This window comes from Phyllobates terribilis, unplaced genomic scaffold, assembly GCF_046119375.1.
Source record: "Phyllobates terribilis strain yellow unplaced genomic scaffold, ASM4611937v1 Scaffold_3227__1_contigs__length_85512, whole genome shotgun sequence".
NCBI classification, from domain to species: domain Eukaryota; kingdom Metazoa; phylum Chordata; class Amphibia; order Anura; family Dendrobatidae; genus Phyllobates; species Phyllobates terribilis.
This window is the reverse complement of record NW_027365981.1, coordinates 1,546-73,634: the sequence shown is the minus strand read 5'-3', so window position 1 is coordinate 73,634 and position 72,089 is coordinate 1,546. Positions and strand designations below refer to the sequence as shown.

The 72,089-nt window shown below is 60.7% G+C and overlaps 1 protein-coding gene across 1 annotated transcript; it reads right to left on the bottom strand.

Annotated features, from left to right (window-relative positions):
- Positions 1–39,505: 39,505 nt before the first annotated feature.
- LOC141247741 (protein kinase C alpha type-like) lies at positions 39,506–70,921 on the bottom strand (the record flags this gene model as incomplete). The annotated part of the gene is made up of 4 exons (XM_073669257.1): positions 39,506–41,430; positions 57,628–57,768; positions 62,770–62,877; positions 70,728–70,921. Coding segments are annotated over 4 exons (608 nt in total), but the record flags the coding sequence as incomplete, so codon positions are not given.
- Between the last annotated feature and the right edge of the window lie 1,168 nt (positions 70,922–72,089).

The window sequence follows — 72,089 nt, the reverse complement described above, 5'->3', positions numbered from 1 at the left end:
TTCCTTTCTGAGATCTACAGCTTTCGGTTTCCCAGTCTATATCGGGGGAGTTGAAGTCCCCCATAATAATCACCTCGTTATTTTTTGCTACTTCGTCTATTTGTCTCATTAATGTCCTTCTCCTCCTGGACCTGCCCTCCTCCCTCCCTCCTGGACCTGTCCTTCTCCTCCTGGACCTGTCCTCTCCCTCCTCCTCCCTCCTGGACCTGTCCTTCTCCTCCTGGACCTGCCCTCCTCCCTCCCTCCTGGACCTGTCCTTCTCCTCCTGGACCTGTCCTCTCCCTCCTCCTCCCTCCTGGACCTGTCCTTCTCCTCCTGGACCTGTCCTCTCCCTCCTCCTCCCTCCTGGACCTGTCCTCTCCCTCCTCCTCTTTCCTGGACCTGTCCTTCTCCTCCTGGACCTGTCCTCTCCCTCCTCCTCCCTCCTGGACCTGTCCTCTCCCTCCTCCTCTTTCCTGGACCTGTCCTTCTCCTCCTGGACCTGTCCTCTCCCTCCTCCTCTTTCCTGGACCTGTCCTCCTCCCTCCTGGACCTGTCCTTCTCCTCCTGGATCTGTCCTCTCTCGGCATCACAGACTTGGCCCTATCCTGGATCTCCTCATACCTAACAGACAGGACATTCAGCATCTCCCACTCATGCACCACCTCCTCATCTCGCCCCCTATCTGTCGGTGTCCCCCAAGGTTCACTTCTAGGACCTCTGCTCTTCTCCATATACACCTTCGGCCTGGGACAGCTCCTAGAGTCTCACGGCTTTCAGTCTCACCTCTATGCTGATGACACACAGATCCACCTCTCTGGACCTGATATCTCCTCCCTACTAACCAGAATCCCACAATGTCTGTCCGCCATCTCATCCTTCTTCTCCGACAGATTTCGAAAACTCAACATGGATAAAACAGAGTTCATCATTTTTCCACCCTCTCATTCATATCCCCCATCTGACCTATCCATCATAGTCAATGGCTGCCCACTCTCCCCAGTCCCTCAGGCTCGCTGCCTCGGGGTAACCCTGGACGCTGATCTCTCCTTCACACCACATATCCAAGCCCTTTCCACTTCCTGCCGACTCCAACTCAAAAATATCCCCCGGATCCGCACATTCCTCAGCAAAGACTCTGCAAAAACACTAGTGCACGCCCTCATCATCTCCCACCTCGATTACTGCAACCTCCTGCTCTGTGGCCTCCCCTCTAACACTCTCGCACTCCTCCAATCTATCCTAAACTCTGCTGCTCAACTAATCCACCTGTCCCCCCGCTATTCCCCGGCCTCTCCCCTCTGTCAATCCCTTCACTTGCTCCCCATTGCCCAGAGACTCCAGTTCAAAACTCTAACCATGGCATACAAAGTCATCCACAACCTGTCTCCTCCATACATCTGTGACCTAGTCTCCCGGTACTTACCTGCACGCAACCTCCGATCCTCACAAGATCTCCTGCTCTACTCCCCTCTTATCTCCTCCTCCCACAACCGTATACAACATTTCTCCCGTGCTTCCCCCTACTATGGAACTCTCTACCCCAACATATCAGACTCTCGCCGACCGTGGAAACCTTCAAAAGGAACCTGAAGACCCACCTCTTCCGACAAGCCTACAACCTGCAGTAACCACCGCTCCACCATACCGCTGCACGACCAGATCTACCCTCACCTACTGTATCCTCACCCATCCCTTGTAGACTGTGAGCCCTCGCGGGCAGGGTCCTCGCTCCACCATACCGCTCCACGACCAGCTCTACCGTCACCCATCCCTTGTAGACTGTGAGCCCTCGCGGGCAGGGTTCTCGCTCCACCATACCACTGCACGACCAGCTCTACCCTCACCTACTGTATCCTCACCCATCCCTTGTAGACTGTGAGCCCTCGCAGGCAGGGTCCTCGCTCCACCATACCAGTGCACGACCAGCTCTACCCTCACCTACTGTATCCTCACCCATCCCTTGTAGACTGTGAGCCCTCGCGGGCAGGGTTCTCGCTCCACCATACCGCTGCACGACCAGCTCTACCCTCATCTACTGTATCCTCACCCATCCCTTGTAGACTGTTAGCCCTCGCGGGCAGGGTCCTCACTCCACCATACCACTGCACGAACAGCTCCACCCTCACCTCCTGTATCCTCACCCATCCCTTGTAGACTGTGAGCCCTCGCGGGCAGGGTCCTCGCCCCACCATACTGCTCCACGACCAGCTCTGCCCTCACCTACTGTATGCTCACCCATCCCTTGTAGACTGTTAGCCCTCGCGGGCAGGGTCCTCACTCCACCATACCACTGCACGAACAGCTCCACCCTCACCTCCTGTATCCTCACCCATCCCTTGTAGACTGTGAGCCCTCGCGGGCAGGGTCCTCGCTCCTCCATACCGCTCCACGACCAGCTCTACCCTCACCTACTGTATCCTCACCCATCCCTTGTAGACTGTGAGCTCCCGCGGGCAGGGTCCTCACTCCACCATACCGCTGTACGACCAGCTCTACCCTCACCTACTGTATCCTCACCCATCCCTTGTAGACTGTGAGCCCTCGCGGGCAGGGTCCTCGCTCCACCATACCGCTGTACGACCAGCTCTACCCTCACCTACTGTATCCTCACCCATCCCTTGTAGACTGTGAGCCCTCGGGGGCAGGGTCCTCGCTCCACCATACCGCTGCACGACCAGCTCTACCCTCACCTACTGTATCCTCACCCATCCCCTGTAGACTGTAAGCCCTCGGGGGCAGGGTCCTCGCTCCACCATACCGCTGCACGACCAGCTCTACCCTCACCTACTGTATCCTCACCCATCCCCTGTAGACTGTGAGCCCTCGGGGGCAGGGTCCTCGCTCCTCCATACCGCTGCACGACCAGCTCTACCCCCATCTACTGTATCCTCACCCATCCCCTGTAGACTGTGAGCCCTCGGGGGCAGGGTCCTCGCTCCACCATACCGCTGCACAACCAGCTCTACCCTCACCTACTGTATCCTCACCCATCCCCTGTAGACTGTGAGCCCTCGGGGGCAGGGTCCTCGCTCCTCCATACCGCTGCACGACCAGCTCTACCCCCATCTACTGTATCCTCACCCATCCCCTGTAGATTGTGAGCCCTCGGGGGCAGGGTCCTCGCTCCACCATACCGCTGCACGACCAGCTCTACCCTCACCTATTGTATCCTCACCCATCCCTTGTAGACTGTGAGCCCTCGCGGGCAGGGTCCTCGCTCCACCATACCGCTGCACGACCAGCTCTACCCTCACCTACTGTATCCTCACCCATCCCTTGTAAACTGTGAGCCCTCGCGGGCAGGGTCCTCGCTCCACCATACCGCTGCACGACCAGCTCTACCCTCACCTACTGTATCCTCACCCATCCCCTGTAGACTGTGAGTCCTCGCGGGCAGGGTCCTCGCTCCACCATACCGCTGCAAGACCAGCTCTACCCTCACCACTGTATCCTCACCCATCCCCTGTAGAGTGTGAGCCCTCGAGGGCAGGGTCCTCGCTCCTCCATACCGCTGCACGACCAGCTCCACCCTCACCTCCTGTATCCTCACCGATCCCCTGTAGACTGTGAGCCCTCGGGGGCAGGGTCCTCGCTCCTCCATACCGCTGCACGACCAGCTCCACCCTCACCTCCTGTATCCTCACCCATCCCCTGTAGAGTGTGAGCCCTCGCGGGCAGGGTCCTCGCTCCTCCATACCGCTGCACGACCAGCTCTACCCCCATCTACTGTATCCTCACCCATCCCCTGTAGATTGTGAGCCCTCGGGGGCAGGGTCCTCGCTCCACCATACCGCTGCACGACCAGCTCTACCCCCATCTACTGTATCCTCACCCATCACTTGTAGACTGTGAGCCCTCGCGGGCAGGGTCCTCGCTCCTCCATACCGCTGCACGACCAGCTCTACCCCCATCTACTGTATCCTCACCCATCCCCTGTAGATTGTGAGCCCTCGGGGGCAGGGTCCTCGCTCCACCATACCGCTGCACGACCAGCTCTACCCCCATCTACTGTATCCTCACCCATCACTTGTAGACTGTGAGCCCTCGCGGGCAGGGTCCTCGCTCCACCATACCACTGCACGACCAGCTCTACCCTCACCTACTGTATCCTCACCCATCCCCTGTAGACTGTGAGCCCTCGCGGGCAGAGTCCTCGCTCCACCATACCGCTGCAAGACCAGCTCTACCCCCATCTACTGTATCCTCACCCATCCCCTGTAGACTGTGAACCCTCAGGGGCAGAGTCCTCGCTCCACCATACCGCTGCAAGACCAGCTCTACCCCCATCTACTGTATCCTCACCCATCCCTTGTAGACTGTGAGCCCTCGCGGGTCGGGTCCTCGCTCCACCATACCGCTGCACGACCAGCTCTACCCTCAACCCCTGTATCCTCATCCATCCCCTGTAGACTGTGAGCCCTCGCGGGCAGGGTCCTCGCCCCACCATACCGCTGTACGACCAGCTCTACCCCCATCTACTGTATCCTCTCCTATCACCTGTAGATTGTGAGCCCTCGCGGGCAGGGTCCTCGTCCCACCATACCGCTGTACGACCAGCTCTACCCCCATCTACTGTATCCTCTCCTATCACCTGTAGATTGTGAGCCCTCGCGGGCAGGGTCCTCGCCCCACCATACCGCTGTACGACCAGCTCTACCCCCATCTACTGTATCCTCTCCTATCACCTGTAGATTGTGAGCCCTCGCGGGCAGGGTCCTCGCCCCACCATACCGCTGCACGACCAGCTCTACCCCCATCTACTGTATCCTCACCCATCCCTTGTAGATTGTGAGCCCTCGCGGGCAGGGTCCTCGCTCCACCATACCGCTGTACGACCAGCTCTACCCTCACCTACTGTATCCTCACCCATCCCTTGTAGACTGTCAGCCCTCGGGGGCAGGGTCCTCGCTCCACCATACCGCTGCACGACCAGCTCTACCCTCACCTACTGTATCCTCACCCATCCCCTGAAGACTGTGAGCCCTCGGGGGCAGGGTCCTCGCCCCACCATACCGCTGCACGACCAGCTCTACCCTCACCTACTGTATCCTCGCCCATCGCCTGTAGATTGTGAGCCCTCGCGGGCAGGGTCCTCGCTCCACCATACCGCTATACGACCAGCTCTACCCCCACCTACTGTATCCTCACCCATCCCCTGTAGACTGTGAGCCCTCGCGGGCAGGGTCCTCGCTCCACCATACCGCTGCAAGACCATCTCTACCCTCACCTACTGTATCCTCACCCATCCCCTGTAGATTGTGAGCCCTCGTGGGCAGGGTCCTCGCTCCACCATACCGCTGCACAACCAGCTCTACCCTCACCTACTGTATCCTCACCCATCCCATGTAGACTGTGAGCCCTCGCAGGCAGGGTCCTCGCTCCACCATACCGCTGCAAGACCATCTCTACCCTCACCTACTGTATCCTCACCCATCCCTTGTAGACTGTGAGCCCTCGTGGGCAGGGTCCTCGCTCCACCATACCGCTGTATGACCAGCTCTACCCTCACCTACTATATCCTCACCCATCCCTTGCAGAGTGTGAGCCCTCGGGGGCAGGGTCCTCGCTCCACCATACCGCTGTACGACCAGCTCTACCCTCACCTACTGTATCCTCACCCATCCCCTGTAGACTGTGAGCCCTCGCGGGCAGGGTCCTCTCTCCACCATACCGCTGCACGACCATCTCTACCCTCACCTACTGTATCCTCACCCATCCCCTGTAGACTGTGAGCCCTCGGGGGCAGGGTCCTCACTCCACCATACCGCTGTACGACCAGCTCTACCCCCATCTACTGTATCCTCACCCATCCCCTGTAGATTGTGAGCCCTCGCGGGCAGGGTCCTCGCTCCACGATACCGCTGCACGACCAGCTCTACCCTCATCTATTGTATCCTCACCCATCCCCTGTAGAGTGTGAGCCCTCGCGGGCAGGGTCCTCGCTCCACCATACCACTGCACGACCAGCTCTACCCCATCTACTGTATCCTCACCCATCCCCTGTAGATTGTGAGCCCTCGGGGGCAGGGTCCTCGCTCCACCATACCGCTGTACGACCAGCTCTGCCCTCACCTACTGTATCCTCACCCATCCCCTGTAGACTGTGAGCCCTCGGGGGCAGGGTCCTCTCTCCACCATACCACTGCACGACCAGCTCTACCCTCACCTACTGTATCCTCACCCATCCCCTGTAGATTGTCAGCCCTCGGGGGCAGGGTCCTCGCTCCACCATACCACTGTACGACCAGCTCTACCCTCACCTACTGTATCCTCACCCATCACTTGTAGACTGAGCCCTAGCGGGCAGGGTCCTCGCTCCACCATACCACTGTACGACCAGCTCTGCCCTCACCTACTGTATCCTCACCCATCCCTTGTAGACTGAGCCCTAGCGGGCAGGGTCCTCGCTCCACCATACCACTGTACGACCAGCTCTGCCCTCACCTACTGTATCCTCACCCATCCCTTGTAGACTGTGAGCCCTCGCGGGCAGGGTCCTCGCTCCTCCATACCGCTGTACGACCAGCTCTACCCTCATCTACTGTATCCTCACCCATCCCCTGTAGACTGTGAGCCCTCGGGGGCAGGGACATCGCTCCACCATACCGCTCCACGACCAGCTCTACCCCCATCTACTGTATCCTCACCCATCCCCTGTAGACTGTGAGACCTCGCGGGCAGGGTCCTCGCTCCACCATACCGCTGTACGATCAGCTCTACCCTCACCTACTGTATCCTCACCCATCCCCTGTAGACTGTGAGCCTTCGCGGGCAGGGTCCTTGCTCCACCATACCGCTGCACGACCAGCTCTACCCTCACCTACTGTATCCTCACCCATCCCTTGTAGACTGTGAGCCCTCGGGGGCAGGTTCCTCTCTCCACCATACCGCTGTACGACCAGCTCTACCCTCACCTACTGTATCCTCACCCATCCCCTGTAGATTGTGAGCAATCGCGGGCAGGGTCCTCGCTCCACCATACCGCTGTACGACCAGCTCTAACCCCATCTACTGTATCCTCACCCATCCCCTGTAGATTGTGAGCCCTCGCGGGCAGGGTCCTCGCTCCACCATACCGCTGCACGACCAGCACTACCCTCACCTACTGTATCCTCACCCATCCCTTGTAGACTGTGAGCCCTCGCGGGCAGGGTCCTCGCTCCACCTTACCGCTGCACAACCAGCTCTACTCTCACCTACTGTATCCTCACCCATCCCTTGTAGACTGTGAGCCCTCGCGGGCAGGGTCCTCGCTCCACCATACCGCTGCACGACCAGCTCTACCCTCACCTACTGTATCCTCACCCATCCCTTGTAGACTGTGAGCCCTCGGGGGCAGTGTCCTCGCTCCACCATACCGCTGCACGACCAGCTCCACCCTCACCTCCTGTATCCTCACCCATCCCCTGTAGACTGTGAGCCCTCGCGGGCAGGGTCCTCGCTCCACCATACCACTGCACGACCAGCTCTACCCTCACCAACTGTATCCTCACCCATCCCTTGTAGACTGTGAGCCCTCGGGGGCAGGGTCCTCGCCCCACCATACCGCTACAAGATCAGCTCTACCCCCACCTACTGTGTCCTCACCCATCCCTTGTAGACTGTGAGCCCTCGCGGGCAGGGTCCTCGCTCCTCCATACCGCTGCACGACCAGCTCTACCCTCACCTACTGTATCCTCACCCATCCCTTGTAGACTGTGAGCCCTCGCGGGCAGGGTCCTCGCTCCACCATACCGCTGCACGACCAGCTCTATCCCCACCTACTGTATCCTCACCCATCCCCTGTAGACTGTGAGACCTCGCGGGCAGGGTCCTCGCCCCACCATACCGCTGTACGACCAGCTCTACCCTCACCTACTGTGTCCTCACCCATCCCTTGTAGACTGTGAGCCCTCGCGGGCAGGGTCCTCGCTCCTCCATACCGCTGTACGACCAGCTCTGCCCTCACCTACTGTATCCTCACCCATCCCTTGTAGACTGTGAGCCCTCGCGGGCAGGGTCCTCGCTCCTCCATACCGCTGTACGACCAGCTCTACCCTCAAATCCTGTATCCTCATCCATCCCCTGTAGATTGTGAGCCCTCGCGGGCAGGGTCCTCGCTCCACCATACCACTGCACGACCAGCTCTGCCCTCACCTCCTGTATCCTCACCCATCCCTTGTAGACTGTGAGCTCTCGGGGGCAGGGTCCTCGCTCCACCATACCACTGCACGACCACCTCTGCCCTCACCTACTGTATCCTCACCCATCCCTTGTAGATTGTGAACCCTCGCGGGCAGGGTCCTCGCTCCACCATACTGCTGCACGACCAGCCCTACCACCCTACTGTATCCTCACCCATCCCCTGTAGACTGTGAGCCCTCGTGGGCAGGGTCCTCGCTCCACCATACCGCTGTACGACCAGCTCTACCCTCACCTACTGTATCCTCACCCAGCCCTTGTAGATTGTGAACCCTCGCGGGCAGGGTCCTCGCTCCACCATACTGCTGCACGACCAGCCCTACCACCCTACTGTATCCTCACCCATCCCCTGTAGACTGTGAGCCCTCGCGGGCAGGGTCCTCGCTCCACCATACCGCTGCACGACCAGCTCTACCCTCACCTACTGTATCCTCACCCATCCCCTGTAGACTGTGAGCCCTCGCGGGCAGGGTCCTCGCTCCACCATACCGCTACACGACCTCCTCTACCCTCACCTACTGTATCCTCACCCATCCCCTGTAGACTGTAAGCCCTCGGGGGCAGGGTCCTCGCTCCACCATACCGCTACACGACCTCCTCTACCCTCACCTACTGTATCCTCACCCATCCCCTGTAGACTGTAAGCCCTCGGGGGCAGGGTCCTCGCTCCACCATACCGCTGCACGACCAGCTCTACCCTCAAGTCCTGTATCCTCACCCATCCCCTGTAGACTGTGAGTCCTCGGGGGCAGGGTCCTCGCTCCACCATACCGCTACACGACCTCCTCTACCCTCACCTACTGTATCCTCACCCATCCCCTGTAGACTGTAAGCCCTCGGGGGCAGGGTCCTCGCTCCACCATACCGCTGCACGACCAGCTCTACCCTCACCTACTGTATCCTCACCCATCCCCTGTAGACTGTGAGCCCTCGGGGGCAGGGTCCTCGCTCCTCCATACCGCTGCACGACCAGCTCTACCCCCATCTACTGTATCCTCACCCATCCCCTGTAGACTGTGAGCCCTCGGGGGCAGGGTCCTCGCTCCACCATACCGCTGCACAACCAGCTCTACCCTCACCTACTGTATCCTCACCCATCCCTTGTAGACTGTGAGCCCTCGCGGGCAGGGTCCTCGCTCCACCATACCGCTGCACGACCAGCTCTACCCCCATCTACTGTATCCTCACCCATCCCCTGTAGACTGTGAGCCCTCGGGGGCAGGGTCCTCGCTCCACCATACCGCTGCACAACCAGCTCTACCCTCACCTACTGTATCCTCACCCATCCCCTGTAGACTGTGAGCCCTCGGGGGCAGGGTCCTCGCTCCTCCATACTGCTGCACGACCACCTCTACCCTCACCTACTGTATCCTCACCCATCCCCTGTAGATTGTGAGCCCTCGGGGGCAGGGTCCTCGCTCCACCATACCGCTGCACGACCAGCTCTACCCTCACCTACTGTATCCTCACCCATCCCTTGTAGACTGTGAGCCCTCGCGGGCAGGGTCCTCGCTCCACCATACCGCTGCACGACCAGCTCTACCCTCACCACTGTATCCTCACCCATCCCCTGTAGAGTGTGAGCCCTCGCGGGCAGGGTCCTCGCTCCTCCATACCGCTGCACGACCAGGTCCACCCTCACCTCCTGTATCCTCACCCATCCCTTGCAGATCGTGAGCCCTCGCGGGTCTGAGTCCCCGCTCCACCATACCGCTGCACAACCAGCTCTACCCTCACCTACTGTATCCTCACCCATCCCCTGTAGACTGTGAGCCCTCGGGGGCAGGGTCCTCGCTCCTCCATACCGCTGCACGACCAGCTCTACCCTCACCACTGTATCCTCACCCATCCCCTGTAGAGTGTGAGCCCTCGCGGGCAGGGTCCTCGCTCCTCCATACCGCTGCACGACCAGCTCTACCCCCATCTACTGTATCCTCACCCATCCCCTGTAGATTGTGAGCCCTCGGGGGCAGGGTCCTCGCTCCACCATACCGCTGGACGACCAGCTCTACCCCCATCTACTGTATCCTCACCCATCCCTTGTAGACTGTGAGCCCTCGCGGGCAGGGTCCTCGCTCCACCATACCGCTGCACGTCCAGCTCTACCCTCACCTACTGTATCCTCACCCATCCCTTGTAGACTGTGAGCCCTCGCGGGCAGGGTCCTCGCTCCACCATACCACTGCACGACCAGCTCTACCCTCACCTACTGTATCCTCACCCATCCCCTGTAGACTGTGAGCCCTCGCGGGCAGAGTCCTCGCTCCACCATACCGCTGCAAGACCAGCTCTACCCCCATCTACTGTATCCTCACCCATCCCCTGTAGACTGTGAACCCTCAGGGGCAGAGTCCTCGCTCCACCATACCGCTGCAAGACCAGCTCTACCCCCATCTACTGTATCCTCACCCATCCCTTGTAGACTGTGAGCCCTCGCGGGTCGGGTCCTCGCTCCACCATACCGCTGCACGACCAGCTCTACCCTCAACCCCTGTATCCTCATCCATCCCCTGTAGACTGTGAGCCCTCGCGGGCAGGGTCCTCGCCCCACCATACCGCTGTACGACCAGCTCTACCCCATCTACTGTATCCTCTCCTATCACCTGTAGATTGTGAGCCCTCGGGGGCAGGGTCCTCGCCCCACCATACCGCTGCACGACCAGCTCTACCCTCACCTACTGTATCCTCACCTATCACCTGTAGATTGTGAGCCCTCGCGGGCAGGGTCCTCGCTCCACCATACCGCTACACGACCAGCTCTACCCTCATCTACTGTATCCTCACCCATCCCCTGAAGACTGTGAGCCCTCGGGGGCAGGGTCCTCGCCCCACCATACCGCTGTACGACCAGCTCTACCCTCATCTACTGTATCCTCACCCATCCCTTGTAGACTGTGAGCCCTCGGGGGCAGGGTCCTCGCTCCACCATACCGCTGCACGACCAGCTCTACCCTCACCTACTGTATCCTCGCCCATCGCCTGTAGATTGTGAGCCCTCGGGGGCAGGGTCCTCGCTCCACCATACCGCTGCACGACCAGCTCTACCCTCACCTACTGTATCCTCACCCATCCCCTGTAGACTGTGAGCCCTCGTGGGCAGGGTCCTCGCTCTACCATACCGCTGCAAGACCATCTCTACCCTCACCTACTGTATTCTCACCCATCCCTTGTAGACTGTGAGCCCTCATGGGCAGGGTCCTAGCTCCACCATACCGCTGCACAACCAGCTCTACCCTCACCTACTGTATCCTCACCCATCCCATGTAGACTGTGAGCCCTCGCAGGCAGGGTCCTCGCTCCACCATACCGCTGCAAGACCATCTCTACCCTCACCTACTGTATCCTCACCCATCCCTTGTAGACTGTGAGCCCTCGTGGGCAGGGTCCTAGCTCCACCATAAAGCTACAAGACCAGCTCTACCCTCACCTACTATATCCTCACCCATCCCTTGCAGAGTGTGAGCCCTCGGGGGCAGGGTCCTCGCTCCACCATACCGCTGCACGACCAGCTCTACCCTCACCTACTGTATCCTCACCCATCCCCTGTAGACTGTGAGCCCTCGGGGGCAGGGTCCTCACTCCACCATACCGCTGTACGACCAGCTCTACCCCCATCTACTGTATCCTCACCCATCCCCTGTAGATTGTGAGCCCTCGCGGGCAGGGTCCTCGCTCCACCATACCGCTGCACGACCAGCTCTACCCTGACCTACTATATCCTCACCCATCCCCTGTAGACTGTGAGCCCTCGGGGGCAGGGTCCTCGTTCCACCATACCGCTGCACGACCAGCTCTACCCTCATCTACTGTATCCTCACCCATCCCTTGTAGACTGTGAGCCCTCGTGGGCAGGGTCCTCGCTCCACCATACCGCTGTACGACCAGCTCTACCCTCACCTACTGTATCCTCACCCATCCTTTGTAGATTGTGAGCCCTCGGGGGCAGGGTCCTCGCTCCTCCATACCGCTGCACGACCAGCTCTACCCTCACCTACTGTATCCTCACCCATCCCTTGTAGACTGTGAGCCCTCGCGGACAGGGTCCTCGCTCCACCATACCGCTGCATGACCAGCTCTACCCCCACCTACTGTATCCTCACCCATCCTTTGTAGATTGTGAGCCCTCGGGGGCAGGGTCCTCTCTCCACCATACCGCTGCATGACCAGCTCTACCCCCACCTACTGTATCCTCACCCATCCCTTGTAGACTGTGAGCCCTCGTGGGCAGGGTCCTAGCTCCACCATACCGCTACAAGACCAGCTCTACCCTCACCTACTATATCCTCACCCATCCCTTGCAGAGTGTGAGCCCTCGGGGGCAGGGTCCTCTCTCCACCATACCGCTGCACGACCAGCTCTACCCTCACCTACTGTATCCTCACCCATCCCCTGTAGACTGTGAGCCCTCGGGGGCAGGGTCCTCACTCCACCATACCGCTGCACGACCAGCTCTACCCCCATCTTCTGTATCCTCACCCATCCCCTGTAGATTGTGAGCCCTCGCGGGCAGGGTCCTCGCTCCACCATACCGCTGCACGACCAGCTCTACCCTCACCTACTATATCCTCACCCATCTCTTGTAGACTGTGAGCCCTTGCGGGCAGGGTCCTCGCTCCACCATACCGCTGTACGACCAGCTCTACCCCATCTACTGTATCCTCACCCATCCCCTGTAGATTGTGAGCCCTCGCGGGCAGGGTCCTCGCTCCACCATACCGCTGCACGACCAGCTCTACCCCCATCTACTGTATCCTCACCCATCCCCTGTAGATTGTGAGCCCTCGCGGGCAGGGTCCTCGCTCCACCATACCGCTGCACGACCAGCTCTACCCTCACCTACTATATCCTCACCCATCTCTTGTAGACTGTGAGCCCTTGCGGGCAGGGTCCTCGTTCCACCATACCGCTGCACGACCAGCTCTACCCTCACCTATTGTATCCTCACCCATCCCCTGTAGAGTGTGAGCCCTCGCGGGCAGGGTCCTCACTCCACCATACCGCTCCACGACCAGCTATACCCTCACCTACTGTATCCTCACCCATCCTTTGTAGATTGTGAGCCCTCGCGGGCAGGGTCCTCGCTCCACCATACCGCTGCACAACCAGCCCTACCCTCACCTACTGTATCCTCACCCATCCCCTGTAGAGTGTGAGCACTCGCGGGCAGGGTCCTCACTCCACCATACCGCTCCACGACCAGCTCTACCCTCACCTACTGTATCCTCACCCATCCTTTGTAGATTGTGAGCCCTCGCGGGCAGGGTCCTCGCTCCACCATACCGCTGTACGACCAGCTCTACCCCCATCTACTGTATCCTCACCCATCCCCTGTAGATTGTGAGCCCTCGCGGGCAGGGTCCTCGCTCCACCATACCGCTGCACGACCAGCTCTACCCCCATCTACTGTATCCTCACCCATCCCCTGTAGACTGTGAGCCCTCGGGGGCAGGGTCCTCGCTCCACCATACCGCTGCACGACCAGCTCTACCCTCACCTACTGTATCCTCACCCATCCCTTGTAGACTGTGAGCCCTCGGTGGCAGGGTCCTCGCTCCACCATGCCGCTGCACGACCAGCTCTACCCTCACCTCCTGTATCCTCACCCATCCCTTGTAGATTGTGAGCCCTCGCGGGCAGGGTCCTCGCTCCACCATACCGCTGCACGACCAGCTCTACCCCCATCTACTGTATCCTCACCCATCCCCTGTAGACTGTGAGCCCTCGGGGGCAGGGTCCTCGCTCCACCATACCGCTGCACGACCAGCTCTACCCTCACCTACTGTATCCTCACCCATCCCTTGTAGACTGTGAGCCCTCGGTGGCAGGGTCCTCGCTCCACCATGCCGCTGCACGACCAGCTCTACCCTCACCTACTGTATCCTCACCCATCCCTTGTAGATTGTGAGCCCTCGCGGGCAGTGTCCTCGCTCCACCATACCGCTGCACGACCAGCTCTACCCTCACCTTCTGTATCCTCACCCATCCCCTGTAGACTGTGAGCCCTCGCGGGCAGGGTCCTCGCTCCACCATTCCGCTGTACGACCAGCACTACCCTCACCTACTGTATCCTCACCCATCCCCTGTAGACTGTGAGCCCTCGGGGGCAGGGTCCTCACTCCACCATACCGCTGTACGACCAGCTCTACCCCCATCTACTGTATCCTCACCCATCCCCTGTAGATTGTGAGCCCTCGCGGGCAGGGTCTTCGCTCCACCATACCGCTGCACGACCAGCTCTACCCCCATCTACTGTATCCTCACCCATCCCTTGTAGACTGTGAGCCCTTGCGGGCAGGGTCCTCGTTCCACCATACCGCTGCACGACCAGCTCTACCCTCACCTATTGTATCCTCACCCATCCCCTGTAGAGTGTGAGCCCTCGCGGGCAGGGTCCTCGCTCCACCATGCCGCTGCACAACCAGCCCTACCCTCACCTACTGTATCCTCACGCATCCCTTGTAGACTGTGAGCCCTCGCGGGCAGGGTCTTCGCTCCACCATACCGCTGCACGACCAGCTCTACCCCCATCTACTGTATCCTCACCCATCCCTTGTAGACTGTGAGCCCTTGCGGGCAGGGTCCTCGTTCCACCATACCGCTGCACGACCAGCTCTACCCTCACCTATTGTATCCTCACCCATCCCCTGTAGACTGTGAGCCCTCGGGGGCAGGGTCCTCGCTCCACCATACCGCTCCACGACCAGCTCTACCCTCACCTCCTGTATCCTCACCCATCACTTGTAGACTGTCAGCCCTCGGGGGCAGGGTCCTCGCTCCACCATACCGCTGCAAGACCAGCTCTACCCTCACCTACTGTATCCTCACCCATCCCTTGTAGACTGTGAGACCTCGCGGGCAGGGTCCTCGCTCCATCATACCGCTGCACGACCAGCTCTACCCTCACCTACTGTATCCTCACCCATCCCCTGTAGACTGTGAGACCTCGCGGGCAGGGTCCTCGCTCCATCATACCACTGCACGACCAGCTCTACCCTCACCTACTGTATCCTCACCCATCCCTTGTAGACTGTGAGACCTCGCGGGCAGGGTCCTCGCTCCACCATACCACTGCACGACCAGCTCTACCCTCACCTTCTGTATCCTCACCCATCCCTTGTAGACTGTGTGCCCTCAGGGGCAGGGTCCTCTCTCCACCATACCGCTGTAAGACCAGCTCTACCCCCATCTACTGTATCCTCACCCATCCCCTGTAGACTGTGAGACCTCGCGGGCAGGGTCCTCGCTCCACCATACCACTGCACGACCAGCTCTACCCTCACCTACTGTATCCTCACCCATCACTTGTAGACTGTGAGCCCTCGGGGGCAGGGTCCTCTCTCCACCATACCACTGCACGACCAGCTCTACCGTCACCTACTGTATCCTCACCCATCCCTTATAGACTGTGAGACCTCGCGGGCAGGGTCCTCGCTCCACCATACCGCTCCACAACCAGCTCTACCCTCACCTACTGTATCCTCACCCATCCCCTGTAGAGTGTGAGCCCTCGGGGGCAGGGTCCTCGCTCCACCATACCGCTGCACGACCAGCTCTATCCTCACCTACTGTATCCTCACCCATCCTTTGTAGATTGTGAGCCCTCGCGGGCAGGGTCCTCGCTCCACCATACCGCTGTACGACCAGCTCTACCCCCATTTACTGTATCCTCACCCATCCCCTGTAGACTGTGAGCCCTCGGTGGCAGGGTCCTCGCTCCACCATACCGCTGCACGACCAGCTCTACCCTCACCTCCTGTATCATCACCCATCCCCTGTAGATTGTGAGCAATCGCGGGCAGGGTCCTCGCTCCACCATACCGCTGCACGATCAGCTCTACCCTCACCTACTGTATCCTCACCCATCCTCTGTAGACTGTGAGCCCTCGCGGGCAGGGTCCTCGCTCCACCATACCGCTGCACGACCAGCTCTACCCTCACCTACTGTATCCTCACCCATCCCCTGTAGACTGTGAGCCCTCGCGGGCAGGGTCCTCGCTCCACCATACCGCTGCACGACCAGCTCTACCCTCACCTACTGTATCCTCACCCATCCCCTGTAGATTGTGAGCAATCGCGGGCAGGGTCCTCGCTCCACCATACCGCTGCACGATCAGCTCTACCCTCACCTACTGTATCCTCACCCATCCCCTGTAGACTGTGAGCCCTCGCGGGCAGGGTCCTCGCTCCACCATACCGCTGCACGACCAGCTCTGCCCCCACCTACTGTATCCTCACCCATCCCTTGTAGACTGTGAGCAATCGCGGGCAGGGTCCTCGCTCCACCATACCACTACACGACCAGCTCTATCCTCACCTACTGTATCCTCACCCATCCCCTGTAGACTGAGAGCCCTCGGGGGCAGGGTCCTCGCTCCAACATACCGCTGCACGACCAGCTCTGCCCCCACCTACTGTATCCTCACCCATCCCTTGTAGACTGTGAGCAATCGCGGGCAGGGTCCTCGCTCCACCATACCGCTGCACGACCAGCTCTACCCTCACCTACTGTATCCTCACCCATCCCTTGTAGATTGTGAGCCCTCGCGGGCAGGGTCCTCGCTCCACCATACCGCTGCACGACCAGCTCTACCCTCACCTACTGTATCCTCACCCATCCCCTGTAGATTGTGAGCAATCGCGGGCAGGGTCCTCGCTCCAACATACCTCTACACGACCAGCTCTACCCTCACCTACTGTATCCTCACCCATCCCCTGTAGACTGAGAGCCCTCGGGGGCAGGGTCCTCTCTCCACCATACCGCTGCACGACCAGCTCTACCCCCACCTACTGTATCCTCACCCATCCCCTGTAGATTGTGAGCCCTCGGGGGCAGGGTCCTCGCTCCACCATACCGCTGCACGACCAGCTCTACCCCCACCTACTGTATCCTCACCCATCCCCTGTAGATTGTGAGCCCTCGGGGGCAGGTTCCTCTCTCCACCATACCGCTGTACGACCAGCTCTACCCCCATCTACTGTATCCTCACCCATCCCTTGTAGATTGTGAGCCCTCGGGGGCAGGGTCCTCGCTCCACCATACCGCTGCACGACCAGCTCTACCCCCACCTACTGTATCCTCACCCATCCCCTGTAGATTGTGAGCCCTCGGGGGCAGGTTCCTCTCTCCACCATACCGCTGCACGACCAGCTCTACCCCCACCTACTGTATCCTCACCCATCCCCTGTAGATTGTGAGCCCTCGGGGGCAGGGTCCTCGCTCCACCATACCGCTGCACGACCAGCTCTACCCTCACCTCCTGTATCCTCACCCATCCCTTGTAGATTGTGAGCCCTCGCAGGGAAGTGTCCTCGCTCCACCATACCGCTGTACGACCAGCTCTACCCTCACCTCCTGTATCCTCACCCATCCCTTGTACATTGTGAGCCCTCGCGGGCAGGGTCCTCGCTCCACCATACCGCTGCACGACCAGCTCTACCCTCACCTTCTGTATCCTCACCCATCCCCTGTAGACTGTGAGCCCTCGCGGGCAGGGTCCTCGCTCCACCATACCGCTGTACGACCAGCTCTACCCTCACCTTCTGTATCCTCACCCATCCCTTGTAGACTGTGAGCCCTCGCGGGCAGGGTCCTCGCTCCACCATACCGCTGCACGACCAGCTCTACCCTCACCTTCTGTATCCTCACCCATCCCCTGTAGACTGTGAGCCCTCGGGGGCAGGGTGCTCGCTCCACCATACCGCTGCACGACCAGCTCTACCCCATCTACTGTATCCTCACCCATCCCCTGTAGATTGTGAGCCCTCGCGGGCAGGGTCCTCGCTCCACCATACCACTGCACGACCAGCTCTACCCTCACCTACTGTATCCTCACCCATCCCTTGTAGACTGTGATCCCTCGCGGGCAGGGTCCTCACTCCACCATACCGCTGTACGACCAGCTCTACCCTCACCTACTGTATCCTCACCCATCCCTTGTAGACTGTGATCCCTCGCGGGCAGGGTCCTCACTCCACCATACCGCTGCACGACCAGCTCTACCCTCACCTACTATATCCTCACCCATCTCTTGTAGACTGTGAGCCCTTGCGGGCAGGGTCCTCGTTCCACCATACCGCTGCACGACCAGCTCTACCCTCACCTACTGTATCCTCACCCATCTCTTGTAGACTGTCAGCCCTCGGGGGCAGGGTCCTCGCTCCACCATACCGCTGCACGACCAGCTCTACCCTCACCTATTGTATCCTCACCCATCCCCTGTAGAGTGTGAGCCCTCGCGGGCAGGGTCCTCGCTCCACCATACCGCTGCACAACCAGCTCTACCCTCACCTCCTGTATCCTCACCCATCCCCTGTAGAGTGTGAGCCCTCGCGGGCAGGGTCCTCACTCCACCATACCGCTCCACGACCAGCTCTACCCTCACCTCCTGTATCCTCACCCATCCCCTGTAGAGTGTGAGCCCTCGCGGGCAGGGTCCTCACTCCACCATACCGCTGCACAACCAGCCCTACCCTCACCTACTGTATCCTCACCCATCCCTTGTAGACTGTGAGCCCTCGCGGGCAGGGTCCTCGCTCCACCATACCGCTGCACGACCAGCTCTACCCTCACCTACTGTATCCTCACCCATCCCCTGTAGACTGTGAGTCCTCGCGGGCAGGGTCCTCGCTCCACCATACCGCTGCACGACCAGCTCTACCCTCACCTACTGTATCCTCACCCATCCCCTGTAGACTGTGAGCCCTCACGGGCAGGGTCCTCACTCCACCATACCGCTCCACGACCAGCTCTACCCTCACCTCCTGTATCCTCACCCATCCCCTGTAGAGTGTGAGCCCTCGCGGGCAGGGTCCTCACTCCACCATACCGCTGCACAACCAGCCCTACCCTCACCTACTGTATCCTCACCCATCCCTTGTAGACTGTGAGCCCTCGCGGGCAGGGTCCTCGCTCCACCATACCGCTGCACGACCAGCTCTACCCTCACCTACTGTATCCTCACCCATCCCCTGTAGACTGTGAGTCCTCGCGGGCAGGGTCCTCGCTCCACCATACCGCTGCACGACCAGCTCTACCCTCACCTACTGTATCCTCACCCATCCCCTGTAGACTGTGAGCCCTCGCGGGCAGGGTCCTCACTCCACCATACCGCTCCACGACCAGCTCTACCCTCACCTCCTGTATCCTCACCCATCCCATGTAGACTGTCAGCCCTCGGAGGCAGGGTCCTCGCTCCACCATACCGCTGCACGACCAGCTCTACCCTCACCTACTGTATCCTCACCCATCCCCTGTAGACTGTGAGACCTCGCGGGCAGGGTCCTCGCTCCACCATACCGCTCCACGACCAGCTCTACCCTCACCTACTGTATCCTCACCCATCCCCTGTAGAGTGTGTGCCCTCGGGGGCAGGGTCATCTCTCCACCATACCGCTGCACGACCAGCTCTACCCTCACCTACTGTATCCTCACCCATCCTTTGTAGATTGTGAGCCCTCGTGGGCAGGGTCCTCGCTCCACCATACCACTGCACGACCAGCTCTACCCTCACCTACTGTATCCTCACCCATCCCTTGTAGACTGTCAGCCCTCGGGGGCAGGGTCCTCGCTCCACCATACCGCTGCACGATCAGCTCTACCCTCACCTACTGTATCCTCACCCATCCCCTGTAGAGTGTGTGCCCTCGGGGGCAGGGTCCTCTCTCCACCATACCGCTGCACGACCAGCTCTACCCTCACCTACTGTATCCTCACCCATCCTTTGTAGATTGTGAGCCCTCGGGGGCAGGGTCCTCTCTCCACCATACCGCTGCACGACCAGCTCTACCCTCACCTACTGTATCCTCACCCATCCTTTGTAGATTGTGAGCCCTCGCGGGCAGGGTCCTCGCTCCACCATACCATTGTACGACCAGCTCTACCCCCATCTACTGTATCCTCACCCATCCCCTGTAGATTGTGAGCCCTCGCGGGCAGGGTCCTCGCTCCACCATACCGCTGCACGACCAGCTCTGCCCTCACCTACTGTATCCTCACCCATCCCTTGTAGACTGTGAGCCCTCGGGGGCAGGGTCCTCGTTCCACCATACCGCTGTACGACCAGCTCTACCCCCATCTACTGTATCCTCACCCATCCCCTGTAGACTGTGAGCCCTCGGGGGCAGGGTCCTCGCTCCACCATACCGCTGCACGACCAGCTCTACCCTCACCTCCTGTATCCTCACCCATCCCTTGTAGACTGTGAGCCCTCGCGGGCAGGGTCCTCGTTCCACCATACCGCTGTACGACCAGCTCTACCCCCATCTACTGTATCCTCACCCATCCCTTGTAGATTGTGAGCCCTCGGGGGCAGGTTCCTCTCTCCACCATACCGCTGTACGACCAGCTCTACCCTCACCTTCTGTATCCTCACCCATACCTCGTAGATTGTGAGCACTCAGGGGCAGGGTCCTCGCTCCACCATACCGCTGTACGACCAGCTCTACCCTCACCTACTGTATCCTCACCCATCCCCTGCAGACTGTGAGACCTCGCGGACAGGGTCCTAGCTCCACCATACCGCTGCACGACCAGCTCTACCCTCACCTACTGTATCCTCACCCATTACCTGTAGACAGTGAGCCCTCGGGGGCAGGGTCCTCGTTCCACCATACCGCTGTACGACCAGCTCTACCCCCATCTACTGTATCCTCACCCATCCCTTGTAGACTGTGAGCCCTCGGTGGCAGGGTCCTCGCTCCACCATACCGCTGCACGACCAGCTCTACCCTCACCTCCTGTATCCTCACCCATCCCTTGTAGATTGTGAGCCCTCGCGGGCAGGGTCCTCGCTCCACCATACCGCTGCACGACCAGCTCTACCCTCACCTACTGTATCCTCACCCATCCCTTGTAGACTGTGAGCCCTCGGGGGCAGGGTCCTCGCTCCACCATACCGCTGTACGACCAGCTCTACCCTCACCTACTGTATCCTCACCCATCCCTTGTAGACTGTGAGCCCTCGGGGGCAGGGTCCTCACTCCACCATACCGCTGTACGACCAGCTCTACCCCCATCTACTGTATCCTCACCCATCCCCTGAAGATTGTGAGCCCTCGGGGGCAGGGTCCTCACTCCACCATACCGCTGTACGACCAGCTCTACCCCCATCTACTGTATCCTCACCCATCCCCTGAAGATTGTGAGCCCTCGCGGGCAGGGTCGTCGCTCCACCATCCCGCTGCACGACCAGCTCTACCCTCACCTACTGTATCCTCACCCATCCCTTGTAGACTGTTAGCCCTTGCGGGCAGGGTCCTCGTTCCACCATACCGCTGCACGACCAGCTCTACCCTCACCTACTGTATCCTCACTCATCCCCTGTAGATTGTGAGCCCTCGCGGGCAGGGTCCTCGCTCCACCATACCGCTGTACGACCAGCTCTAACCCCATCTACTGTATCCTCACCCATCCCCTGTAGATTGTGAGCCCTCGCGGGCAGGGTCCTCGCTCCACCATACCGCTGCACGACCAGCTCTACCCTCACCTACTGTATCCTCACCCATCCCCTGTAGACTGTGAGACCTCGCGGGCAGGGTCCTCGCTCCACCATACCGCTGTACGACCAGCTCTACCCTCACCTACTGTATCCTCACCCATCCCCTGTAGATTGTGAGCCCTCGGGGGCAGGGTCCTCGCTCCACCATACCGCTGCACGACCAGCTCTACCCTCACCTACTATATCCTCACCCATCCCTTGTAGACTGTGAGCCCTTGCGGGCAGGGTCCTCGTTCCACCATACCGCTGCACGACCAGCTCTACCCTCACCTACTGTATCCTCACCCATCCTTTGTAGATTGTGAGCCCTCGCGGGCAGGGTCCTCGCTCCACCATACCGCTGTATGACCAGCTCTACCCTCACCTACTGTATCCTCACCCATCCCTTGTAGAGTGTGAGCCCTCGGGGGCAGGGTCCTCGCCCCACCATACCACTGTACGACCAGCTCTGCCCTCACCTACTGTATCCTCACCCGTCCCCTGTAGACTGTGAGCCCTCGCGGGCAGGGTCCTCGCTCCACCATACCGCTGCACGACCAGCTCTACCCTCACCTACTGTATCCTCACCCATCCCCTGTAGACTGTGAGCCCTCAGGGGCAGGGTCCTCGCTCCACCATACCGCTGTACGACCAGCTCTGCCCTCACCTACTGTATCCTCACCCATCCCTTGTAGAGTGTGAGCCCTCGGGGGCAGGGTCCTCGCCCCACCATACCACTGTACGACCAGCTCTGCCCTCACCTACTGTATCCTCACCCATCCCTTGTAGACTGTGAGCCCTCGGGGGCAGGGTCCTCGCTCCACCATACCGCTGCACGACCAGCTCTACCCTCACCTACTGTATCCTCACCCATCCCCTGTAGACTGTGAGCCCTCAGGGGCAGGGTCCTCGCTCCACCATACCGCTGTACGACCAGCTCTGCCCCCATCTACTGTATCCTCACCCATCCCTTGTAGACTGTGAGCCCTCAGGGGCAGGGTCCTCGCTCCACCATACCGCTGTACGACCAGCTCTACCCCCATCTACTGTATCCTCACCCATCCCTTGTAGACTGTGAGCCCTCAGGGGCAGGGTCCTCGCTCCACCATACCGCTGTACGACCAGCTCTGCCCCCATCTACTGTATCCTCACCCATCCCTTGTAGACTGTGAGCCCTCAGGGGCAGGGTCCTCGCTCCACCATACCGCTGTACGACCAGCTCTACCCCCATCTACTGTATCCTCACCCATCCCTTGTAGACTGTGAGCCCTCAGGGGCAGGGTCCTCGCTCCACCATACCGCTGTACGACCAGCTCTACCCCCATCTACTGTATCCTCACCCATCCCCTGTAGACTGTGAGCCCTCAGGGGCAGGGTCCTCGCTCCACCATACCGCTGTACGACCAGCTCTGCCCCCATCTACTGTATCCTCACCCATCCCTTGTAGACTGTGAGCCCTCAGGGGCAGGGTCCTCGCTCCACCATACCGCTGTACGACCAGCTCTACCCCCATCTACTGTATCCTCACCCATCCCTTGTAGACTGTGAGCCCTCAGGGGCAGGGTCCTCGCTCCACCATACCGCTGTACGACCAGCTCTACCCCCATCTACTGTATCCTCACCCATCCCCTGTAGACTGTGAGCCCTCGCGGGCAGGGTCCTCGCTCCACCATACCGCTGCACGACCAGCTCTACCCTCACCTACTGTATCCTCACCCATCCCTTGTAGGTTGTGAGCCCTCGCAGGCAGGGTCCTCGCTCCACCATACCGCTCCACGACCAGCTCTACCCTCACCTCCTGTATCCTCACCCATCCCTTGTAGACTGTGAGCCCTCGGGGGCAGGGTCCTCGCTCCACCATACCGCTGCACGACCAGCTCTACCCTCACCTACTGTATCCTCACCCATCCCTTGTAGGTTGTGAGCCCTCGCAGGCAGGGTCCTCGCTCCACCATACCGCTCCACGACCAGCTCTACCCTCACCTCCTGTATCCTCACCCATCCCTTGTAGACTGTGAGACCTCGCGGGCAGGGTCCTCGCTCCACCATACCACTGCACGACCAGCTCTACCCTCACCTACTGTATCCTCACCCATCCCTTGTAGACTGTGTGCCCAAAGGGGCAGGGTCCTCGCTCCACCATACCGCTGTACGACCAGCTCTACCCCCATCTACTGTATCCTCACCCATCCCTTGTAGACTGTGAGCCCTCGGTGGCAGTGTCCTCGCTCCACCATACCGCTGCACGACCAGCTCTACCCTCACCTTCTGTATCCTCACCCATCCCTTGTAGACTGTGAGCCCTCGGGGGCAGGGTCCTCGCTCCACCATACCGCTGTAAGACCAGCTCTACCCCCATCTACTGTATCCTCACCCATCCCCTGTAGACTGTGAGCCCTCGGGGGCAGGGTCCTCGCTCCACCATACCGCTGTAAGACCAGCTCTACCCCCATCTACTGTATCCTCACCCATCCCCTGTAGATTGTGAGCCCTCGCGGGCAGGGTCCTCGCTCCACCATACCGCTGCACGACCAGCTCTACCCTGACCTACTACATCCTCACCCATCCCTTGTAGACTGTGAGCCCTTGCGGGCAGGGTCCTCGTTCCACCATACCGCTGCACGACCAGCTCTACCCTCACCTACTGTATCCTCACCCATCCCCTGTAGACTGTGAGCCCTCGCGGGCAGGGTCCTCGCTCCACCATACCGCTATACGACCAGCTCTACCCCCATCTACTGTATCCTCACCCATCCCCTGTAGATTGTGAGTTCTCGCGGGCAGGGTCCTCGCTCCACCATACCGCTGCACGACCAGCTCTACCCCCATCTACTGTATCCTCACCCATCCCCTGTAGATTGTGAGTTCTCGCGGGCAGGGTCCTCGCTCCACCATACCGCTGCACGACCAGCTCTACCCTGACCTACTATATCCTCACCCATCCCTTGTAGACTGTGAGCCCTTGCGGGCAGGGTCCTCGCTCCACCATACCGCTGCATGACCAGCTCTACCCTCACCTACTGTATCCTCACCCATCCCATGTAGACTGTGAGCCCTTGCGGGCAGGGTCCTCGCTCCACCATACCGCTGCATGACCAGCTCTACCCTCACCTACTGTATCCTCACCCATCCCTTGTAGACTGTGAGCCCTCGGGGGCAGGGTCCTCGCTCCACCATACCGCTGCATGACCAGCTCTACCCTCACCTACTGTATCCTCACCCATCCCTTGTAGACTGTGAGCCCTCGGGGGCAGGGTCCTCGCTCCACCATACCGCTGTACGACCAGCTCTACCCTCACCTACTGTATCCTCACCCATCCCTTGTAGACTGTGAGCCTTCGCGGGCAGGGTCCTCGCTCCACCATACCGCTGCATGACCAGCTCTACCCTCACCTACTGTATACTCACCCATCCCTTGTAGACTGTGAGCCCTCGCGGGCAGGGTCCTCGCTCCACCATACTGCTGTACGACCAGCTCTACCCTCACCTACTGTATCCTCACCCATCCCTTGTAGACTGTGAGACCTCGCGGGCAGGGTCCTCGCTCCACCATGCCGCTGCACGACCAGCTCTACCCCCATCTACTGTATCCTCACCCATCCCTTGTAGAGTGTGTGCCCTCGCGGTCAGGGTCCTCGCTCCACCATACTGCTGTACGACCAGCTCTGCCCTCACCTCCTGTATCCTCACCCATCCCCTGTAGACTGTGAGCCCTCGCGGGCAGGGTCCTCGCTCCACCATACCGCTGTACGACCAGCTCTGCCCTCACCTCCTGTATCCTCACCCATCCCCTGTAGACTGTGAGACCTCGCGGGCAGGGTCCTCGCTCCACCATACCGCTGCACGACCAGCTCTACCCTCACCTACTGTAACCTCACCCATCCCCTGTAGATTGTGAGCCCTCGCGGGCAGGGTCCTCGCTCCACCATACCGCTCCACGACCAGCTCTACCCTCACCTACTGTATCCTCACCCATCCCTTGTAGACTGTGAGCCCTCGCGGGCAGGGTCCTCGCTCCACCATACCGCTGCACGATCAGCTCTACCCCCATCTACTGTATCCTCACCCATCCCCTGTAGACTGTGAGCCCTCGCGGGCAGGGTACTCGCTCCACCATACCGCTGTACGACCAGCTCTGCCCTCACCTCCTGTATCCTCACCCATCCCTTGTAGACTGTGAGCCCTCGCGGGCAGGGTCCTCGCTCCACCATACCGCTCCACGACCAGCTCTACCCTCACCTCCTGTATCCTCACCCATCGCCTGTAGACTGTGAGCCCTCGCGGGCAGGGTCCTCGCTCCACCATACCGCTGCACGACCAGCTCTACCCTCACCTACTGTATCCTCACCCATCCCTTGTAGACTGTGGGCCCTCGGGGGCAGGGTCCTCGCTCCACCATACCGCTGCACGACCAGCTCCACCCTCACCTACTGTATCCTCACCCATCTCTTGTAGATTGTGAGCCCTCGCGGGCAGGCTCCTCGCTCCACCATACCGCTCCACGACCAGCTCTACCCCCATCTACTGTATCCTCACCCATCCCCTGTAGACTGTGAGCCCTCGCGGGCAGGGTCCTCGCTCCACCATACCGCTGTACGATCAGCTCTACCCTCACCTACTGTATCCTCACCCATCCCCTGTAGACTGTGAGCCCTCGCGGGCAGGGTCCTCGCTCCACCATACCGCTGCACGACCAGCTCTACCCTCATCTACTGTATCCTCACCCATCCCTTGTAGACTGTGAGCCCTCGCGGGCAGGGTCCTCGCTCCACCATACCACTGCACGACCAGCTCTACCCCCATCTACTGTATCCTCACCCATCCCCTGTAGATTGTGAGCCCTCACGGGCAGGGTCCTCGCTCCACCATACCGCTGCACGACCAGCTCTACTCTCACCTACTGTATCCTCACCCATCCCTTGTAGACTGTGAGCCCTCGCGGGCAGGGTCCTCGCTCCACCATACCGCTCCACGACCAGCTCTACCCTCACCTACTGTATCCTCACCCATCCCTTGTAGACTGTGAGCCCTCGCGGGCAGGGTCCTCGCTCCACCATACCGCTGCACAACCAGCTCTACCCTCACCTACTGTATCCTCACCCATCCCCTGTAGACTATGAGCCCTCGGGGGCAGGGTCCTCGCTCCACCATACCGCTGCATGACCAGCTCTACCCCCATCTACTGTATCCTCACCCATCCCCTGTAGACTATGAGCCCTCGCGGGCAGGGTCCTCGCTCCACCATACCGCTGCACGACCAGCTCTACCCCCATCTACTGTATCCTCACCCATACCTTGTAGACTGTGAGCCCTCGGGGGCAGGGTCCTCGCTCCACCATACCGCTGCACGACCAGCTGTACCCTCACCTACTGTATCCTCACCCATCCCCTGTAGACTGTCAGCCCTCGCGGGCAGGGTCCTCGCTCCACCATACCGCTGCACGACCAGCTCTACCCTCACCTACTGTATCCTCACCCATCCCTTGTAGACTGTGAGCCCTCGCGGGCAGGGTCCTCGCTCCACCATACCGCTGCACGACCAGCTCTACCCTCACCTACTGTATCCTCACCCATCCCTTGTAGACTGTGTGCCCAAAGGGGCAGGGTCCTCGCTCCACCATACCGCTCCACGATCAGCTCTACCCTCACCTACTGTATCCTCACCCATCCCTTGTAGACTGTGAGCCCTCGCGGGCAGGGTCCTCGCTCCACCATACCGCTGCGCGACCAGCTCTACCCTCACCTCCTGTATCCTCACCCATCCCTTGTAGACTGTGTGCCCAAAGGGGCAGGGTCCTCGCTCCACCATACCGCTGTACGACCAGCTCTACCCCCATCTACTGTATCCTCACCCATCCCTTGTAGACTGTGAGACCTCGCGGGCAGGGTCCTCGCTCCACCATACCACTGCACGACCAGCTCTACCCTCACCTTCTGTATCCTCACCCATCCCTTGTAGACTGTGTGCCCAAAGGGGCAGGGTCCTCGCTCCACCATACCGCTGTACGACCAGCTCTACCCTCACCTCCTGTATCCTCACCCATCCCTTGTAGACTGTGAGACCTCGCGGGCAGGGTCCTCGCTCCACCATACCACTGCACGACCAGCTCTACCCTCACCTTCTGTATCCTCACCCATCCCCTGTAGACTGTGAGCCCTCGGGGGCAGGGTCCTCGCTCCACCATACCGCTGCACGACCAGCTCTACCCTCACCTACTGTATCCTCACCCATCCCTTGTAGATTGTGAGCCCTCGCGGGCAGGGTCCTCTCTCCACCATACCGCTGTAAGACCAGCTCTACCCTCACCTACTGTATCCTCACCCATCCCTTGTAGACTGTGAGCCCTCGGGGGCAGGGTCCTCGCTCCACCATACCGCTATACGACCAGCTCTACCCCCATCTACTGTATCCTCACCCATCCCCTGTAGATTGTGAGTTCTCGCGGGCAGGGTCCTCGCTCCACCATACCGCTGCACGACCAGCTCTACCCTGACCTACTATATCCTCACCCATCCCTTGTAGACTGTGAGCCCTTGCGGGCAGGGTCCTCGCTCCACCATACCGCTGCATGACCAGCTCTACCCTCACCTACTGTATCCTCACCCATCCCTTGTAGACTGTGAGCTCTCGCGGGCAGGGTCCTCGCTCCACCATACCGCTGCATGACCAGCTCTACCCTCACCTCCTGTATCCTCACCCATCCCTTGTAGACTGTGAGCCCTCGCGGGCAGGGTCCTCGCTCCACCATACCGCTGCACGACCAGCTCTACCCTCACCTCCTGTATCCTCACCCATCCCTTGTAGACTGTGAGCTCTCGCGGGCAGGGTCCTCGCTCCACCATACCGCTGCATGACCAGCTCTACCCTCACCTCCTGTATCCTCACCCATCCCTTGTAGACTGTGAGCCCTCGCGGGCAGGGTCCTCTCTCCACCATACCACTGCACGACCAGCTCTACCCTCACCTCCTGTATCCTCACCCATCCCTTGTAGACTGTGAGCTCTCGCGGGCAGGGTCCTCGCTCCACCATACCGCTGCATGACCAGCTCTACCCTCACCTACTGTATCCTCACCCATCCCTTGTAGACTGTGAGCCTTCGCGGGCAGGGTCCTCGCTCCACCATACCGCTGCATGACCAGCTCTACCCTCACCTACTGTATCCTCACCCATCCCCTGTAGACTGTGAGCCCTCGCGGGCTGGGTCCTCGCTCCACCATACCGCTGCATGACCAGCTCTACCCTCACCTACTGTATCCTCACCCATCCCCTGTAGACTGTGAGCCCTCGCGGGCTGGGTCCTCGCTCCACCATACCGCTGCACGACCAGCTCTACCCTCACCTACTGTATACTCACCCATCCCTTGTAGATTGTGAGCCCTCGCGGGCAGGGTCCTCGCTCCACCATACCGCTGCATGACCAGCTCTACCCTCACCTACTGTATACTCACCCATCCCTTGTAGATTGTGAGCCCTCGCGGGCAGGGTCCTCGCTCCACCATACCGCTGCATGACCAGCTCTACCCTCACCTACTGTATCCTCACCCATCCCCTGTAGACTGTGAGCCCTCGCGGGCTGGGTCCTCGCTCCACCATACCGCTGCATGACCAGCTCTACCCTCACCTACTGTATCCTCACCCATCCCCTGTAGACTGTGAGCCCTCGCGGGCAGGGTCCTCGCTCCACCATACCGCTGCATGACCAGCTCTACCCTCACCTACTGTATCCTCACCCATCCCTTATAGACTGTGAGCCCTCGCGGGCAGGGTCCTCGCTCCACCATACCGCTGCATGACCAGCTCTACCCTCACCTACTGTATCCTCATCCATCCCTTGTAGATTGTGAGCCCTCGCGGGCAGGGTCCTCGCTCCACCATACCGCTGCACGACCAGCTCTACCGTCACCTAATGTATCCTCACCCATCCCTTGTAGACTGTGAGCCCTCGCGGGCAGGGTCCTCTCTCCACCATACCGCTGCATGACCAGCTCTACCCTCACCTACTGTATACTCACCCATCCCTTGTAGATTGTGAGCCCTCGTGGGCAGGGTCCTCGCTCCACCATACCGCTGCATGACCAGCTCTAACCTCACCTACTGTATCCTCACCCATCCCTTGTAGATTGTGAGCCCTCGCGGGCAGGGTCCTCGCTCCACCATACCGCTGCACGACCAGCTCTACCCTCACCTACTGTATCCTCACCCATCCCTTGTAGACTGTGAGCCCTCGCGGGCAGGGTCCTCGCTCCTCCATACCGCTCCACGACCAGCTCTACCCTCACCTACTGTATCCTCACCCATCCCTTGTAGACTGTGAGACCTCGCGGGCAGGGTCCTCGCTCCACCATACCGCTGCACGACCAGCTCTACCGTCACCTACTGTATCCTCACCCATCCCCTGTAGACTGTGAGCCCTCGCGGGCAGGGTCCTCACTCCACCATACCGCTGTACGACCAGCTCTACCCTCACCTACTGTATCCTCACCCATCCCTTGTAGAGTGTGTGCCCTCGCGGTCAGGGTCCTCGCTCCACCATACTGCTGTACGACCAGCTCTGCCCTCACCTCCTGTATCCTCACCCATCCCCTGTAGACTGTGAGACCTCGCGGGCAGGGTCCTCGCTCCACCATACCGCTGTACGACCAGCTCTGCCCTCACCTCCTGTATCCTCACCCATCGCCTGTAGACTGTGAGCCCTCGCGGGCAGGGTCCTCGCTCCACCATACCGCTCCACGACCAGCTCTACCCCCATCTACTGTATTCTCACCCATCCCCTGTAGACTGTGAGCCCTCGCGGGCAGGGTCCTCGCTCCACCATACCGCTGTACGACCAGGTCTGCCCTCACCTCCTGTATCCTCACAAATCCCCTGTAGACTGTCAGCCCTCGCGGGCAGGGTCCTCGCTCCACCATACCGCTCCACGACCAGCTCTACCCTCACCTACTGTATCCTCACCCATCCCTTGTAGACTGTGAGCCCTCGCGGGCAGAGTCCTCGCTCCACCATACCGCTGTACGACCAGCTCTACCCCCATCTACTGTATCCTCACCCATCCCTTGTAGATTGTGAGTCCTTGTGGGCAGGGTCCTCGCTCCACCATACCGCTCCACGACCAGCTCTACCCTCACCTACTGTATCCTCACCCATCCCTTGTAGACTGTGAGCCCTCGCGGGCAGGGTCCTCGCTCCACCATACCGCTGTACGATCAGCTCTACCCTCACCTACTGTATCCTCACCCATCCCCTGTAGACTGTGAGCCCTCGCGGGCAGGGTCCTCGCTCCACCATACCACTGCACGACCAGCTCTACCCTCATCTACTGTATCCTCACCCATCCCTTGTAGACTGTGAGCCCTCGCGGGCAGGGTCCTCGCTCCACCATACCACTGCACGACCAGCTCTACCCCCATCTACTGTATCCTCACCCATCCCCTGTAGATTGTGAGCCCTCGCGGGCAGGGTCCTCGCTCCACCATACCGCTGCACGACCAGCTCTACTCTCACCTACTGTATCCTCACCCATCCCTTGTAGACTGTGAGCCCTCGCGGGCAGGGTCCTCGCTCCACCATACCGCTCCACGACCAGCTCTACCCTCACCTACTGTATCCTCACCCATCCCTTGTAGACTGTGAGCCCTCGCGGGCAGGGTCCTCGCTCCACCATACCGCTGCACGACCAGCTCTACCCTCACCTACTGTATCCTCACCCATCCCCTGTAGACTATGAGCCCTCGGGGGCAGGGTCCTCGCTCCACCATACCGCTGCATGACCAGCTCTACCCCCATCTACTGTATCCTCACCCATCCCCTGTAGACTATGAGCCCTCGCGGGCAGGGTCCTCGCTCCACCATACCGCTGCACGACCAGCTCTACCCCCATCTACTGTATCCTCACCCATACCTTGTAGATTGAGCCCTCGGGGGCAGGGTCCTCGCTCCACCATACCGCTGCACGACCAGCTGTACCCTCACCTACTGTATCCTCACCCATCCCCTGTAGACTGTCAGCCCTCGCGGGCAGGGTCCTCGCTCCACCATACCGCTGCACGACCAGCTCTACCCTCACCTACTGTATCCTCACCCATCCCCTGTAGACTGTGAGCCCTCGCGGGCAGGGTCCTCGCTCCACCATACCGCTGCACGACCAGCTCTACCCTCACCTACTGTATCCTCACCCATCCCCTGTAGACTGTCAGCCCTCGCGGGCAGGGTCCTCGCTCCACCATACCGCTCCACGACCAGCTCTCCCCTCACCTACTGTATCCTCACCCATCCCCTGTAGAGTGTGAGCCCTCGCGGGAAGGGTCCTCGCTCCACCATACCGCTGCACGACCAGCTCTACCCTCACCTACTGTATCCTCACCCATCCCCTGTAGACTGTGAGCCCTCGCGGGCAGGGTCCTCGCTCCACCATACCGCTGCACGATCAGCTCTACCCTCACCTACTGTATCCTCACCCATCCCTTGTAGACTGTCATCCCTCGCGGGCAGGGTCCTCGCTCCACTATACCGCTGCACGACCAGCTCTACCCTCACCTACTGTATCCTCACCCATCCCCTGTAGACTGTGAGCCCTCGCGGGCAGGGTCCTCGCTCCACCATACCGCTGCACGACCAGCTCTACCCTCACCTACTGTATCCTCACCCATCCCCTGTAGACTGTGAGCCCTCGCGGGCAGGGTCCTCGCTCCACCATACCGCTGCACGATCAGCTCTACCCTCACCTACTGTATCCTCACCCATCCCTTGTAGACTGTCATCCCTCGCGGGCAGGGTCCTCGCTCCACTATACCGCTGCACGACCAGCTCTACCCTCACCTACTGTATCCTCACCCATCCCCTGTAGACTGTGAGCCCTCGCGGGCAGGGTCCTCGCTCCACCATACCGCTCCACGATCAGCTCTACCCTCACCTACTGTATCCTCACCCATCCCTTGTAGACTGTGAGCCCTCGCGGGCAGGGTCCTCGCTCCACCATACCGCTGCATGACCAGCTCTACCCTCACCTACTGTATCCTCACCCATCCCTTGTAGACTGTGAGCCCTCGCGGGCAGGGTCCTCGCTCCACCATACCGCTCCACGACCAGCTCTACCCTCACCTCCTGTATCCTCACCCATCCCTTGTAGACTGTGTGCCCAAAGGGGCAGGGTCCTCGCTCCACCATACCGCTGTACGACCAGCTCTACCCCCATCTACTGTATCCTCACCCATCCCTTGTAGACTGTGAGCCCTCGGTGGCAGTGTCCTCGCTCCACCATACCGCTGCACGACCAGCTCTACCCTCACCTTCTGTATCCTCACCCATCCCCTGTAGACTGTGAGCCCTCGGGGGCAGGGTCCTCGCTCCACCATACCGCTGTAAGACCAGCTCTACCCCCATCTACTGTATCCTCACCCATCCCCTGTAGATTGTGAGCCCTCGCGGGCAGGGTCCTCGCTCCACCATACCGCTGCACGACCAGCTCTACCCTGACCTACTATATCCTCACCCATCCCTTGTAGACTGTGAGCCCTCGCGGGCAGGGTCCTCGTTCCACCATACCGCTGCACGACCAGCTCTACCCTCATCTACTGTATCCTCACCCATCCCCTGTAGATTGTGAGCCCTTGCGGGCAGGGTCCTCGCTCCACCATACCGCTATACGACCAGCTCTACCCCCATCTACTGTATCCTCACCCATCCCCTGTAGATTGTGAGTTCTCGCGGGCAGGGTCCTCGCTCCACCATACCGCTGCACGACCAGCTCTACCCCCATCTACTGTATCCTCACCCATCCCCTGTAGATTGTGAGTTCTCGCGGGCAGGGTCCTCGCTCCACCATACCGCTGCACGACCAGCTCTACCCTGACCTACTATATCCTCACCCATCCCTTGTAGACTGTGAGCCCTTGCGGGCAGGGTCCTCGCTCCACCATACCGCTGCACGACCAGCTCTACCCTCACCTACTGTATCCTCACCCATCCCATGTAGACTGTGAGCCCTCGCGGGCAGGGTCCTCGCTCCACCATACCACTGCACGACCAGCTCTACCCTCACCTACTGTATCCTCACCCATCCCTTGTAGATTGTGAGCCCTCGCGGGCAGGGTCCTCGCTCCACCATACCACTGCACGACCAGCTCTACCCTCACCTCCTGTATCCTCACCCATCCCTTGTAGACTGTGAGCCCTCGGGGGCAGGGTCCTCGCTCCTCCATACCGCTGCACGACCAGCTCTACCCTCACCTACTGTATCCTCACCCATCCCCTGTAGACTGTGAGCCCTCGCGGGTAGGGTCCTCGCTCCACCATACCGCTGCATGACCAGCTCTCCCCTCACCTACTGTATTCTCACCCATCCCTTGTAGACTGTGAGCCCTCGCGGGCAGGGTCCTCGCTCCACCATACCGCTGCATGACCAGCTCTACCCTCACCTACTGTATACTCACCCATCCCTTGTAGATTGTGAGCCCTCGTGGGCAGGGTCCTCGCTCCACCATACTGCTGCACGACCAGCTCTACCCTCACCTACTGTATCCTCACCCATCCCCTGTAGACTGTGAGCCCTCGCGGTCAGGGTCCTCGCTCCACCATACCGCTGCACGACCAGCTCTACCCTCACCTACTGTATCCTCACCCATCCCTTGTAGACTGTGAGCCCTCGCGGGCAGGGTCCTCGCTCTACCCTCACCTCCTGTATCCTCACCCATCCCTTGTAGACTGTGTGCCCAAAGGGGCAGGGTCCTCGCTCCACCATACCGCTGTACGACCAGCTCTACCCCCATCTACTGTATCCTCACCCATCCCTTGTAGACTGTGAGCCCTCGGTGGCAGTGTCCTCGCTCCACCATACCGCTGCACGACCAGCTCTACCCTCACCTTCTGTATCCTCACCCATCCCCTGTAGACTGTGAGCACTCGGGGGCAGGGTCCTCGCTCCACCATACCGCTGTAAGACCAGCTCTACCCCCATCTACTGTATCCTCACCCATCCCCTGTAGATTGTGAGCCCTCGTGGGCAGGGTCCTCGCTCCACCATACCGCTGCACGACCAGCTCTACCCTGACCTACTATATCCTCACCCATCCCTTGTAGACTGTGAGCCCTTGCGGGCAGGGTCCTCGTTCCACCATACCGCTGCACGACCAGCTCTACCCTCACCTACTGTATCCTCACCCATCCCCTGTAGATTGTGAGCCCTTGCGGGCAGGGTCCTCGCTCCACCATACCGCTATACGACCAGCTCTACCCCCATCTACTGTATCCTCACCCATCCCCTGTAGATTGTGAGTTCTCGCGGGCAGGGTCCTCGCTCCACCATACCGCTGCACGACCAGCTCTACCCCCATCTACTGTATCCTCACCCATCCCCTGTAGATTGTGAGTTCTCGCGGGCAGGGTCCTCGCTCCACCATACCGCTGCACGACCAGCTCTACCCTCACCTACTATATCCTCACCCATCCCTTGTAGACTGTGAGCCCTTGCGGGCAGGGTCCTCGCTCCACCATACCGCTGCACGACCAGCTCTACCCTCACCTACTGTATCCTCACCCATCCCATGTAGACTGTGAGCCCTCGCGGGCAGGGTCCTCGCTCCACCATACCACTGCACGACCAGCTCTACCCTCACCTACTGTATCCTCACCCATCCCTTGTAGATTGTGAGCCCTCGCGGGCAGGGTCCTCGCTCCACCATACCACTGCACGACCAGCTCTACCCTCACCTACTGTATCCTCACCCATCCCCTGTAGATTGTGAGCCCTCGGGGGCAGGGTCCTCGCTCCTCCATACCGCTGCACGACCAGCTCTACCCTCACCTACTGTATCCTCACCCATCCCTTGTAGATTGTGAGACCTCGCGGGCAGGGTCCTCACTCCACCATACCGCTGCACGACCAGCTCTACCCTCACCTACTGTATCCTCACCCATCCCTTGTAGACTGTGAGCCCTCGCGGACAGGGTCCTCGCTCCACCATACCGCTGCATGACCAGCTCTACCCTCACCTACTGTATCCTCACCCATCCCCTGTAGACTGTGAGCCCTCGCGGGCAGGGTCCTCGCTCCACCATACCGCTGCACGACCAGCTCTACCCTCACCTACTGTATCCTCACCCATCCCTTGTAGATTGTGAGCCCTCGGGGGCAGGGTCCTCGCTCCACCATACTGCTGCACGACCAGCTCTACCCTCACCTACTGTATCCTCACCCATCCCCTGTAGAGTGTGAGCCCTCGCAGGCAGGGTCCTCGCTCCACCATACCGCTGCATGACCAGCTCTACCCTCACCTACTGTATCCTCACCCATCCCCTGTAGATTGTGAGCCCTCGCGGGCAGGGTCCTCGCTCCACCATACCGCTGCACGACCAGCTCTACCCTCACCTACTGTATCCTCACCCATCCCCTGTAGATTGTGAGCCCTCGCGGGCAGGGTCCTCGCTCCACCATACCGCTGCACGACCAGCTCTACCCCCATCTACTGTATCCTCACCCATCCCCTGTAGACTGTAAGCCCTCGTGGGCAGGGTCCTCGCTCCACCATACTGCTGCACGACCAGCTCTACCCTCACCTACTGTATCCTCACCCATCCCCTGTAGAGTGTGAGCCCTCGCAGGCAGGGTCCTCGCTCCACCATACCACTGCATGACCAGCTCTACCCTCACCTACTGTATACTCACCCATCCCTTGTAGATTGTGAGCCCTCGTGGGCAGGGTCCTCGCTCCACCATACCGCTGCACGACCAGCTCTACCCTCACCTACTGTATCCTCACCCATCCCTTGTAGACTGTGAGCCCTCGCGGGCAGGGTCCTCGCTCCACCATACCGCTGCACGACCAGCTCTACCCTCACCTACTGTATCCTCACCCATCCCCTGTAGACTGTGAGCCCTCACGGGCAGGGTCCTCGCTCCACCATACCGCTATACGACCAGCTCTACCCCCACCTACTGTATCCTCACCCATCCCCTGTAGACTGTGAGCCCTCGCGGGCAGGGTCCTCGCTCCACCATACCGCTGCACGACCAGCTCTACCCTCACCTACTGTATCCTCGCCCATCCCCTGTAGAGTGTGAGCCCTCGCAGGCAGGGTCCTCGCTCCACCATACCGCTGCATGACCAGCTCTACCCTCACCTACTGTATACTCACCCATCCCTTGTAGATTGTGAGCCCTCGTGGGCAGGGTCCTCGCTCCACCATACCGCTGCACGATCAGCTCTACCCTCACCTACTGTATACTCACCCATCCCTTGTAGATTGTGAGCCCTCGCGGGCAGGGTCCTCGCTCCTCCATACCGCTGCACGACCAGCTCTACCCTCACCTACTGTATCCTCACCCATCCCCTGTAGATTGTGAGCCCTCGCGGGCAGGGTCCTCGCTCCACCATACCGCTGCACGACCAGCTCTACCCTCACCTACTGTATCCTCACCATCCCTTGTAGATTGTGAGCCCTCGCGGGCAGGGTCCTCGCTCCACCATACCGCTCCACGACCAGCTCTACCCTCACCTACTGTATCCTCACCCATCCCTTGTAGACTGTGAGCCCTCGCGGGCAGGGTCCTCGCTCCACCATACCGCTGCACGACCAGCTCTACCCCCACCTACTGTATCCTCACCCATCCCTTGTAGACTGTGAGCCCTCGCGGGCAGGGTCCTCGCTCCACCATACCGCTGCACGACCAGCTCTACCCTCACCTACTGTATCCTCACCCATCCCTTGTAGATTGTGAGCCCTCGCGGGCAGGGTCCTCGCTCCTCCTGTACCAGTCGCTGACTCGTTTTTGTTCAAGATTATTGTAGTTGCTTTTGCGATGTATACCCCGATCACATGTAAAGCGCCATGGAATAAATGGCGCTATAACAATACTGGGGAGGGGGCTCGATACTCCATACCGGGTCTGTGCTCAGCACTGGACAGGTGCTGTCTTTCTCACTTCCTCCTGCAGGGGGTGCACACTCAGGTTTTCATTCCCTGCAGTTACTCCAGTGTATGAACCACGTCTTTATTTTTCATCCTGAGCCTCCTGGTTCATAAAACATTCTCAGTACCAGAGGCAAAGCAGAAACTGCAGAGTGAGAAATGGCTCCAGCCACGGACGGGTTAACTGTCTATTGTAAGCTCCCAGCTCAGGAGGATAAGACACAATGTAACAGCAGAATAGTGACTGCAGCTCTGGAGGTGACTGGAGGATAAGACACGATGTAACAGCAGAATAGTGACTGCAGCTCTGGAGGTGGCTGGAGGATAAGACATGATGTAACAGCAGAATAGTGACTGCAGCTCTGGAGGTGACTGGAGAATAAGACACGATGTAACAGCAGAATAGTGACTGCAGCTCTGGAGGTGACTGGAGGATAAGACATGATGTAACAGCAGAATAGTGACTGCAGCTCTGGAGGTGACTGGAGGATAAGACGTGATGTAACAGCAGAATAGTGACTGCAGCTCTGGAGGTGACTGGAGGATAAGACATGATGTAACAGCAGAATAGTGACTGCAGCTCTGGAGGTGAGTGGAGGATAAGACATGATGTAACAGCAGAATAGTGAGTGCAGTTCTGGAGGTGACTGGAGGATAAGACATTACGTAACAGCAGAATAGTGACTGCAGCTCTGGAGGTGACTGGAGGATAAGACATGATGTCACAGAAGAATAGTGACTGCAGCTCTGGAGGTGACTGGAGAATAAGACAGGATGTAACAGCAGAATAGTGACTGCAGCTCTGGAGGTGACTGGAGGATAAGACATGATGTAACAGCAGAATAGTGACTGCAGCTCTGGAGGTTACTGGAGGATAAGACACGATGTAACAGCAGAATAGTGAGTGCAGCTCTGGAGGTGACTGGAGGATACGACATGACGTAACCGGAGAATAGTGACTGCAGCTCTGGATGAGACTGGAGGATAAGACACGATGTAACAGCAGAATAGTGACTGCAGCTCTGGAGGTGACTGGAGGATAAGACACGATGTAACAACAGAATAGTGACTTCAGCTCTGGAGGTGACTGGAGGATAAGACACGATGTAACAGCAGAATAGTGACCGCAGCTCTGGAGGTGACTGGAGGATAAGACACAATGTAACAGCAGAATAGTGACTGCAGCTCTGGAGGTGACTGGAGGATAAGACACGATGTAACAGCAGAATAGTGACTGCAGCTCTGGAGGTGACTGGAGGATAAGACACGATGTAACAGCAGAATAGTGACTGCAGCTCTGGAGGTGACTGGAGGATAAGACATGATGTAACAGCAGAATAGTGACTGCAGCTCTGGAGGTGACTGGAGGATAAGACACGATGTAACAGCAGAATAGTGACTGCAGCTCTGGAGGTGACTGGAGGATTAGACACGATGTAACAGCAGAATAAAGTGCAGCTCTGGAGGTGACTGGAGAATAAGACAGGATGTAACAGCAGAATAGTGACTGCAGCTCTGGAGGTGACTGGAGGATTAGACAGGATGTAACAGCAGAATAGTGACTGCAGCTCTGGAGGTGACTGGAGGATAAGACATGATGTCACAGAAGAATAGTGTCTGCAGCTCTGGAGGTGACTGGAGGATAAGACACGATGTAACAGCAGAATAGTGAGTGCAGCTCTGGAGGTGACTGGAGTATAAGACACGATGTAACAGCAGAATAAAGTGCAGCTCTGGAGGTGACTGGAGAATAAGACAGGGTGTAACAGCAGAAGAGTGACTGCAGCTCTGGAGGTGACTGGAGGATTAGACAGGATGTAACAGCAGAATAGTGAGTGCAGCTCTGGAGGTGACTGGAGGAATAGAAGCTTTTAAACACTACATAGAGCAGTTCATAAGGAGCCCTCCTGTGACTCCCATCGTCCTGTGACTCCCATCATCCGCCGGACATCACACAACTGATACAACAAGAGGAATTTATTGAAAAGACATTGCTTGGGTTACATGTATTGGAAGCTAATGTGGGGGAGCGACAGACAATTACATCCCCCGGAATCCGTCCTCCTCGCTGTCCCCGCGGGGTCGTGCTGCACCCGTGACCGGAGGGAAACAGTCAGACGTTCACAGTAAACACTTCAGATCCAGACGAGCAGCGGCGCCCCCCACAGCATCACGATGACAGGCGACATGCGAGGGGCACCACTGCCGCCAACGAAAACCGCGCATCCAGTCCTGGAAACCATCAGCAAGCTGCTGCTGACGGATCTGATATGGTGAGCGGCTGCCGGTGCGACCCGTGTTTGGACACTTTTATATCCTCCCTCTGTATAATACTCCGCCCCCATGTTCATGATAATACTCCGCGCCCCCATGTCCATGATAATACTCCGCCCCCATGTCCATGATAATACTCTGCCCCCATGTCCATGATAATACTCCGCCCCCATGTCCATGATAATACTCCGCCCCCATGTCCATGATAATACTCCGCCCCCATGTCCATGATAATACTCCGCCCCCATGTCCATGATAATACTCCGCCCCCATGTACATTACCTCCCCCTAGTTGGTTGGTAGCAGCTTGCTGACAGTTTCCGGGACAGATGGCGACGCTCAGTCACTGATTATAGGGGAGCGAGACACAGTTATTACGTCACCCGATACATTATAATGTGGGTATGGATTATATGCTTAGTAGTTTAGACAATGATAGGAGTAGTAGTCGTTCTGTACTATGTCTTCATATGGCAGATCTAACACTGAGCGGGGCAGGCCCTCCCCCGCAGGCTCCGCTGGGGGTTGTAGTTCTCCTGACGGAAATCATAAAAATGGAGCAGAATTTTCTCAAAACTGAAGAGTAAACGTTCCCAGAGGAGGGGCATTGCTGGGGGTTGTAGTTCCCCAGCTGACAGGTTCTGCTGCCGCTGATCTATGGCTTCAGTGACATCATGATATTTGGCAGCAAAGAGGGCGGAGCCGAAAACTGCGCGGAAATGACCGGAAAAATCTCATTTTTGGCACAAATTTCAATGAGTGAATTGGAAAAAAAAAATAATTATTTTTTACTGCAAATTAAAAAAAAAAAAAAAAAAAAAAATCCCGGAGCAGAAAGTTCTAGAAGGATTCGGACCCCCGGGAGATCGGCCATGCAAAGCCAAACGGCAGGTCTCCCCGCATGCACCGCGCCAACAGCCCGAAATCCCGGGATAAAAAAAGGTAAAAAAACCCCCGAACATCGTATAGAAATATAGAAGATCTGGAACATTCCGAGACAAACGTCGCCGCGGCAACCGGAAGTCGAAAAGCCGGAAATCCACGAATACAAAGAAAAACGGAAAAAAGAGAAATCACGAGAAGGAAACATGCGGAAATTACAGCCCCCCGCCCCGAGAACGGGGGCAAATTACCCCAAAATTAGAAAACAAATCTCAGTATATCGCCTATGTGCGGAGATTAGCCACGCGTACCGTCGGGTAGTAGAAGCCACGCCCACCGCCGCTCCGGGGGGGCCGTACCGTCTGCCGCCCACCTCCTAATCTAGTGGCGCCCCCCCCTGGTGGAGGCCGTGGACGCTGATTATTCTCCAGGTTACAACATTTTTGCAGGATATTTTAACCCTGGAATTTTCAGGATTTTTCATGATTTTTCACATTTTTTTCTTTTTTTTCATGGCGACCTTAAAATTTCAGGGTTACGGGTGTTTCCTCGGCGGCGGCGGCGGCTCATGGCGCGCTCTGCAGGCTGGGGTGCACAAACTGCTGGTTGATGAAGGAGAAGCCCTCGAAGTCGGCCTGGTCGATGTTGGAGATGACCAGCTGGTCGGGGGGCGTCAGAACCGGCTGCCCGCGGGTGAAGAACTTGTCGAAGTTTTCAGCTCCTTTGCCACACTGTGGGGGGGGGGGGGGAGACAAAGGCGGTGACATCACGCGTCACATGACACAAAGCCTGAGAAGTGATACAATGTAACAGCTCTGTACCAGACGCAGCAAAGCAACCCCACAGCATTATGGATCCTCCACCATGCTTAACTGTTGGTAAGGTGTTCTTTTCCTTATAAGCTTCATTCCGCCATCAGTAAACAAACTGTTGCTTTGCGTTGTCAAAAAGCTCTATTTTTGTTTCATCTGTCCACAGAACATTTTCCCAGAAGGATTGTGGTTTGTCAAGGGTCTCTTTGGCAAAGGTCTGTAGTTCCTTTTTATATCTTTAAATGAGAAGGTGTGTCCAAACTTTTGGTCTGTACTGTATATATCTATCTATCTATCTATATCTATCCCCTGCCCCTCCCCCCGCCGGGCTGTCAGGCGGCAGATCACCAGCGAGTGACGGGGCTGTGATCACACCTCAGCTTTATATAGAGGCACGAAGAGCGCAGCGTCACACACCTGACAGTCCTCGCTGCAGCTCCGGGGGTGAGCGGAGGAATACAGCCAGACAATCGCCAAATAACGCTCTCTGCTCTACAGCAGGTCCTGTACTCCAGTCACACCTAGAGCTGTACATCATATCTATGCTCCAGTCACATCCAGAGCTGCACATAATGACTATACTCTGGGAGGATAGATTTGAAGTGCAGCTCAGGGTGTGACCAGAGCATAGATATGAGGTGCAGCTCTGGGCGTGACTGGAGGATAGACATGAGGCGCAGCTCTGGGTGTGACTGGAGGATAGCCATGAGGCGCAGCTCTGGGTGAGACTGGAGGATAGCTCATGACCACAGTCTGTACTACACTCTACTCGTGGCCCCCCGTCTCCCGCTCCAGTCTCGTGGCCCCCCCATCTCCCGCTCCAGTCTCATGGCCCCCCGTCTCCAGCTCCGGTCTCGTGGCCCCCCCATCTCCCGCTCCAGTCTCGGGGCCCCCAGTCTCCAGCTCCGGTCTCCCCATCTCCCGCTCCGGTCTCCCCATCTCCCGCTCCAGTCTCGTGGCCCCCGTCTCCGGCTCCAGTCTCGTGGCCCCCGTCTCCGGCTCCAGTCTCGTGGCCCCCGTCTCCGGCTCCAGTCTCGTGGCCCCCGTCTCCGGCTCCAGTCTCGTGGCCCCCGTCTCCGGCTCCAGTCTCGTGGCCCCCGTCTCCGGCTCCAGTCTCGTGGCCCCCGTCTCCGGCTCCAGTCTCGTGGCCCCCGTCTCCGGCTCCAGTCTCGTGGCCCCCGTCTCCGGCTCCAGTCTCGTGGCCCCCGTCTCCGGCTCCAGTCTCGTGGCCCCCGTCTCCGGCTCCAGTCTCGTGGCCCCCGTCTCCGGCTCCAGTCTCGTGGCCCCCGTCTCCGGCTCCAGTCTCGTGGCCCCCGTCTCCGGCTCCAGTCTCGTGGCCCCCGTCTCCGGCTCCAGTCTCGTGGCCCCCGTCTCCGGCTCCAGTCTCGTGGCCCCCGTCTCCGGCTCCAGTCTCGTGGCCCCCGTCTCCGGCTCCAGTCTCGTGGCCCCCGTCTCCGGCTCCAGTCTCGTGGCCCCCGTCTCCGGCTCCAGTCTCGTGGCCCCCGTCTCCGGCTCCAGTCTCGTGGCCCCCGTCTCCGGCTCCAGTCTCGTGGCCCCCGTCTCCGGCTCCAGTCTCGTGGCCCCCGTCTCCGGCTCCAGTCTCGTGGCCCCCGTCTCCGGCTCCAGTCTCGTGGCCCCCGTCTCCGGTTCCAGTCTCGTGGCCCCCGTCTCCAGTCTCGTGGCCCCCGGCTCCAGTCTCGTGGCCCCCGTCTCCAGTCTCGTGGCCCCCGTCTCCAGTCTCGTGGCCCCCGTCTCCAGTCTCGTGGCCCCCGTCTCCAGTCTCGTGGCCCCCGTCTCCAGTCTCGTGGCCCCCGTCTCCAGTCTCGTGGCCCCCGTCTCCAGTCTCGTGGCCCCCGTCTCCCGCTCCAGTCTCGTGGCCCCGTCTCCCGCTCGTCTCGTGGCCCCCGTCTCCGGCTCCAGTCTCGTGGCCCCCGTCTCCAGTCTCGTGGCCCCCGTCTCCCGCTCCAGTCTCGTGGCCCCGTCTCCCGCTCCAGTCTCGTGGCCCCCGTCTCCGGCTCCAGTCTCGTGGCCCCCGTCTCCCGCTCCAGTCTCGTGGCCCCCGTCTCCGGCTCCAGTCTCGTGGCCCCCGTCTCCAGTCTCGTGGCCCCCGTCTCCGGCTCCAGTCTCGTGGCCCCCGTCTCCGGTCTCGTGGCCCCCGTCTCCGGCTCCAGTCTCGTGGCCCCCGTCTCCAGTCTCGTGGCCCCCGTCTCCAGTCTCGTGGCCCCCGTCTCCAGTCTCGTGGCCCCCGTCTCCCGCTCCAGTCTCGTGGCCCCCGTCTCCCGCTCCGGTCTCGTGGCCCCCGTCTCCCGCTCCGGTCTCGGGGCCCCCCGTCTCCAGCTCCGGTCTCGGGGCCCCCCGTCTCCAGCTCCGGTCTCGGGGCCCCCAGTCTCCAGCTCCGGTCTCCCCATCTCCCGCTCCGGTCTCGTGGCCCCCGTCTCCGGCTCCAGTCTCGTGGCCCCCGTCTCCGGCTCCAGTCTCGTGGCCCCCGTCTCCGGCTCCAGTCTCGTGGCCCCCGTCTCCGGCTCCAGTCTCGTGGCCCCCGTCTCCGGCTCCAGTCTCGTGGCCCCCGTCTCCGGCTCCAGTCTCGTGGCCCCCGTCTCCGGCTCCAGTCTCGTGGCCCCCGTCTCCGGCTCCAGTCTCGTGGCCCCCGTCTCCGGCTCCAGTCTCGTGGCCCCCGTCTCCGGCTCCAGTCTCGTGGCCCCCGTCTCCGGCTCCAGTCTCGTGGCCCCCGTCTCCGGCTCCAGTCTCGTGGCCCCCGTCTCCGGCTCCAGTCTCGTGGCCCCCGTCTCCGGCTCCAGTCTCGTGGCCCCCGTCTCCGGCTCCAGTCTCGTGGCCCCCGTCTCCGGCTCCAGTCTCGTGGCCCCCGTCTCCGGCTCCAGTCTCGTGGCCCCCGTCTCCGGCTCCAGTCTCGTGGCCCCCGTCTCCGGCTCCAGTCTCGTGGCCCCCGTCTCCGGCTCCAGTCTCGTGGCCCCCGTCTCCGGCTCCAGTCTCGTGGCCCCCGTCTCCGGCTCCAGTCTCGTGGCCCCCGTCTCCGGCTCCAGTCTCGTGGCCCCCGTCTCCGGCTCCAGTCTCGTGGCCCCCGTCTCCGGCTCCAGTCTCGTGGCCCCCGTCTCCGGCTCCAGTCTCGTGGCCCCCGTCTCCGGCTCCAGTCTCGTGGCCCCCGTCTCCGGCTCCAGTCTCGTGGCCCCCGGCTCCGGCTCCAGTCTCGTGGCCCCCGGCTCCAGTCTCGTGGCCCCCGTCTCCGGCTCCAGTCTCGTGGCCCCCGTCTCCGGCTCCAGTCTCGTGGCCCCCGTCTCCGGCTCCAGTCTCGTGGCCCCCGTCTCCAGTCTCGTGGCCCCCGGCTCCAGTCTCGTGGCCCCCGTCTCCGGCTCCAGTCTCGTGGCCCCCGTCTCCGGCTCCAGTCTCGTGGCCCCCGTCTCCGGCTCCAGTCTCGTGGCCCCCGTCTCCGGCTCCAGTCTCGTGGCCCCCGTCTCCGGCTCCAGTCTCGTGGCCCCCGTCTCCGGTCTCGTGGCCCCCGTCTCCGGCTCCAGTCTCGTGGCCCCCGTCTCCCGCTCCAGTCTCGTGGCCCCTGTCTCCCGCTCCGGTCTCCATGTCTCCAGCTCCGGTCTCGTGGCCCCCGTCTCCAGTCTCGTGGCCCCCCGTCTCCCACTCTAGTCTCATGGCCCCCCGTCTCCAGCTCCGGTCTCGTGGCCCCCGTCTCCCGCTCCAGTCTCGTGGCCCCCGTCTCCCGCTCCAGTCTCGTGGCCCCCGTCTCCCGCTCCAGTCTCGTGGCCCCCGTCTCCCGCTCCAGTCTCGTGGCCCCCGTCTCCCGCTCCGGTCTCCCTGTCTCCAGCTCCGGTCTCGTGGCCCCCGTCTCCAGTCTCGTGGCCCCCTGTCTCCCACTCTAGTCTTGTGGCCCCCCGTCTCCAGCTCCAGTCTCGTGGCCCCCCATCTCCAGCTCCAGTCTCGTGGCCCCCGTCTCCCGCTCCGGTCTCGTGGCCCCCGTCTCCCGCTCCAGTCTCGTGGCCCCCGTCTCCCGCTCCAGTCTCGTGGCCCCCGTCTCCAGCTCCAGTCTCGTGGCCCCCGTCTCCCGCTCCAGTCTCATGGCCCCCCGTCTCCAGCTCCGGTCTCGGGGCCCCCCGTCTCCAGCTCCGGTCTCGTGGCCCCCGTCTCCCGCTCCAGTCTCGTGGCCCCCGTCTCCAGCTCCAGTCTCGTGGCCCCCGTCTCCAGCTCCGGTCTCGGGGCCCCCAGTCTCCAGCTCCGGTCTCGTGGCCCCCGTCTCCCGCTCCGGTCTCGTGGCCCCCGTCTCCGGTCTCGTGGCCCCCGTCTCCGGCTCCAGTCTCGTGGCCTCCGGCTCCAGTCTCGTGGCCCCCGTCTCCGGCTCCAGTCTCGTGGCCCCCGTCTCCGGTCTCGTGGCCCCCGTCTCCGGCTCCAGTCTCGTGGCCCCCGTCTCCGGCTCCAGTCTCGTGGCCCCCGTCTCCGGCTCCAGTCTCGTGGCCCCCGTCTCCCGCTCCGGTCTCGTGGCCCCCGTCTCCCGCTCCGGTCTCGTGGCCCCCGTCTCCCGCTCCGGTCTCATGGCCCCCCGTCTCCCGCTCCGGTCTCGGGGCCCCCAGTCTCCAGCTCCGGTCTCGGGGCCCCCAGTCTCCAGCTCCGGTCTCGTGGCCCCCGTCTCCCGCTCCGGTCTCGTGGCCCCCGTCTCCGGCTCCGGTCTCGTGGCCCCCGTCTCCGGTCTCGTGGCCCCCGTCTCCGGTCTCGTGGCCCCCGTCTCCGGTCTCGTGGCCCCCGTCTCCGGTCTCGTGGCCCCCGTCTCCGGTCTCGTGGCCCCCGTCTCCGGCTCCAGTCTCGTGGCCTCCGGCTCCAGTCTCGTGGCCCCCGTCTCCGGCTCCAGTCTCGTGGCCCCCGTCTCCGGTCTCGTGGCCCCCGTCTCCGGCTCCAGTCTCGTGGCCCCCGTCTCCGGCTCCAGTCTCGTGGCCCCCGTCTCCGGCTCCAGTCTCGTGGCCCCCGTCTCCCGCTCCGGTCTCGTGGCCCCCGTCTCCCGCTCCGGTCTCATGGCCCCCCGTCTCCCGCTCCGGTCTCGGGGCCCCCAGTCTCCAGCTCCGGTCTCGGGGCCCCCAGTCTCCAGCTCCGGTCTCGTGGCCCCCGTCTCCCGCTCCGGTCTCGTGGCCCCCGTCTCCGGCTCCGGTCTCGTGGCCCCCGTCTCCGGCTCCAGTCTCGTGGCCCCCGTCTCCGGCTCCAGTCTCGTGGCCCCCGTCTCCAGTCTCGTGGCCCCCGCCTCCGGCTCCAGTCTCGTGGCCCCCGCCTCCGGCTCCAGTCTCGTGGCCCCCGCCTCCGGCTCCAGTCTCGTGGCCCCCGCCTCCGGCTCCAGTCTCGTGGCCCCCGTCTCCGGCTCCAGTCTCGTGGCCCCCGTCTCCGGCTCCAGTCTCGTGGCCCCCGTCTCCGGCTCCAGTCTCGTGGCCCCCGTCTCCGGCTCCAGTCTCGTGGCCCCCGTCTCCGGCTCCAGTCTCGTGGCCCCCGTCTCCGGCTCCAGTCTCGTGGCCCCCGTCTCCGGCTCCAGTCTCGTGGCCCCCGTCTCCGGCTCCAGTCTCGTGGCCCCCGTCTCCGGCTCCAGTCTCGTGGCCCCCGTCTCCGGCTCCAGTCTCGTGGCCCCCGTCTCCGGCTCCAGTCTCGTGGCCCCCGTCTCCCGCTCCAGTCTCGTGGCCCCCGTCTCCCGCTCCAGTCTCGTGGCCCCCGTCTCCCGCTCCAGTCTCGTGGCCCCCGTCTCCCGCTCCAGTCTCGTGGCCCCCGTCTCCCGCTCCAGTCTCGTGGCCCCCGTCTCCCGCTCCAGTCTCGTGGCCCCCGTCTCCCGCTCCAGTCTCGTGGCCCCCGTCTCCGGCTCCAGTCTCGTGGCCCCCGTCTCCGGCTCCAGTCTCGTGGCCCCCGTCTCCGGCTCCAGTCTCGTGGCCCCCGTCTCCGGCTCCAGTCTCGTGGCCCCCGTCTCCCGCTCCGGTCTCCATGTCTCCAGCTCCGGTCTCGTGGCCCCCGTCTCCAGTCTCGTGGCCCCCCGTCTCCCACTCTAGTCTCATGGCCCCCCGTCTCCAGCTCCGGTCTCGTGGCCCCCGTCTCCCGCTCCAGTCTCGTGGCCCCCGTCTCCCGCTCCAGTCTCGTGGCCCCCGTCTCCCGCTCCAGTCTCGTGGCCCCCGTCTCCAGCTCCGGTCTCGTGGCCCCCGTCTCCAGTCTCGTGGCCCCCTGTCTCCCACTCTAGTCTTGTGGCCCCCCGTCTCCAGCTCCAGTCTCGTGGCCCCCCGTCTCCAGCTCCAGTCTCGTGGCCCCCGTCTCCCGCTCCGGTCTCGTGGCCCCCGTCTCCCGCTCCGGTCTCGTGGCCCCCGTCTCCAGTCTCGTGGCCCCCGTCTCCGGCTCCAGTCTCGTGGCCCCCGGCTCCGGCTCCAGTCTCGTGGCCCCCGGCTCCGGCTCCAGTCTCGTGGCCCCCGTCTCCGGCTCCAGTCTCGTGGCCCCCGTCTCCGGCTCCAGTCTCGTGGCCCCCGTCTCCAGTCTCGTGGCCCCCGTCTCCGGCTCCAGTCTCGTGGCCCCCGTCTCCGGCTCCAGTCTCGTGGCCCCCGTCTCCGGCTCCAGTCTCGTGGCCCCCGTCTCCGGCTCCAGTCTCGTGGCCCCCGTCTCCGGTCTCGTGGCCCCCGTCTCCGGCTCCAGTCTCGTGGCCCCCGTCTCCCGCTCCAGTCTCGTGGCCCCTGTCTCCCGCTCCGGTCTCCATGTCTCCAGCTCCGGTCTCGTGGCCCCCGTCTCCAGTCTCGTGGCCCCCCGTCTCCCACTCTAGTCTCATGGCCCCCCGTCTCCAGCTCCGGTCTCGTGGCCCCCGTCTCCCGCTCCAGTCTCGTGGCCCCCGTCTCCCGCTCCAGTCTCGTGGCCCCCGTCTCCCGCTCCAGTCTCGTGGCCCCCGTCTCCCGCTCCGGTCTCCCTGTCTCCAGCTCCGGTCTCGTGGCCCCCGTCTCCAGTCTCGTGGCCCCCTGTCTCCCACTCTAGTCTTGTGGCCCCCCGTCTCCAGCTCCAGTCTCGTGGCCCCCCATCTCCAGCTCCAGTCTCGTGGCCCCCGTCTCCCGCTCCGGTCTCGTGGCCCCCGTCTCCCGCTCCAGTCTCGTGGCCCCCGTCTCCCGCTCCAGTCTCGTGGCCCCCGTCTCCAGCTCCAGTCTCGTGGCCCCCGTCTCCCGCTCCAGTCTCATGGCCCCCCGTCTCCAGCTCCGGTCTCGGGGCCCCCCGTCTCCAGCTCCGGTCTCGTGGCCCCCGTCTCCCGCTCCAGTCTCGTGGCCCCCGTCTCCAGCTCCAGTCTCGTGGCCCCCGTCTCCAGCTCCGGTCTCGGGGCCCCCAGTCTCCAGCTCCGGTCTCGTGGCCCCCGTCTCCCGCTCCGGTCTCGTGGCCCCCGTCTCCGGTCTCGTGGCCCCCGTCTCCGGCTCCAGTCTCGTGGCCTCCGGCTCCAGTCTCGTGGCCCCCGTCTCCGGCTCCAGTCTCGTGGCCCCCGTCTCCGGTCTCGTGGCCCCCGTCTCCGGCTCCAGTCTCGTGGCCCCCGTCTCCGGCTCCAGTCTCGTGGCCCCCGTCTCCGGCTCCAGTCTCGTGGCCCCCGTCTCCCGCTCCGGTCTCGTGGCCCCCGTCTCCCGCTCCGGTCTCATGGCCCCCCGTCTCCCGCTCCGGTCTCGGGGCCCCCAGTCTCCAGCTCCGGTCTCGGGGCCCCCAGTCTCCAGCTCCGGTCTCGTGGCCCCCGTCTCCCGCTCCGGTCTCGTGGCCCCCGTCTCCGGCTCCGGTCTCGTGGCCCCCGTCTCCGGTCTCGTGGCCCCCGTCTCCGGTCTCGTGGCCCCCGTCTCCGGCTCCAGTCTCGTGGCCTCCGGCTCCAGTCTCGTGGCCCCCGTCTCCGGCTCCAGTCTCGTGGCCCCCGTCTCCGGTCTCGTGGCCCCCGTCTCCGGCTCCAGTCTCGTGGCCCCCGTCTCCGGCTCCAGTCTCGTGGCCCCCGTCTCCGGCTCCAGTCTCGTGGCCCCCGTCTCCGGCTCCAGTCTCGTGGCCCCCGTCTCCCGCTCCGGTCTCGTGGCCCCCGTCTCCCGCTCCGGTCTCATGGCCCCCCGTCTCCCGCTCCGGTCTCGGGGCCCCCAGTCTCCAGCTCCGGTCTCGGGGCCCCCAGTCTCCAGCTCCGGTCTCGTGGCCCCCGTCTCCCGCTCCGGTCTCGTGGCCCCCGTCTCCGGCTCCGGTCTCGTGGCCCCCGTCTCCGGCTCCGGTCTCGTGGCCCCCGTCTCCGGCTCCAGTCTCGTGGCCCCCGTCTCCGGCTCCGGTCTCGTGGCCCCCGTCTCCGGCTCCGGTCTCGTGGCCCCCGTCTCCCGCTCCGGTCTCGTGGCCCCCGTCTCCCGCTCCGGTCTCATGGCCCCCCGTCTCCCGCTCCGGTCTCATGGCCCCCCGTCTCCCGCTCCGGTCTCGGGGCCCCCGGTCTCGGGGCCCCCAGTCTCCAGCTCCGGTCTCGTGGCCCCCGTCTCCCGCTCCGGTCTCGTGGCCCCCGTCTCCGGCTCCGGTCTCGTGGCCCCCGTCTCCGGTCTCGTGGCCCCCGTCTCCGGTCTCGTGGCCCCCGTCTCCGGTCTCGTGGCCCCCGTCTCCGGTCTCGTGGCCCCCGTCTCCGGCTCCAGTCTCGTGGCCTCCGGCTCCAGTCTCGTGGCCCCCGTCTCCGGCTCCAGTCTCGTGGCCCCCGTCTCCGGCTCCAGTCTCGTGGCCCCCGTCTCCCGCTCCAGTCTCGTGGCCCCCGTCTCCCGCTCCGGTCTCGTGGCCCCCGTCTCCCGCTCCGGTCTCATGGCCCCCCGTCTCCCGCTCCGGTCTCGGGGCCCCCAGTCTCCAGCTCCGGTCTCGGGGCCCCCAGTCTCCAGCTCCGGTCTCGTGGCCCCCGTCTCCAGCTCCGGTCTCGTGGCCCCCGTCTCCCGCTCCGGTCTCGTGGCCCCCGTCTCCGGCTCCGGTCTCGTGGCCCCCGTCTCCGGCTCCAGTCTCGTGGCCCCCGTCTCCGGCTCCAGTCTCGTGGCCCCCGTCTCCGGCTCCAGTCTCGTGGCCCCCGCCTCCGGCTCCAGTCTCGTGGCCCCCGCCTCCGGCTCCAGTCTCGTGGCCCCCGCCTCCGGCTCCAGTCTCGTGGCCCCCGTCTCCGGCTCCAGTCTCGTGGCCCCCGTCTCCGGCTCCAGTCTCGTGGCCCCCGTCTCCGGCTCCAGTCTCGTGGCCCCCGTCTCCGGCTCCAGTCTCGTGGCCCCCGTCTCCGGCTCCAGTCTCGTGGCCCCCGTCTCCGGCTCCAGTCTCGTGGCCCCCGTCTCCGGCTCCAGTCTCGTGGCCCCCGTCTCCGGCTCCAGTCTCGTGGCCCCCGTCTCCCGCTCCAGTCTCGTGGCCCCCGTCTCCCGCTCCAGTCTCGTGGCCCCCGTCTCCCGCTCCAGTCTCGTGGCCCCCGTCTCCCGCTCCAGTCTCGTGGCCCCCGTCTCCCGCTCCAGTCTCGTGGCCCCCGTCTCCCGCTCCAGTCTCGTGGCCCCCGTCTCCCGCTCCAGTCTCGTGGCCCCCGTCTCCGGCTCCAGTCTCGTGGCCCCCGTCTCCGGCTCCAGTCTCGTGGCCCCCGTCTCCGGCTCCAGTCTCGTGGCCCCCGTCTCCGGCTCCAGTCTCGTGGCCCCCGTCTCCGGCTCCAGTCTCGTGGCCCCCGTCTCCGGCTCCAGTCTCGTGGCCCCCGTCTCCGGCTCCAGTCTCGTGGCCCCCGTCTCCGGCTCCAGTCTCGTGGCCCCCGTCTCCGGCTCCAGTCTCGTGGCCCCCGTCTCCGGCTCCAGTCTCGTGGCCCCCGTCTCCGGCTCCAGTCTCGTGGCCCCCGTCTCCGGCTCCAGTCTCGTGGCCCCCGTCTCCCGCTCCAGTCTCGTGGCCCCCGTCTCCCGCTCCAGTCTCGTGGCCCCCGTCTCCGGCTCCAGTCTCGTGGCCCCCGTCTCCCGCTCCGGTCTCCATGTCTCCAGCTCCGGTCTCGTGGCCCCCGTCTCCAGTCTCGTGGCCCCCCGTCTCCCACTCTAGTCTCATGGCCCCCCGTCTCCAGCTCCGGTCTCGTGGCCCCCGTCTCCCGCTCCAGTCTCGTGGCCCCCGTCTCCCGCTCCAGTCTCGTGGCCCCCATCTCCCGCTCCAGTCTCGTGGCCCCCGTCTCCAGCTCCGGTCTCGTGGCCCCCGTCTCCAGTCTCGTGGCCCCCTGTCTCCCACTCTAGTCTTGTGGCCCCCCGTCTCCAGCTCCAGTCTCGTGGCCCCCCGTCTCCAGCTCCAGTCTCGTGGCCCCCGTCTCCCGCTCCGGTCTCGTGGCCCCCGTCTCCCGCTCCAGTCTCGTGGCCCCCGTCTCCAGTCTCGTGGCCCCCGTCTCCCGCTCCAGTCTCATGGCCCCCCGTCTCCAGCTCCGGTCTCGGAGCCCCCCGTCTCCAGCTCCGGTCTCGTGGCCCCCGTCTCCCGCTCCAGTCTCGTGGCCCCCGTCTCCAGCTCCGGTCTCAGGGCCCCCAGTCTCCAGCTCCGGTCTCGTGGCCCCCGTCTCCCGCTCCGGTCTCGTGGCACCCGTCTCCCGCTCCAGTCTCGTGGCCCCCGTCTCCGGCTCCAGTCTCGTGGCCCCCGTCTCCAGTCTCGTGGCCCCCGTCTCCAGTCTCGTGGCCCCCGTCTCCAGTCTCGTGGCCCCCGTCTCCAGTCTCGTGGCCCCCGTCTCCAGTCTCGTGGCCCCCGTCTCCGGTCTCGTGGCCCCCGTCTCCGGCTCCAGTCTCGTGGCCCCCGTCTCCGGCTCCAGTCTCGTGGCCCCCGTCTCCCGCTCCAGTCTCGTGGCCCCCGTCTCCCGCTCCAGTCTCGTGGCCCCCGTCTCCCGCTCCAGTCTCGTGGCCCCCGTCTCCCGCTCCAGTCTCGTGGCCCCCGTCTCCCGCTCCAGTCTCGTGGCCCCCGTCTCCCGCTCCAGTCTCTTGGCCCCCGTCTCCGGCTCCAGTCTCGTGGCCCCCGTCTCCAGTCTCGTGGCCCCCGTCTCCAGTCTCGTGGCCCCCGTCTCCAGTCTCGTGGCCCCCGTCTCCGGCTCCAGTCTCGTGGCCCCCGTCTCCGGCTCCAGTCTCGTGGCCCCCAGTCTCCAGCTCCGGTCTCGGGGCCCCCAGTCTCCCCATCTCCCGCTCCGGTCTCGTGGCCCCCGTCTCCGGTCTCGTGGCCCCCGTCTCCAGTCTCGTGGCCCCCGTCTCCGGCTCCAGTCTCGTGGCCCCCGTCTCCGGCTCCAGTCTCGTGGCCCCCGTCTCCGGCTCCAGTCTCGTGGCCCCCGTCTCCGGCTCCAGTCTCGTGGCCCCCGTCTCCGGCTCCAGTCTCGTGGCCCCCGTCTCCGGCTCCAGTCTCGTGGCCCCCGTCTCCGGCTCCAGTCTCGTGGCCCCCGTCTCCGGCTCCAGTCTCGTGGCCCCCGTCTCCGGCTCCAGTCTCGTGGCCCCCGTCTCCGGCTCCAGTCTCGTGGCCCCCGTCTCCGGCTCCAGTCTCGTGGCCCCCGTCTCCGGCTCCAGTCTCGTGGCCCCCGTCTCCGGCTCCAGTCTCGTGGCCCCCGTCTCCGGCTCCAGTCTCGTGGCCCCCGTCTCCGGCTCCAGTCTCGTGGCTCCAGTCTCGTGGCCCCCGTCTCCGGCTCCAGTCTCGTGGCCCCCGTCTCCGGCTCCAGTCTCGTGGCCCCCGTCTCCGGCTCCAGTCTCGTGGCCCCCGTCTCCGGCTCCAGTCTCGTGGCCCCCGTCTCCGGCTCCAGTCTCGTGGCCCCCGTCTCCGGCTCCAGTCTCGTGGCCCCCGTCTCCGGCTCCAGTCTCGTGGCCCCCGTCTCCGGTCTCGTGGCCCCCGTCTCCGGCTCCAGTCTCGTGGCCCCCGTCTCCGGCTCCAGTCTCGTGGCCCCCGTCTCCGGCTCCAGTCTCGTGGCTCCAGTCTCGTGGCCCCCGTCTCCGGCTCCAGTCTCGTGGCCCCCGTCTCCGGCTCCAGTCTCGTGGCCCCCGTCTCCGGCTCCAGTCTCGTGGCCCCCGTCTCCGGCTCCAGTCTCGTGGCCCCCGTCTCCGGCTCCAGTCTCGTGGCCCCCGTCTCCGGCTCCAGTCTCGTGGCCCCCGTCTCCGGCTCCAGTCTCGTGGCCCCCGTCTCCGGCTCCAGTCTCGTGGCTCCAGTCTCGTGGCCCCCGTCTCCGGCTCCAGTCTCGTGGCCCCCGTCTCCGGCTCCAGTCTCGTGGCCCCCGTCTCCGGCTCCAGTCTCGTGGCCCCCGTCTCCGGCTCCAGTCTCGTGGCCCCCGTCTCCGGCTCCAGTCTCGTGGCCCCCGTCTCCGGCTCCAGTCTCGTGGCCCCCGTCTCCGGCTCCAGTCTCGTGGCCCCCGTCTCCGGCTCCAGTCTCGTGGCCCCCGTCTCCGGCTCCAGTCTCGTGGCCCCCGTCTCCGGCTCCAGTCTCGTGGCCCCCGTCTCCGGCTCCAGTCTCGTGGCCCCCGTCTCCGGCTCCAGTCTCGTGGCCCCCGTCTCCGGCTCCAGTCTCGTGGCCCCCGTCTCCCGCTCCAGTCTCGTGGCCCCCGTCTCCCGCTCCAGTCTCGTGGCCCCCGTCTCCCGCTCCAGTCTCGTGGCCCCCGTCTCCCGCTCCAGTCTCGTGGCCCCCGTCTCCCGTCTCGTGGCCCCCGTCTCCCGCTCCAGTCTCGTGGCCCCCGTCTCCCGCTCCGGTCTCGTGGCCCCCGTCTCCCGCTCCGGTCTTTATGTCTCCAGCTCCGGTCTCGTGGCCCCCGTCTCCAGTCTCGTGGCCCCCCGTCTCCCACTCTAGTCTCATGGCCCCCCGTCTCCCGCTCCGGTCTCGTGGCCCCGTCTCCCGCTCCAGTCTCGTGGCCCCCGTCTCCCGCTCCAGTCTCGTGGCCCCCGTCTCCCGCTCCAGTCTCGTGGCCCCCGTCTCCCGCTCCAGTCTCGTGGCCCCCGTCTCCCGCTCCAGTCTCGTGGCCCCCGTCTCCCGCTCCAGTCTCGTGGCCCCCGTCTCCCGCTCCAGTCTCGTGGCCCCCGTCTCCCGCTCCAGTCTCGTGGCCCCCGTCTCCCGCTCCAGTCTCGTGGCCCCCGTCTCCCGCTCCAGTCTCGTGGCCCCCGTCTCCCGCTCCAGTCTCGTGGCCCCCGTCTCCAGCTCCAGTCTCGTGGCCCCCGTCTCCCGCTCCGGTCTCATGGCCCCCCGTCTCCAGCTCCGGTCTCGGGGCCCCCCGTCTCCAGCTCCGGTCTCGTGGCCCCCGTCTCCCGCTCCAGTCTCGTGGCCACCGTCTCCCGCTCCGGTCTCGTGGCCCCCGTCTCCCGCTCCGGTCTCGTGGCCCCCCCATCTCCCGCTCCAGTCTCATGGCCCCCCGTCTCCAGCTCCGGTCTCGGGGACCCCGTCTCCAGCTCCGGTCTCGGGGCCCCCAGTATCCAGCTCCGGTCTCGTGGCCCCCGTCTCCCGCTCCAGTCTCGTGGCCCCCGTCTCCCGCTCCAGTCTCGTGGCCCCCGTCTCCCGCTCCAGTCTCGTGGCCCCCGTCTCCCGCTCCGGTCTCCATGTCTCCAGCTCCGGTCTCGTGGCCCCCGTCTCCAGTCTCGTGGCCCCCCGTCTCCCACTCTAGTCTCATGGCCCCCCGTCTCCAGCTCCGGTCTCGTGGCCCCCGTCTCCCGCTCCAGTCTCGTGGCCCCCGTCTCCCGCTCCAGTCTCGTGGCCCCCGTCTCCCGCTCCAGTCTCGTGGCCCCCGTCTCCCGCTCCAGTCTCGTGGCCCCCGTCTCCCGCTCCAGTCTCGTGGCCCCCGTCTCCCGCTCCAGTCTCGTGGCCCCCGTCTCCCGCTCCAGTCTCGTGGCCCCCGTCTCCCGCTCCAGTCTCGTGGCCCCCGTCTCCCGCTCCAGTCTCGTGGCCCCCGTCTCCCGCTCCGGTCTCCATGTCTCCAGCTCCGGTCTCGTGGCCCCCGTCTCCAGTCTCGTGGCCCCCCGTCTCCCACTCTAGTCTCATGGCCCCCCGTCTCCAGCTCCGGTCTCGTGGCCCCCGTCTCCCGCTCCAGTCTCGTGGCCCCCGTCTCCCGCTCCAGTCTCGTGGCCCCCGTCTCCCGCTCCAGTCTCGTGGCCCCCGTCTCCCGCTCCAGTCTCGTGGCCCCCGTCTCCCGCTCCAGTCTCGTGGCCCCCGTCTCCCGCTCCAGTCTCGTGGCCCCCGTCTCCCGCTCCAGTCTCGTGGCCCCCGTCTCCAGCTCCAGTCTCGTGGCCCCCGTCTCCCGCTCCAGTCTCGTGGCCCCCGTCTCCCGCTCCAGTCTCGTGGCCCCCGTCTCCCGCTCCGGTCTCCATGTCTCCAGCTCCGGTCTCGTGGCCCCCGTCTCCAGTCTCGTGGCCCCCCGTCTCCCACTCTAGTCTCATGGCCCCCCGTCTCCAGCTCCGGTCTCGTGGCCCCCGTCTCCCGCTCCAGTCTCGTGGCCCCCGTCTCCCGCTCCAGTCTCGTGGCCCCCGTCTCCCGCTCCAGTCTCGTGGCCCCCGTCTCCCGCTCCAGTCTCGTGGCCCCCGTCTCCCGCTCCAGTCTCGTGGCCCCCGTCTCCCGCTCCAGTCTCGTGGCCCCCGTCTCCCGCTCCAGTCTCGTGGCCCCCGTCTCCCGCTCCAGTCTCGTGGCCCCCGTCTCCCGCTCCAGTCTCGTGGCCCCCGTCTCCCGCTCCAGTCTCGTGGCCCCCGTCTCCCGCTCCAGTCTCGTGGCCCCCGTCTCCCGCTCCAGTCTCGTGGCCCCCGTCTCCCGCTCCAGTCTCGTGGCCCCCGTCTCCCGCTCCAGTCTCGTGGCCCCCGTCTCCCGCTCCAGTCTCGTGGCCCCCGTCTCCCGCTCCAGTCTCGTGGCCCCCGTCTCCCGCTCCAGTCTCCATGTCTCCAGCTCCGGTCTCGTGGCCCCCGTCTCCAGTCTCGTGGCCCCCCGTCTCCCACTCTAGTCTCATGGCCCCCCGTCTCCAGCTCCGGTCTCGTGGCCCCCGTCTCCCGCTCCAGTCTCGTGGCCCCCGTCTCCCGCTCCAGTCTCGTGGCCCCCGTCTCCCGCTCCAGTCTCGTGGCCCCCGTCTCCCGCTCCAGTCTCGTGGCCCCCGTCTCCCGCTCCAGTCTCGTGGCCCCCGTCTCCCGCTCCAGTCTCGTGGCCCCCGTCTCCCGCTCCAGTCTCGTGGCCCCCGTCTCCCGCTCCAGTCTCGTGGCCCCCGTCTCCCGCTCCAGTCTCGTGGCCCCCGTCTCCCGCTCCAGTCTCGTGGCCCCCGTCTCCCGCTCCAGTCTCGTGGCCCCCGTCTCCCGCTCCAGTCTCGTGGCCCCCGTCTCCCGCTCCAGTCTCGTGGCCCCCGTCTCCCGCTCCAGTCTCGTGGCCCCCGTCTCCCGCTCCAGTCTCGTGGCCCCCGTCTCCCGCTCCAGTCTCGTGGCCCCCGTCTCCCGCTCCAGTCTCGTGGCCCCCGTCTCCCGCTCCAGTCTCGTGGCCCCCCGTCTCCAGCTCCGGTCTCGGGGCCCCCCGTCTCCAGCTCCGGTCTCGTGGCCCCCGTCTCCCGCTCCAGTCTCGTGGCCACCGTCTCCCGCTCCGGTCTCGTGGCCCCCGTCTCCAGCTCCGGTCTCGGGGACCCCGTCTCCAGCTCCGGTCTCGGGGCCCCCAGTATCCAGCTCCGGTCTCGTGGCCCCCGTCTCCCGCTCCAGTCTCGTGGCCCCCGTCTCCCGCTCCAGTCTCGTGGCCCCCGTCTCCCGCCTCGTGGCACCCGTCTCCCGCTCCAGTCTCGTGGCACCCGTCTCCTGCTGCAGTCTCGTGGCCCCCGTCTCCCGCTCCAGTCTCGTGGCCCCCGTCTCCCGCTCCAGTCTCGTGGCCCCCGTCTCCCGCTCCGGTCTCGTGGCCCCCGTCTCCCGCTCCAGTCTCGTGGCCCCCGTCTCCCGCTCCAGTCTCGTGGCCCCCGTCTCCCGCTCCAGTCTCGTAGCCCCCGTCTCCCGCTCCGGTCTCCCTGTCTCCAGCTCCGGTCTCGTGGCCCCCGTCTCCAGTCTCGTGGCCCCCCGTCTCCCACTCTAGTCTCATGGCCCCCCGTCTCCAGCTCCAGTCTCGTGGCCCCCCGTCTCCAGCTCCAGTCTCGTGGCCCCCGTCTCCAGCTCCGGTCTCGTGGCCCCCGTCTCCAGTCTCGTGGCCCCCGTCTCCCGCGTGGCCCCTCACCACTTTGGGCTTGAATGGCGGCTGGATCTCGCGGTTCTCCAGCTTCTCCCAGTCGATCCTCCTGAAGAAGGCGTGCTCTCGGATGTCGCGCTCGCCCTCCGGCCCGCAGCCCAGACGCTTCACCGGGTGTTTGGTCATCAGCTGTGGAGACACCAGAGGGTGAGTCTGCCGGGGCTCGTGCAGCAGGAGGCACAGGATGAGCAGCGCAGGCCCACATGGCCGGACATAATACGTGACATCTCGGGGGTCACCGCAACATCGAGCACCGCAGCGAGCGCAGACCCCGGATCACATCCTCAGTCATCAGTGATTGGAGACAATCAGGTCATACAGCCGAGCCGGAGTCCAGACTGACACACTGCAGCGACCCCTCAGCTGTGCGCAGGCTCCATCCCCCCCCCCAGACTGACACACTGCAACGACCCCTCACCTGTGCGCAGGCTCCATCCCCCCCCCCAGACTGACACACTGCAACGACCCCTCACCTGTGCGCAGGCTCCATCCCCCCCCCCCAGACTGACACACTGCAACGACCCCTCACCTGTGCGCAGGCTCCATCCCCCCCCCCAGACTGACACACTGCAACGACCCCTCACCTGTGCGCAGGCTCCATCCCCCCCCCCAGACTGACACACTGCAACGACCCCTCACCTGTGCGCAGGCTCCATCCCCCCCCCCAGACTGAAACACTGCAGCGACCCCTCACCTGTGCGCAGGCTCCATCCCCCCCCCCAGACTGACACACTGCAACGACCCCTCACCTGTGCGCAGGCTCCATCCCCCCCCCCAGACTGACACACTGCAACGACCCCTCACCTGTGCGCAGGCTCCATCCCCCCCCCCAGACTGACACACTGCAACGACCCCTCAGCTGTGCGCAGGCTCCATCCCCCCCCCCCAGACTGACACACTGCAGCGACCCCTCAGCTGTGCGCAGGCTCCATCCCCCCCCCCCAGACTGACACACTGCAACGACCCCTCACCTGTGCGCAGGCTCCATCCCCCCCAGACTGACACACTGCAGCGACCCCTCAGCTGTGCGCAGGCTCCATCCCCCCCAGACTGACACACTGCAGTGACCTCTCAGCTTTGCGCAGGCTCCATCCCCCCCAGACTGACACACTGCAGCAACCCCTCAGCTGTGCGCAGGCTCCATCCCCCCCAGACTGACACACTGCAGCGACCCCTCACCTGTGCGCAGGCTCCATCCCCCCCAGACTGACACACTGCAGCGACCCCTCAGCTGTGCGCAGGCTCCATCCCCCCCAGACTGACACACTGCAGTGACCCCTCAGCTGTGCGCAGGCTCCATCCTCCCCAGACTGACACACTGCGGCGACCCCTCAGCTGTGCGCAGGCTCCATCCCCCCCCAGACTGACACACTGCAGCGACCCCTCAGCTGTGCGCAGGCTCCATCCCCCCCAGACTGACACACTGCAGCGACCCCTCAGCTGTGCGCAGGCTCCATCCCCCCCAGACTGACACACTGCAGCGACCCCTCAGCTGTGCGCAGGCTCCATCCCCCCCCAGACTGACACACTGCGGCGACCCCTCAGCTGTGCGCAGGCTCCATCCTCCCCAGACTGACACACTGCAGCGACCCCTCAGCTGTGCGCAGGCTCCATCCTCCCCAGACTGACACACTGCAGTGACCCCTCACCTGTGAGCAGGCTCCATCACCCCCCCAGACTGACACACTGCATCGACCCCTCAGCTGTGCGCAGGCTCCATCCCCTAAAGACTGACACACTGCGGCGACCCCTCAGCTGTGCGCAGGCTCCATCCCCCCCAGACTGACACACTGCAGTGACCCCTCAGCTGTGCGCAGGCTCCATCCCCCCCAGACTGACACACTGCAGTGACCCCTCAGCAGTGCGCAGGTTCCATCCCCCCCCAGACTGACACACTGCAGTGACCCCTCAGCTGTGCGCAGGCTCCATCCCCCCCCAGACTAACACACTGCAGTGACCCCTCAGCTGTGCGCAGGCTCCATCCCCCCTCAGACTGACACACTGCAGTGACCCCTCACCTGTGAGCAGGCTCCATCCCCCCCAGACTGACACACTGCAGTGACCCCTCAGCTGTGCGCAGGCTCCACCCTCCCAGACTGACACACTGCAGTGACCCCTCAGCTGTGCGCAGGCTCCATCCCCCCAGACTGACACACTGCAGTGACCCCTCAGTTGTGCTCAGGCTTCATCCCCCCCCCAGACTGGCACACTGCAGTGACCCCTCAGCTGTGCGCAGGCTCCATCCCCCCCCAGACTGACACACTGCAGTGACCCCTCACCTGTGCGCAGGCTCCATCCCCCCAGACTGACACACAGCAGCGACCCCTCAGCTGTGCGCAGGCTCCATCCCTCCCAGACTGACACACTGCAGTGACCCCTCAGCTGTGCGCAGGCTCCACCCTCCCAGACTGACACACTGCAGCGACCCCTCAGCTGTGCGCAGGCTCCATCCCCCCCAGACTGAAACACTGCAGTGACCCCTCAGCTGTGCGCAGGCTCCATCCCCCCCAGACTGACACACTGCAGCGACCCCTCACCTGTGCGCAGGCTCTACCCCCCCCCAGACTGACACACTGCAGCGACCCCTCAGCTGTGCGCAGGCTCCATCCCCCCCAGACTGACACACTGCAGCGACCCCTCACCTGTGCGCAGGCTCCATCCCCCCCAGACTGACACACTGCAGCGACCCCTCAGCTGTGTGCAGGCTCCATCCCCCCCCAGACTGACACACTGCAGCGACCCCTCACCTGTGCGCAGGCTCCATCCCCCCCAGACTGACACACTGCAGCGACCCCTCACCTGTGCGCAGGCTCCATCCCCCCCCAGACTGACACACTGCAGCGACCCCTCACCTGTGCGCAGGCTCCATCCCCCCCAGACTGAAACACTGCAGTGACCCCTCAGCTGTGCGCAGGCTCCATCCCCCCCAGACTGAAACACTGCAGCGACCCCTCAGCTGTGCGCAGGCTCCATCCCCCCCAGACTGAAACACTGCAGCGACCCCTCACCTGTGCGCAGGCTCCACCCCCCCCCTAGACTGACACACTGCAGCGACCCCTCACCTGTGCGCAGGCTCCATCCCCCCCCTAGACTGACACACTGCAGCGACCCCTCACCTGTGCGCAGGCTCCATCCCCCCCAGACTGACACACTGCAGCGACCCCTCAGCTGTGCGCAGGCTGCATCCCCTAAAGACTGACACACTGCGGCGACCCCTCAGCTGTGTGCAGGCTCCATCCCCCCCCAGACTGACACACTGCAGCGACCCCTCAGCTGTGCGCAGGCTGCATCCCCTAAAGACTGACACACTGCGGCGACCCCTCAGCTGTGCGCAGGCTCCATCCCCCCCAGACTGACACACTGCAGTGACCCCTCAGCTGTGCGCAGGCTCCATCTCCCCCCAGACTGACACACTGCAGCGACCCCTCAGCTGTGCGCAGGCTCCATCCCCCCCCAGACTGACACACTGCAGCGACCCCTCACCTGTGAGCAGGCTCCATCCCCCCAGACTGACACACTGCAGTGACCCCTCACCTGTGCGCAGGCTCCATCCTCCCCCCCAGACTGACACACTGCAGTGACCCCTCAGCTGTGCGCAGGCTCCATCCCCCCCCAGACTGACACACTGCAGCGACCCCTCAGCTGTGCGCAGGCTCCACCCCCCCAGACTAACACAATGCAGTGACCCCTCAGCTGTGCGCAGGCTCCATCCCCCCTCAGACTGACACACTGCAGTGACCCCTCACCTGTGAGCAGGCTCCATCCCCCCCAGACTGACACACTGCAGCGACCCCTCACCTGTGAGCAGGCTCCATCCCCCCCAGACTGACACACTGCAGTGACCCCTCAGCTGTGCGCAGGCTCCATCCCCCCCAGACTGACACACTGCAGTGACCCCTCAGCTGTGCGCAGGCTCCATCCCCCCAGACTGACACACTGCAGTGACCCCTCAGCTGTGCGCAGGCTCCATCCCCCCCAGACTGACACACTGCAGCGACCCCTCAGCTGTGCGCAGGCTCCATCCCCCCCAGACTGACACACTGCAGTGACCCCTCACATGTGCGCAGGCTCCATCCCCCCCAGACTGACACACTGCAGCGACCCCTCAGCTGTGCGCAGGCTCCATCCCCTAAAGACTGACACACTGCAGCGACCCCTCAGCTGTGCGCAGGCTCCATCCCCCCAGACTGACACACTGCAGCGACCCCTCAGCTGTGCGCAGGCTCCATCCCCCCCAGACTGACACACTGCAGCGACCCCTCAGTTGTGCGCAGGCTCCATCCCCCCCAGACTGACACACTGCAGCGACCCCTCAGCTGTGCGCAGGCTCCATCCCCCCCAGACTGACACACTACAGCGACCCCTCAGCTGTGCGCAGGCTCCATCCCCCCCAGACTGACACACTGCAGTGACCCCTCAGCTGTGCGCAGGCTCCATCCTCCCCAGACTGACACACTGCAGTGACCCCTCACCTGTGAGCAGGCTCCATCCCCCCCCCAGACTGACACACTGCAGCGACCCCTCACCTGTGTGTAGGCTCCATCCCCCCCCAGACTGACACACTGCAGCGACCCCTCAGCTGTGTGCAGGCTCCATCCCCCCCCAGACTGACACACTGCAGCGACCCCTCAGCTGTGCGCAGGCTCCATCCCCCCCAGACTGACACACTGCAGCGACCCCTCACCTGTGCGCAGGCTCCATCCCCCCCAGACTGACACACTGCAGCGACCCCTCAGCTGTGCGCAGGCTCCATCCCCCCCAGACTGACACACTGCAGTGACCCCTCAGCTGTGCGCAGGCTCCATCCTCCCCAGACTGACACACTGCGGCGACCCCTCAGCTGTGCGCAGGCTCCATCCCCCCCCAGACTGACACACTGCAGCGACCCCTCAGCTGTGCGCAGGCTCCATCCCCCCCAGACTGACACACTGCAGCGACCCCTCAGCTGTGCGCAGGCTCCATCCCCCCCAGACTGACACACTGCAGCGACCCCTCAGCTGTGCGCAGGCTCCATCCCCCCCCAGACTGACACACTGCGGCGACCCCTCAGCTGTGCGCAGGCTCCATCCCCCCCCAGACTGACACACTGCAGCGACCCCTCAGCTGTGCGCAGGCGCCCCCGGCTCTTACCCCTTTACAGATAGACACGGCCTCCTTGGACATGGACTTCGGATATGAGACATTATGTTCCATGATCGACTGGAAGAGCTCGTCCTCATCCTCACCATCGAAGGGCGGCTGCGAGAGAGGAGACACCATGTATATAGATATATATACACACATATATATACCCCTACACTACAGGGGAGGACACTGTGTATATATATATATATATATATATAACCCTACACTACAGGGGGAGACACTGTATATATATATATATATATATATAAATATATATACCCCTACACTACAGGGGAGGACACTGTATATATAAATAAATATATATACCCCTACACTACAGGGGGAGACACTGTATATATATATATAAATATATATACCCTTACACTACAGGGGAGGACATTGTATATATGTATAAATATATATACCCCTACACTACAGGGGGAGACACTGTGTATATATATATATATATAAATATATATACCCCTACACTACAGGGGGAGACACTGTATATATATATAAATATATATACCCCTACACTACAGGGGGAGACACTGTATATATATATAAATATATATACCCCTACACTACAGGGGAGGACACTATATATTATATATATATATATATATATATATATATATATATATATATACACATACCCCTACACTACAGGGGAGGACACTGTATATATATATATATATATATATATATATAAATATATATACCCCTACACTACAGGGGAGGACACTGTGTATATATATAAATATATATACCCCTACACTATAGGGGAGGACACTGTGTATATATATATATAAATATACCTCTACACTACAGGGGAGGACACTGTGTATATATATATATATATATATAAATATATATACCCCTACACTACAGGGGAGGACACTGTATATATATATATATAAATATACCCCTACACTACAGGGGAGGACACTGTGTATATATATAAATATATATATCTCTACACTACAGGGGAGGACACTGTATATATATATATATAAATATATATACCTCTACACTACAGGGGGAGACACTGTATATATATATGAATATATATACCCCTACACTACAGGGGAGGACACTGTATATATATATATATAAATATATACCCCTACACTACAGGGGAGGACACTGTGTATATATATATATAAATATACCCCTACACTATAGGGGAGGACACTGTGTATATATATATAAATATACCCCTACACTACAGGGGAGGACACTGTGTATATATATAAATATATATATCTCTACACTACAGGGGAGGACACTGTATATATATATATATATATATAGAAATATATATACCTCTACACTACAGGGGGAGACACTGTATATATATATAAATATATATACCCCTACACTACAGGGGAGGACACTGTATATATATATAAATATATATACCCCTACACTACAGGGGAGGACACTGTGTATATTTATAAATATATATATCTCTACACTACAGGGGAGGACACTGTATATATATATATAAATATACCCCTACACTACAGGGGAGGACACTGTGTATATATATAAATATATATATCTCTACACTACAGGGGAGGACACTGTATATATATATATAAATATATATACCCCTACACTACAGGGGGAGACACTGTATATATATATAAATATATATATCTCTACACTACAGGGGAGAACACTGTATATATATATAAATATATATACCCCTACACTACAGGGGGAGACACTGTATATATATATAAATATATATACCCCTACACTACAGGGGAGGACACTGTGTATATATATATATATAAATATATATATATCTCTACACTACAGGGGAGGACACTGTATATATATACCCCTACACTACAGGGGGAGACACTGTGTATATATATATAAATATATATACCCCTACACTACAGGGGAGGACACTGTGTATATATATAAATATATATACCCCTACACTACAGGGGGAGACACTGTATATATATATAAATATATATACCCCTACACTACAGGGGAGGACACTGTATATATATATATATATATAAATATATATACCACTACACTACAGGGGAGGACACTGTGTATATATATAAATATATATATCTCTACACTACAGGGGAGGACACTGTATATATATATATATAAATATATATACCCCTACACTACAGGGGGAGGACACTGTGTATATATATAAATATACCCCTACACTACAGGGGAGGACACTGTGTATATATATAAATATATATATATCTCTACACTACAGGGGAGGACACTGTATATATATATATATAAATATATATACCCCTACACTACAGGGGGAGACACTGTATATATATATATATAAATATATATATCTCTACACTACAGGGGAGGACACTGTATATATATATAAATATATATACCCCTACACTACAGGGGGAGACACTGTATATATATATAAATATATATACCCCTACGCTACAGGGGAGGACACTGTGTATATATAATATATATATCTCTACACTACAGGGGAGGACACTGTATATATATAAATATATATACCTCTACACTACAGGGGGAGACACTGTATATATATATAAATATATATACCCGTACACTACAGGGGAGGACACTGTATATATATATATAAATATATATACCTCTACACTACAGGGGAGGACACTGTATATATATATATAAATATATATACCTCTACACTACAGGGGAGGACACTGTATATATATATAAATATATATACCCGTACACTACAGGGGGAGACACTGTGTATATATATATATATATATATATATATACCCCTACACTATAGGGGAGGACACTGTGTATATATATAAATATATATATCTCTACACTACAGGGGAGGACACTGTATATATATATAAATATATATACCCCTACACTAGAGGGGAGGACACTGTATATATATATATATATAAATATATATACCCCTACACTACAGGGGAGGACACTGTATATATATATAAATATATATACCCCTACACTACAGGGGGAGACACTGTATATATATAAATATATATACCCCTACACTACAGGGGGAGACACTGTATATATATAAATATATATACCCCTACACTACAGGGGGAGACACTGTGTATATATATATATATATATATATATATATATATATATATATATATATATATATATATATATATATACCCCTACACTACAGGGGAGGACACTGTATATATATATATATAAATATATATACCCCTACACTAGAGGGGAGGACACTGTATATATATATAAATATATATACCCCTACACTACAGGGGAGGACACTGTATATATATATAAATATATATACCCCTACACTACAGGGGGAGACACTGTATATATATACCCCTACACTACAGGGGGAGACACTGTGTATATATATATATATATATATATATATATATATATATATATATATATATACCCCTACACTACAGGGGGAGACACTGTATATATATATATATATATATATATATATATATATATATATATATATATATATATATATATACACATACCCCTACACTACAGGGGAGGACACTGTATATATATATATATATAAATATATATACCCCTACACTACAGGGGAGGACACTGTGTATATATATAAATATATATACCCCTACACTATAGGGGAGGACACTGTGTATATATATAAATATATATACCCCTACACTATAGGGGAGGACACTGTGTATATACAGTGCCTACAAGTAGTATTCAACCCCCTGCAGATTTAGCTGGTTTGATAAGATGCAAATAAGTTAGAGCCTTCAAACTGCAAACGAGAGTAGGATTTATGAACAGAAGCATAAATCTTACAAACCAAAAAGTTATGTTGCTCAGTTGAATTTTATTAAATTTTAAACATAAAAGTGTGGGTCAATTATTATTCAACCCCTATGTTTAATATTTTGTGGAATAACCCTTGTTTGCAATTACAGCTAATAATCGTCTTTTATAAGACCTGATCAGGCCGGCACAGGTCTGTGGAGTTATCTTGGCCCACTCCTCCATGCAGATCTTCTCCAAGTTATCTAGGTTCTTTGGGTGTCTCATGTGGACTTTATTCTTGAGCTCCTTCCACAAGTTTTCAATTGGGTTAAGGTCAGGAGACTGACTAGGCCACTCCAACACCTTGACTTTTTCCCTCTTGAACCAGGCCTTGGTTTTCTTGGCTGTGTGCTTTGGGTCGTTGTCTTGTTGGAAGATGAAATTACGACCCATCTTAAGATCCTTGATGGAGGAGCGGAGGTTCTTGCCCAAAATCTCCAGGTAGGCCGTGCTATCCATCTTCCCATGGATGCGGACCAGATGGCCAGGCTCCTTGGCTGAGAAACAGCCCCACAGCATGATGCTGCCACCACCATGCTTGACTGTAGGGATGGTATTCTTGGGGTCGAATGCAGTGCCATCCAGTCTCCAAACGTCACGTGTGTGGTTGGCACCAAAGATCTCGATCTTGGTCTCATCAGACCATAGAACCTTGAACCAGTCTGTCTCAGAGTCCTCCAAGTGATCATGAGCAAACTGTAGACGAGCCTTGACATGACGCTTTGAAAGTAAAGGTACCTTACGGGCTCGTCTGGAACGGAGACCATTGCGGTGGAGTACGTTACTTATGGTATTGACTGAAACCAATGTCCCCACTGCCATGAGATCTTCCCGGAGCTCCTTCCTTGTTGTCCTTGGGTTAGCCTTGACTCTTCGGACAAGCCTGGCCTCGGCACGGGAGGACACTTTCAAAGGCTGTCCAGGCCGTGGAAGGCTAACAGTAGTTCCATAAGCCTTCCACTTACGGATGATGCTCCCAACAGTGGAGACAGGTAGGCCCAACTCCTTGGAAAGGGTTCTGTACCCCTTGCCAGCCTTGTGACCCTCCACGATCTTGTCTCTGATGGCCTTGGAATGCTCCTTTGTCTTTCCCATGTTGACCATGTCTGAGTGCTATTCACAAGTTTGGGGAGGGTCTTAAATAGTCAGAAAAGGCTGGCAAAAGAGATCTTTAATCCACACATGTGAAGCTCATTATTCTTGGTGCCTGAACTACTTCTTAATACTTTAGGGGTCCAAACAGAATTCTTGTGGTTTGAGGGGTTGAATAATAAATGACACTCTGAATTAACTTTTAAATTAAAAAAATAAAATAAATAAATAAATTTGCTGCAGAGCATTTCCCACTTTCAGGCTGATCTACAGTACAAATGTCACAATGCCAAGTTAATTCCGCATGTGTCAACCAGCTAAATCTGCAGGGGGTTGAATACTACTTGTAGGCACTGTATATAAATATACCCCTACACTACAGGGGAGGACACTGTGTATATATATAAATATATATATCTCTACACTACAGGGGAGGACACTGTATATATATAAATATATATACCTCTACACTACAGGGGAGGACACTGTGTATATATATAAATATATATACCTCTACACTACAGGGGAGGACACTGTGTATATATATAAATATATATACCCCTACACTACAGGGGAGGACACTGTGTATATATATAAATATATATATCTCTACACTACAGGGGAGGACACTGTGTATATATATAAATATATATACCTCTACACTACAGGGGAGGACACTGTGTATATATATAAATATATATACCTCTACACGACAGGGGAGGACACTGTGTATATATATATATAAATATATATACCCCTACACTACAGGGGAGGACACTGTGTATATATATAAATATATATACCCCTACACTACAGGGGAGGACACTGTGTATATATATAAATATATATATCTCTACACTACAGGGGAGGACACTGTGTATATATATATATAAATATATATACCCCTACACTACAGGGGAGGACACTGTGTATATATATAAATATATATACCCCTACACTACAGGGGAGGACACTGTGTATATATATAAATATATATATCTCTACACTACAGGGGAGGACACTGTGTATATATATATATATAAATATATATACCCCTACAGTACAGGGGAGGACACTGTGTATATATATAAATATATATACCTCTACACTACAGGGGAGGACACTGTGTATATATATAAATATATATACCCCTACACTACAGGGGAGGACACTGTGTACAGTTGTTCTCTACAGTTTCCATACCCTGGGAGGATTTTTCCTTTCTTGGTCTTGTCTCAGAGAATATGAATAATAACCATAAACCTTTTTCTCCACTCATGGTTATTGGTTGGGTGAAACCATTTATTGTGTTTTCTCTTTTTAAATCTTAATGACAACCAAAATCCAAATGACCCTGATCAGAAGTTCACATCCCCCAGTCCTTAATACCGTGTATTGCCCCCTCTAACATCAATAACAGCTTGAAGTCTTTTGTGGTAGTTGTGGATGAGGGTCTTTAATTTCTCAGATGGTAAAGCTGCCCATTCTTCTTGGCAAAAAGCCTCCAGTTCCTGTAAATTCCTGGGCTGTCCAGCATGAACTGCGCGCTTGAGATCTCCCCAGAGTGCTCAATGATATTGAGGTCAGGAGACTGAGATGGCCACTCCAGAGCCTTCACTTTGCTCTGCTGTAGCCAATGACAGGTCGACTTGGCCTTGTGTTTTGGATCGTTGTCATGTTGGAGCGTCCAAGTACGTCCCATGCGCAGCTTCCGGGCAAATTTGCCTCCAGTATTTGCTAATAACGTGCTGCATTCATCTTTCCTTCAACTTTCACCAAGTTTCCTGTACCTTTGTAGCTCACATATCCCCAAAACATCAGCAATCCACCTCCATGCTTTACTGTTGGAATGGTGTTCCTTTCATTATAGGCCTTGTTGTCCTCTCTCCAAATGTAACGTTTATGATTGTGGCCAAAAAGTTCAATTTTGGTCTCATCACTCCAAATTACCTTGTTCCAGAGGTTTTCAGGCTGGTCTCTGTGCTGTTTGGCGTATTGTAGGCGAGATACTTTGTGGCATTTGTGCAGTATTGGCTTTCTTCTGGCGACTCAACCATGCAGCCCATTTTTCTTCAAGTGCCTCCTTATTGTGCATCTTGAAACAGCCACACCGCTAGTTTTCAGAGAGTCCTGAATTTCAGTTGATGTTATTTGTGGGTTTTTCTTTGCATCCCGAACTATTTTCCTGGCAGTTGTGGCTGAAATTTCTGTTGGTCTACCTGACCGTGGTTTGGTTTTTACAGAGCCCCTGATTTTCCATTTGTTAATCACAGTTTGAACGCTGCTGACCGGCATTATCAATTCCTTGGATATCTTTTTGTATCCCTTTCCTATGTTATACAGTTCAACTACCTTTTCCCGTAGATCCGTTGACAATTCTTTTGCTTTCCCCATGAATCACAATCCAGAAACGTCAGTGGCTGGATGAAAGATGCAAGAGTCTGTCTGGATCCCAGAAACTCACTCAGCTTTTATGCACACACACTGATTACAAGCAAACAGGTCACAGGTGAGGATGTTACCTTTAGTAGCCATTCAAACCCATTTGTGGCAAAATCTGTGCTTGTTATCAGGCCAAAATCACCAGGGTATGTGAACTTCTGATCAGGGTCATTTGGATCACTCACCTGCCCCGCCCCCGCACTCACCTGCCCCGCCCCTGCACTCATCTGCCCCGCCCCGGCACTCACCTGCCCCACCCCCCCACTCACCTGCCCCGCCCCCACACTCACCTACCCGCCCCCCACACTCACCTGCCCCGTCCCCGCACTCACCAGCCCCGCCCCCGCACTCACCTGCCCCGCCCCTGCACTCACCTGCCCCGCCCCGGCACTCACCTGCCCCGCCCCGGCACTCACCTGCCCCGCCCCCACACTCACCTGCCCCGCCCCCGCACTCACCTGCCCCGCCCCGACACTCACCTGCCCCGCCCCGACACTCACCTGCCCCGCCCCCACACTCACCTGCCCCGCCCCCACACTCACCTGCCCCGCCCCCACACTCACCAGCCCTGCCCCCGCACTCACCTGCCCCGCCAGCATCTCATACAGCAGCACGCCGTACGCCCACCAGTCCACCGACTTCCCGTACGGCTGATAGGCGATAATCTGTGGAGGAGAGAAGTCAGTACACACCGTGCAGCACCCCCGCCTGGCTGACAACAGAGAGTAATAGACGGTAGCCACGCGCCCCACCTTACATGTAACACTGCCCCTGATTCCTGTGATTTATGGTTGGGGGGCCAGAAATTACAACAAACCCGCCTTAAAAACCCCACAGATAATATTCTGTGGCACCGATGTCGGGCTCCCCCATATACAGTATACAGGTCTATTCAATGTCGCCTCGGCCAGGATGAGACATCTTGTTATGTGCAAACACCGCGGACCCTCCCCGCGGCCCCCTCCCCTGCAGCCCCCTCCCCACAGCCAGCTCCTCTCTGCCCCCTCCCCTGCAGCCCCTCCTCTCCGCCCCCTCCCCACGGCCCCCTCCTCGTGACCCCCTCCCCTGCAGCCCCCTCCTTGCAGCCCCTCCTCTCTGCCCCTCCCCTGAAGCCCCATCTCCTCCAACCCCATCCTCGCGGTCCCCTCTCCACAGGCCCCTCCAACCCCTCCTCGCGGCCCCCTCCCCTGCAGCCCCCTCCTCGCGGCCCCCTCTCCACAGCCCCCTCCCCTGCAGCCCCGTCCTCGTGGCCCCCTCCCCTACAGCCCCCTCCTCGCGGCCCCGTCCAACCCCTCCTCGCGGCCCTCTCTCCACAGTCCCCTCCTCTCTGCCACTCCCCTGCAGCCCCCACCTCGCAGGCCCCTCCCCTGCAGCCCCTCCTCACTGCCCCCTCCCCTGCAGCCCCTCCTCTCTGCCCCCTCCCCTGCAGCCCCTCCTTTCTGCCCCCTCCCCTGCAGCCCCTACTCACTGCCCCCTCCCCTGCAGCCCCCTCCTCTCTACCCCCTCCCCTGCAGCCCCCTCCTCTCTGCCCCCTCCCCACAGCCCGCTCCTCTCTGCCCCCTCCCCACAGCCCGCTCCTCTCTGCCCCCTCCCCACAGCCCGCTCCTCTCTGCCCCCTCCCCTGCAGCCCCCCAGCCCCCTCCTCTCTACCCCCTCCCCTGCAGCCCCCTCCTCTCTGCCACTCCCCTGCAGCCCCCACCTCGCGGCCCCCTCCCCTGCAGCCCCTCCTCTCTGCCCCCTCCCCTGCAGCCCCTACTCACTGACCCCACCCCTGCAGCCCCCTCCTCTATGCCCCCTCCCCACAGCCCGCTCCTCTCTGCCCCCTCCCCTGCAGCCCCCCAGCCCCCTCCTCTCTACCCCCTCCCCTGCAGCCCCCTCCTCTCTGCCACTCCCCTGCAGCCCCCACCTCGCGGCCCCTTCCCCTGCAGCCCCTCCTCTCTGCCCCC